Source organism: Salmo trutta, chromosome 18 (assembly GCF_901001165.1).
Source record: "Salmo trutta chromosome 18, fSalTru1.1, whole genome shotgun sequence".
Taxonomy (NCBI): Eukaryota; Metazoa; Chordata; class Actinopteri; order Salmoniformes; family Salmonidae; genus Salmo; species Salmo trutta.
The window spans coordinates 9259423-9331511 of record NC_042974.1 but is presented as its reverse complement, the minus strand read 5'-3'; the positions used below and the strand labels follow the sequence as shown (position 1 = coordinate 9331511).

At 42.2% G+C, this 72089-nt stretch overlaps 2 protein-coding genes across 3 annotated transcripts; one reads left to right on the top strand and one right to left on the bottom strand.

Annotated features, from left to right (window-relative positions):
- Window positions 1-17611: 17611 nt before the first annotated feature.
- Window positions 17612-41678, top strand: LOC115153632 (stonin-1; the record flags this gene model as incomplete). The annotated part of the gene is made up of 17 exons (XM_029699270.1): window positions 17612-18592; window positions 18695-18892; window positions 19221-19361; window positions 19521-20040; window positions 20401-20603; window positions 27975-28076; window positions 28647-28776; window positions 29178-29227; window positions 29310-29507; window positions 36461-36554; window positions 36821-37092; window positions 37176-37448; window positions 37713-37880; window positions 38132-38240; window positions 38526-38668; window positions 39558-39647; window positions 41079-41678. Coding segments are annotated over 17 exons (3780 nt in total), but the record flags the coding sequence as incomplete, so codon positions are not given.
- Window positions 41679-44516: 2838 nt separating this feature from the next.
- LOC115152811 (lutropin-choriogonadotropic hormone receptor-like) lies at window positions 44517-66504 on the bottom strand. Of its 2 annotated transcripts, XM_029697644.1 has the most exons (14): window positions 65971-66504; window positions 65589-65660; window positions 56239-56313; window positions 55374-55448; window positions 55120-55200; window positions 54714-54791; window positions 52685-52753; window positions 52043-52117; window positions 49503-49691; window positions 49351-49413; window positions 48980-49204; window positions 47925-48036; window positions 46052-46309; window positions 44517-45732 (listed from the first exon to the last, which is right to left on the bottom strand). In XM_029697644.1, exons 1-14 carry the CDS (start codon window positions 66174-66176, stop codon window positions 45166-45168), a joined length of 2145 nt encoding a protein of 714 aa, XP_029553504.1. In that variant the 5' UTR covers window positions 66177-66504; the 3' UTR covers window positions 44517-45165. The 2 variants fall into 2 exon arrangements, with proteins under 2 accessions (XP_029553504.1, XP_029553505.1); XM_029697645.1 differs by lacking the exon at window positions 46052-46309.
- Window positions 66505-72089: the final 5585 nt, after the last annotated feature.

Here is a 72089-nt window from a genome sequence, read left to right as displayed (position 1 = left end):
GGAGGGCATGTTGTCCGGACCTCTGGCAGTCTCTATGGGGGTGCCACAGGGTTCAATTCTCGGGCCGACTCTCTTCTCTGTATACATCAATGAGGTTGCTCTTGCTGCTGGTGAATCTCTGATCCACCTCTACGCAGACGACACCATTCTGTATACTTCTGGCCCCTCTTTGGACACTGTGTTAACCTCTCTGGGCAAGGACACTTGCGTCCCACCCTAGTCAACAGCCAGTGGAATCGCGTCGCACGAAATACAAAACCTCATAAATGCTATTACTTCAATTTCTCAAACATATGACTATTTTACACCGTTTTATAGACACACCTCTCCTGAATCAAACCACGTTGTCCGATTTCAAAAAGGCTTTACAGCAAAAGCAAAACATTAGATTATGTTAGGAGAGTACCCAGCCAGAAATAATCACACTGCCATTTTCAAAGCAACTAGCATGCATCACAAATACCCAAAACACAGCTAAATGCAGCACTAACCTTTGACAATCTTCATCAGATGACACTCCTAGGACATCATGTTACACAATACATGCATTTTTTGTTCGATAAAGTTCATATTTATATATACAAACAGCATTTTACATCGGCGCGTGACGTTCAGAAAATATTTTCCCTCAAATGCTTCCGCTGGATCAGCGCTACAATTTACAAAATTACTATTCGAAAACATTGTTAAAATGTAATATTGTCATTCAAAGACTTATAGATTAACATCTCGTGAATGCAAACGCATTGCCAGATTTAAAAATAACTTTACTGGGAAATCACACTTTGCAATAAACGACGTGGTATGCTCAGAAAATAGCCTTGGCGATACATGTTAGCGCCATCTTGGAACCATCAACCAGTTTTGTTCGAAAAAGTTAATAATTTATGTCCCAATAGTTCCTTCTTGTTAGTGCGTTCCGAAGGCTACTCATAATGTATTGAAGCGCGCGGGACTTGTCATCACGAATGTGCAAAAACTATATATTTACGTTCAAACATGTCAAACGTTGTATAACATAAATCTTTAGGGCCTTTTTCAACCAGAGCTTCAATAATATTCAAGGCGGACGATTGCATTGTCTTACTAAACGTTTCGAAAGGGGAGGGTAGCCAGGGAGCCCGCGTCATAATGGTAATGGCCCTCCCCCTGTGACCAAATTCCAAAGCCTCTCTTTGCTTCAGTTTGTACCATAGAAGACTCAAACCACTTTGTAAAGACTGTCGACATCTAGTGGAAGCCTTAGGAAGTGCTAAATGATTAATATGTCCCTGTGTGTTTCAATGGCAAAGGTTTGAAGTTATTCCACACATCAGATTTCCATTTCCTGTTAGGATTTGTCTCAGGGTTTTGACTGCCATATGAGTTCTGCAATACTCACAGACACCATTCAAACAGTTTTAGAAACTTTAGAGTGTTTCCTATCCAAATCTACTAATTATATGCATATTCTAGTTACTGGGCAGGAGTAGTAACCAGATTAAATCGGGTACGTTTTTTATCCGGCCGTGCAAATACTGCCCCCTATCCCCAACAGGTTAACTAACCTCCAGACGAGCTTCAATGCCATACAGCTCTCCTTCCGTGGCCTCCAACTGCTCTTAAACGCAAGTCAAACTAAATGCATGCTATTCAATCAATCACTGCCCGCACCTGCTCGCCCGTCCAGCATCACTGCTCTGGACGGCTCTGATTTAGAATACGTGGACAACTACAAATACCTAGGTGTCTGGTTAGACTGTAAACTCTCCTTCCAGACTCACATTATGCATCTCCAATCCAAAATCAAATCTAAAATCGGCTTCCTATATCGTAACAAAGCATCCTTCACTCATGCTGCCAAACATACCCTCGTAAAACTGACCATCCTACCGATCCTCGACTTCGGTGATGTCATCTATAAAATAGCCTCAAACACTCTACTCAACAAATTGGATGCAGTCTATCACAGTGCCATCCGTTTTGCCACCAAAGCCCCATACTCTACCCACCATTGCGACCTGTATGCTCTCGTTGGTTGGCCCCCGCTTCATACTCGTCGCCAAACCCACTGGCTACTGGTTATCTACAAGTCTCTGCTAGGTAAAGCCTTATCTCAGCTCACTGGTCACCATAGCAGCACCCACTCGTAGCACGTGCTCCAGCAGGTATATCTCACTGGTCACCCCCAAAGCCAATTCCTCCTTTGGTCGCTGTTTCAGTATGATATATTGGATAAAGTAATAAAGACAGACACCAATGTCTAGTTCAATAGCCTTGTTCATGCATTTTACAAATCCCTACACGCGGAGTCCGGGGAACAGTCCGGCTAGTCGATTACCTATCAACTAGACTCCGTAACGTCATCCTTTTCAATAGAAAGTGCAAACATAACAGCATAACATTAAATTCTTAACAATCAAGTCATAACAATTGAAAAAGCATGACATTTTCTTTTTACTTCAGTTGTCATCTTCCTTTCTTTTTTTTATAAACAGAGGACAAGTTACCACAGTCTCTTGCTTACAGAGTAAGCCTGTCCGGTGGCTTGCACAGCTGACCCACCCGTGAGTAAGTATGGGCTCTGACAGGGGTAGGATTAGGGCCACGAGCTGGAGAGCTTGGTGGGTTAGAAGCCTCACCTTCAGTTGGCTCATGTCTCAATTCTGCACCCCTTACCCTTAGGCCTGGACTGTGATCCAGCTCATCTTGGTGAGTGTATGGCGTGTTCTGGTTTGTCTGCTCTGCTACGCGAAGATCCACCTGATTGCGACGATAGAGGGAGCCACCAACATCCACCAGGTAAGAACGTGGTGCAACTCTCTGTAGGCACGTGCCCAGCCTACAAAGTCCTGTGTGGTCTCCCGGCAGCGGTTTCATCCTTATCGTTTCACCCACCTCCAGCTCTGGTAGGTCTCGAGCAGTCCAGTCGTAGAAGCACTTAGCGAGCTGCTTTCTGTGACGCAGTTTGTCCGTGACGCCAACCATGACGCAGGGCTCAAGTAACTTGTTAGCTACCGGGATGGTAGTCTTCAGACGTCTGGACAGAAGGCGTTGTGCTGGGCTGCTGTCCATGTTTTCGGTGGGTGTGTTCCTCGTTGCTGTCGTGCACGGCCCTGTTTAACCTCTCTGGGCCAGTGGGACGCTTGCGTCCCACCTACTCAACAGCCAGTGTAATCCCGTGGCGCGATATTCAAATACCTTAGAAATGCTATTACTTCAATTTCTCAAACATATGACTATTTTACACCATTTTAAAGACAAGACTCTCGTTAATCTAACCACACTGTCCGATTTCAAAAAGGCTTTACAACGAAAGCAAAACATTAGATTATGTCAGCAGAGTACCCAGCCAGAAATAATCAGACACCCATTTTTCAAGCTAGCATATAATGTCACATAAACCCAAACCACAGCTAAATGCAGCACTAACCTTTGATGATCTTCATCAGATGACAATCCTAGGACATTATGTTATACAATACATGCATGTTTTGTTCAATCAAGTTCATATTTATATCAAAAACCAGCTTTTTACATTAGCTTGTGACTAGCATGTGACTAGCATTCCCACCGAACACTTCCGGTGAATTTACTAAATTACTCACGATAAACGTTCACAAAAAACATAACAATTATTTTAAGGGTCCAGAAGGTAGTCATGAAGCTGCTTTCTTCATCCAGCTTGCATTGAAGGAATGCATCTCGGGCATCCATCAAGGTGAAAATCCTGGCCTTGGGAAGCTTGTAGAGGACATCCTCTAGTGTCGGGATGATGTAGTGGGATCATTTCAGTGCTTGGTTCAGATGCTTTGGGTTGATGTAGCCCCTTGCTTCTCTGGTTATTTCACTATGACCATATTGCTGATCCAGTCAGTTGGTTCGGTCACAGATGTCATGTGGCCATCGGCCTCATACTTGTCCAGCTGGGCCTTCACCGCCACTTTCATTGCAATGGGCACATTGCGAGGAGCACACTGGACTGGAGTGATGCTCTCATCCACTTCAAAGTGTACCTCCCCAGGCACTGATTCAACGGGCATGTTGAATACATCGTCATATTTACATTTACATTTAAGTCATTTAGCAGACGCTCTTATCCAGAGCGACTTACAAATTGGTGCATTCACCTTATGATATCCAGTGGAACAACCACTTTACAATAGTGCATCTAAATCTTTTTTTGGGGGGGGTTAGAAGGATTACTTTATCCTATCCCAGGTATTCCTTAAAGAGGTGGGGTTTCAGGTGTCTCCGGAAGGTGGTGATTGACTCCGCTGTCCTGTCATATCTGCTGAGTAGTTGTTCTTTGGACAGGGGTCCATGCTGGACATGATCCACAATGTGCAGCTCATTTGGTACAGTGAACTGCATCAGTCCCAGGCGTTCGCATGTAGAGCCTGAGAGGAGAGGATGTTGACTGGTTTTCACAATCTCAAACTCCAGCTTGTGTTTGCGTCCCCGAATAACATATTCGGTCTCAAAGGTGCCCATTAGCTCTCCTGAGTACAGCTTTAGTCTAGTGTCGCTGGGCAATAGATGTGTGTCAGGTGCCAGATTGATTTTGTCTTTGTAGCTCATTACGTTGCATGTAGCACCGGAATCCAGTTGACATTGTTGTTGGTTGTTGTGTAATCGTAGTGTCACAAACCATTTCTTCCCTCTTCAGTGTACAGCCCCAATGGATTCATGCATGTAAATGTCACTTTCACTGTTCAGCTCTGAAAATTGAACGACATCATCAACACAATGAATCTTGCCCTCACTCACCCTTCTTTTGCTTTTGAGACACACTTTTGCAAAGTGATTATTAGTTCCACAAGCTCTGCATGGTTTTCCATAGGCAGGGCAGTGCTCTTTGCCACATGTGTGTGTATTCCCACAGTATTTACATGCTACGGGGCTCTCTGTGTTCACCGTTCGTGGTGAATTACTCTGCCTCGATTGGTTTTGTCTGAATGTCTGCCTAGCAACAGCGTGAACAGTATCAACGTCGGAGCGTGGGGTTTCGATTTCCATTGCTCTCATTCTCATGTCAGTGACTTCAGCAGTGCGGCACATTTCGATGGCAGTTACTAATGTTAAGCCTCTCTCTCTCAGTAGATGCCGGTGCGTATCCTCATTTGCAATTCCCAGTACTATTTTGTCACGAATCAATTCATCTTTCAATCCCCCGTATTCACAAGTGGCGGATTTTTCTCTCAAACGGGTTACAAAGTTGTGTACTGACTCACCCTCTTCCTGTTGGCAGCTTCCGAAAACGAACCGCTCGTAAATGACGTTTCTGGCGGGTTTGAAGTAATTCTCCAATGCATCCAATTTAGCCTTTGCATCACACTGTTGTCACGCTGTGAGGGTGAGATTGTGCCGGTAGATATGCCTGCATTCGCTGCCCATTAAACTCCTCAGAGTTTCCGCTTGTACCTCGTTGGGTTTCTCATGTAGACTGGTCGCCAGCGCATAGTCCTCGAACTCATCCCTGAAATTGTCCCAATTAGTATTCCAGTCCCCTGTGAGAACCATGGGATTTGGTGGCGGTATGTTCGCTGCCATAGCGATGGAATAGGAGATTTCTTTGCCTTCAGTCATCGAGGTAGGTAGTGATGCTAGCTAACCAGCTAACAACGAGTTGATTAGTGTTGTGACTAGGAGTAGGAAACGGCGTGTGTTTGCATATGGAACGTAACTGTGCCTATACTGTACTTAGCTACAAAAATAACAAACGTGTTGTTTTCGAGCCACTTCTGATACCATGTTTCAGTATGATATATTGGATAAAGTAATAAAGACAGACACCAATGTCACGTTCAATAGCCTTGTTCGTGCATTGTACAAATCCCTACACGCGGAGTCCGGGGAACAGTCCGGCTAGTCGATTACCTATCAACTAGACTCCGTAACAGTCGTCTTTCCTTCCAGTTCTCTGCTGCCAATGACTGGAACGAACTGCAAAAATATCTGAAGCTGGAGACTCATATCTCCCTCACTAGCTTTAAGCACCAGCTGTCAGAGCAGCTCACAGATCACTGCACCTGTACATAGCCCATCTGTAAACAGCCCATCTATCTACCTACCTCATCCCCATACTGTATTTATTTATTTATCTTGCTGCTTTGCACCCCAGTATCCCGACTTGCACATTCATCTTCTGCACATCTACCATTCCAGTGTTTAATTGCTATTTTGTAATTACTTCACCACCATGGCCAATTTATTGCCTTAACTCACTTATCCTACCTCATTTGCACTCTTTGTTTTCTTTTGTTCTACTGTATTATTGACTGTATGTTTTGTTTATTCCATGTGTAACTCTGTGTTGTTGTATGTGTCGATTTGCTATGCTTTATCTTGGCCAGGTCGCAGTTGCAAATGAGAACTTGTTCTCAACTAGCCTACCTGGTTAAATAAAGGTGGGAAAAAAAGTTTTAAAAAATCTGTGTGTGTGACCGTGTGAGTTGACGGGGATCGGGGAAGAGGCTATTCGCCAGACACCCTTCGTTGTTCTAATCCAATTTCTCACGAGTCAATGCCCTGGAAAGGAAGAAAGATTCTGATCCAAAAATGTGCTTTATTAGGTTACTTTTGTATTACTGCTGTATAAAGTTAAAGGACACAATATTGTATTCATAAAGCTTCCAATTAGGCTTATGACAACACTCTATCTATCCTGCTGATTGCAGTGAAAACGATGTAACGTAACATTTAAGGAGGCTAATGTCTGTTTGCACTAGAAACATTGTAGGCTAATGTTTTATCGTTTTGTTATTGTAGACAAACCATAAACTTTGTCTACTTCTCAGGCCACTTCTACCATTGGCAAAAACAGACTCCCAATCACGTCAAATGCTTCGTCATCATTCGGTCAGATGAGATGTGGGAGAATTATTTGCATCAGTCCGTCCATTCCTTCACACGCTCCGCTATTCATTAAGCAGGGACGTCCTGTTAATTTAGTCTACAGGGGGAAAAGGGGATAGGAAATCGGCAGCTTTCTCGCGCTCCCTCTGCCATTTTGAGTAAAACCTGTCGGCCTTGCATATTGGGATTTATGCTGTTTTAACTGAAAATAAGAATCATGTCCTGATTGTTGTTCTTTCTGGATTTGTGGAGAACGTGAGTATTTTGGATTTCGTCACGAGTTTCCTCTAGAAACTCAATTGACAACTTAGCCTTAACTTAGCCTTCCCTGTAGCTCAGTTGGTAGAGCATGGTGTTTGCAACACCAGGGTTGTGGTTTCGATTCCCACGGGGGGCCAGCACAGAAAAATAATGTATGAAATGAAATGTATGCATTCACTACTGTAAGTCGCTCTGGATAAGGGCGTCTGCTAAATGACTAAAAAATGTAAAAAAAACAACAAAAAAACAACTTCCATCTCATTGCTCTGTCAAAGCAACTTAAAAGAAACAAGCAAGGCTACACATTAGTCGATTTCTGTTTTGGGGACAACTTCTGTTAACAACACTGTGCAAAGTTGTCTATTCTGTTCAGGGCAAATCGAATCTTGACTATCTTAAACATTTACTTTTCTTGAACAAAATAAGAGAGGAATTTGCTTTATAACGGAATCAGCCTATACATTAACAATTTACCTGAATCTCAGTCATATTATTTGCTGAAAAACTAGTATGGTAGTCAACCGAGGTAAAGACAGTTTCAGCTTGGATATTCGTGCTTTCAAACCACTTGAGCCACAGACTCCAAATAAATGTAATCGTATTTTCATGATTTAGACATTAATTCGCTTTCCAAAGCTAATAAACATGTGTAAATGTGAGCAGCTTTTTGTATTCCTAGTTTAATTAGTTAGGGAGCTTAAACAAAGTACAAACTACTTTTACTTTGAATTTCAAAAGCTCCTTGGTCATGTGACCTACTTGACTGAAACATGGTTAAGAATGTCCACTGATCACTTCTATATTGCACACCTTTTAGTTTGTCCATTTTCATCTCACTAAATTTTACATTAATTTTTCAAAATGTTACATTTCAATAGCTCCTTGATCACGTGACCTACTGACTTCAAACAAGCTTCAGAACGTACACTCAGTGGGCCTTGACATTGCACACCGTTTAGTTTGTCCATTTATCATTTCACATGTTTTCACATGAATTTTTCAAACGCTCTAATTTCAATAGCTCCTTGGTCATGTGACCTACTGGACTTAAACAAGATTCAGAATGTACACTCAGTGGGCCTACGCATTGCACACCCTTTAGTTTGTCCTTTCCCCCACCCGCCATTCGCCAGTGCAAATCAATCCCAAAACAACAGCAAAGAACCTTGTGAAGATGCTGGAGGAAACAGGTACAAAAGTATATATATCCACAGTAAAATTAGTCCTATATCGACATAACCTGAAAGGCTGCTCAGCAAGGAAGAACCCACTGCTCCAAAACTGCCATAAAAAAGCCAGACTACGGTTTGCAACTGCACATGGGGACAAAGATTGTACTTTTTGTAGAAATGTCCTCTGGTCTGATGAAACAAAAATAGAACTATTTGGCCATAATGACCATTGTTATGTTTGGAGGAAAAAGAGGGAGGCTTGCAGGTTAAGAACACCATCCCAACCTTGAAACATGAGGGGTGGCAGCATCATGTTGTGCTTCAGGAGAGACTGGTGCACTTCACAAAATAGATGGCATCATGAGGCAGGAAATGATGTGGGTATATTGAAGCAGCATCTCAAGACATCAGTCAGGATGCTAAAGCTTGGCCGCAAATGGGTCTTCCAAATGGTCAATGACCCCAAGCATACTTCCAAAGTTGTGGCAAAATGGCTTAAGGACAAAAAAAGTCAAGGTATTGGAGTGGCCATCACAAAGCCCTGACATCAATCCTATAGAAAATTTGTAGGCAGAACTGAAAAAGCCTGTGCGAGCAAGGAGGCCTACAAACCTGATTCAGTTACACCAGCTCTGTCAGGAGGAATGGGCCAAAATTCACCCAACTTATTGTGGGAAGCTTGTGGAAGGCTACCCAAAATGTTTGACCCAAGTTGAACAATTTACAGGTAATGCCACCAAATACTAATTGTGTGTATGTAAACTTCTGACCCACTGGGAATGTGAATTAAAGCTGAAATAAATAATTCTCTCTACTATTATTATTATTATTACGTTTCACATTCTTAAAATAAACTGCTAACCCTAACTGACCTTAGACAAGGAATTTTTACTAGGATTAAATGGCAGAAATTGTGAAAAACTGAGTTTAAATGTATTTGGCTAAGGTGTATGTAAACTTCCAACTTCAGCTGTATATATACGGCTAGTAAATTGATATTCTGAAAGTAGTTTGAGGGTTGTAAGTCACATGACCAGGGAACGATTGAAATGAAAAACGTTTAAAAATTAATTTAAAGCCGTGTGAGATTAAAATTGACAAACTAAAGGGTGTACAATGTGTAGGCTCACTGAGTGTACCTTCTGAACCTTGTTTGAGTCCAATAGGTCACATGACCAAGGAGCTATTGAAATTAGAAACATTGAAAAACATTGAAAATGTATGTAAAATCGTGTGAGATTAAAATGGACAAACAAAAGGTTGTGCTACAAATAAGGCTACTCAGTGGATATTCTGAAAATAGTTTGAGGGTTCTAGGTCATAAGACTAAGGAGCTATTTAAATTCGAAAGTTAGAAAAATATACACTACTGTTCAAAAGTTTGGGGTCACTTAGAAATGTCCTTGTTTTCCATGAAAACATACATGAAATGAGTTGCAAAATGAATAGAAAATATAGTCATGATGTTGACAAGGTTATAAATAATGATTTTTAATTGAAATAGTAATTGTGTCCTTCAAACTTTGCTTTCGTCAAAGAATCCTCCATTTGCATCAATTACAGCCTTGCAGACATTTGGCATTTTAGTTCAATTTGTTGAGGTAATTTGAAGAGATTACACCCCATGCTTCCTAAAGCACCTCCCACAAAATTGGATTGGCTTGATGGGCACTTCATATGGTCAAGCAGCTCCCACAACAGCTCAAAGGGTTGAGATCCGGTGACTGTGCTGGCCACTCCATTATAGACAGAATACCAGCTGACTGCTTCTTCCCTAAATAGTTCTTGCATAGTTTGGAGCTGTGCTTTGGGTCATTGTCCTGTTGAAGCAGGAAATTGGCTCCAATTAAGCACTGTTTACAGGGCATGGCGTTGCAAAATGGAGTGATAGCCTTCCTTCTTCAAGATCCCTTTTACCCTGTACAAATCTCCTACTTTACCACCAACAAAGCACCCCCACATTGCCTCCACCACGCTTGACAGATGACGTCAATCACTCCTCCAGCATCTTTAAAAAAAATTCTGCGTCTCACGAATGTTCTTCTTTGTGATCCGAACACCTTAAACTTAGATTTGTCTGTCCATAATAGTTTTTTTCCAATCTTCTTCTGTCCAGTGTCTGTGTTCTTTTGCCCATCTTAATCTTTTGTTTTTATTGGTCTGAGATGTGGCTTTTTCTTTGCAAATCTGCCTAGAAGGCCAGCATCCCAGAGTCGCCTCTTCACTGTTGACGTTGAGACTGGTGTTTTGTGGGTACTATTTAATGAAGCTGCCAGTTGAGGACTTGTGAGGCGTTTGTTTCTCAAATTAGACACTCTAATATACTTGTCCTCTTGATCAGTTGTGCACCGGGGCCTCCCACTCCTCTTTCTATTCTGGTTAGAGCCAGTTTGCGCTGTTCTGTGAAGGGAGTAATACACAGCGTTGTACGAGATCTTCAGTTTCTTGGCAATTTCTCGCATGGAATAGCCTTCATTTCTCAGAACAAGAATAGACTGACGAGTATTCGAACCCACAAATGCTGATGCTCCAGATACTCAACTAGTCTAAAGATGGCCAGTTTTATTGCTTCTTTAATCAGGACAACAGTTTTCAGCTGTGCTAATATAATTGCAAAAGGGTTTTCTAATGATCAATTAGCCTTTTAAAATTATAAACTTGGATTAGCTAACACAACGTGCCATTGGAACGCAGGAGTGATGGTTGCTGATAATGGGCCTATGTAGATATTCCATAAAAAATCTGCAGTTTCCAGCTACAATAGTCATTTACAATATTAGCAATGTCTATGCTGTATTTGTGATGAATTTGACATTTTAATGGACAAAGAAATTGCTTTTCTTTCAAAAACAAGGACATTTCTAAGTGACCAAACCTTTTGAACGGTAGTGTATGTAAAATTCTTTGAGATGAAAATGGACAAACAACAAGTTGGGCAATATCTATATAAGGCTTGTCAGTGGATATTCTGACAGCAGTTTGAGGGTTTTAGGTCACATGACCAGAGAGCTATTGAAATTAGAAACAATGTAAAAATAAAGAAAACTTCATGTAAAATCACCTGAGATGAAAATGGACGAACTAAAGGGTGTGCAATGTTTAAGGTTAGTGACTGGATGTTCTGAAAGTAGTTTGAGGGTTGTAGGTCACATGACCAAGGAGCTATTGAAATTAGACAAATTGAAAATGTATGTAAAATCATGTGAGATAAATGGATTTGCTAATGGTTGTGCTACGTATAAGGCTACTCAGTGGATATTCTGAAAGTAGTTTGAGGGTTGTAGGTCATAAGGCTAAGGAGCTATTGACATTTGAATATTTTAAAATGTATTGTAAAATCTCATGAGATGCAAATGGACAAACAAAAGGGTGTGTAGGCCCACTGAGTGTACATTATGAACCTTGTTTATGGTGTGGGTCACATGACCAAGGCGCTATTGAATTTCAAAAATAAAAATTAATTCATTTAAAATAATGTGAGATGTAAACCAACTAAAAAAAAGTGTGTGCAATGTGTGTCTATGCCAGCTAGAACAACTTTCGAAAGTTTTAGTAATGGTTAAAGAGATATTGAAATTTTACATTTTTTATTTGTCACTATGTTGATGGTCCCTAACTGCTGTTGGTGGACGTAAGGAAAACTACAGGTGAATATCCGTTGAATATCCAACCTGAATCTGTCTTTACCTCAGTCGAAAGTCATAGTTTGAATGACTAAACAACGAAAACAGGTAAAAAAGCACAGGTAAGATAATTCTCCTTTTGTGACATTGCATCGTTCCTGCCCTGATGTTGAAGCTAGTTTCCTCCGGCGGTCTGTGTTGTAACAATACATGGCGAGAAAACAACAATTGTCTCTATGCCAGAGTTTCACTGAAAAATGGACTGCGGTAGGCCTGCAGGCAACATTTTCTCATGTCATTATAGTTAATCTGTCAATCTTAAAACCACTAGGTCAGCGGTCACTCAAGTAGGCGTTCTTGTACACCTGACTGACAGACTTGGCTTATTTCACTCAAAGCAAAAAGTCAGCTATAGCAGATACTTTTAAATAGGTTGTTCCCACACAGTGCCTGCTTAACATTTATAGGTTGATCAATATAATGGTAGTTGTATTGAAATTAATTGACAGATGGCACGAAGGAAAATATTACAACTAAATAAAGGGGCAATCTGCAGTTGCTACATACATTTTTTTTATTTTTAAAGTAATAATACCCATTGATTATTGAAAACTTATAGATGACACATTAACTTAGTTCAACTGTCTTACCACATCAGAACCCAAACTATAAGCTTGTTTTACTCCTTTGTTTGAAAATGTAAACAAAAACTCAACACATGGCTCAAACTATAATGTTGATATCATGGATGGTCAGTCCTTCCATCCATAGCTCTGTTTATGAGTTTGAGAGTGGTTACATTTCTCCAGCCCCATCCCTCAGCTGTTTATGAAGACAGTGGTGGGGTGTATGCTTTGTTATTGTTTGAAATGCAGATTGGCCCTTTAATCAAGTAATTGATTTGTTCTAATCAAGCCATGCTGATTTAAGTTTCCTGGGGACATTAGAGGACAGTGTCAGCACAGGGTCAACACAGAAATTCACACAAAACATATGCATGCACACACACACAAAACCCCCCCACACACAGAACACCCACACACAGAACAGTTTTTGCAAAGGTAGGGACTGTAGTCTATTTTATTCCCTGTTGAAATGGGTCATCACACAGTTAATTCAGCACAATAGCAGGGGGACTTGCAGTACACAGTAGCACTTACAGGAGGCATGAATCTCTTCAGTCACAGCAGGGAGTCTTTGATTCCAAATTAAATGGGATATTCTTCTATTAAGAATTCTGTCAAAGTTCTGGAGCAAAACGATACGCTCAAACACTCAGAAAACAGTAGTCTAATAGAAATTCATGTCAATTCCACTGAACAAGTTAAATAAGGTCACGATGACAACTTTTAAAGGGGCAATCTGGGATTCGACCTGCCACTTGTTTTGGTAAACACCTGAGTGATGGGGCTGGAGAAATGTAACCACACTCAAATAATGCATATACAGAGCAATGGATGCAAGTAAGAAAATAAATATGTCCGTGACTCAACTCACCTCCCATCACAACCAGACGGTTCTTGATTTAACAAGGGAAGTCACATTGAGGTGGATATTTTTCTAAATGTGGCTAGTTTGTCACTTACTCAAGTAATTGTGTTGTAGCTATTTGAAAAGAGCCTGTTGGGAAATACATTACCTGAAGTTAAAAAGTTCCATAGCCATCGTGTAGGCGCTTTGGTGTTTCCCTCTCTTTATCTTCATTCACAGGGGCAGCAGCACTGTCTCCCTCATTTCAAGTCATTATAAAAGGATGATTTATATCATGTGAGACAAACACTGGAGAGCGAGCTATCATATGATGCAAACATTATGATCAGATGCTTCTTATTTAGTTATCAGACCACTGAGCAGGCTTGCCCTTACAAAATAGGCTCGTACAGTAAAGGTGGTTTCACAGACACCACCTTTTTAAGTTTAGTCCTGGACTAAAAAACTAATTAGGATTAGGTTTAATCTGTGTCTGGGGAAAAAGCCATCTAAAAGTTAAGATTTTAATCATAACTCTGCTAACATGAGCAACCAGACATGAGTGACATCTACAGTACAGTGTAATAAATGTGATCTATATTGTCTGTGAACCCAGTGACAGTGAGTTGTGTGGGAGCAGCAGAGTAGGCTGGTATTTCCTGTGTGCATGTTGCTCTGTCCCTTAGGAATGACAGGAATGTCTTTCTTCTGCCTCTGCAGATTTAGCAACCTTTCATTCCCCCTGCTACTAGCCTGGTCCTGAATCCGTTTGTACTCTCATGCCAACTCCTGATAGCATGACAATACATCTGGGACCAGGCTATTTCTCTGCTCCATCTCTTTGTAACAGGCTGCTGGAGGTGGCAGTACTGTCTGGGAGTGAAATTGCCTCCAGGTAGCCTCAATACAAGGTTCTTCTTCAATAGAAGCCACATTCTGTAATTTCAACAGGCCTGAATCAATGGGATTATTTGAAATAACCATTAAACAGCAGGGACAATGGCAGAATATGGCGTTAAGGCTGATGCACGTTTGAAACAATAGCTCAGTTAGCCTGTAGTCTACAAGGTTCGATCTTTCTTGGAACACTGCTAGATCAAACCACAGTTCAGTCCATAAGACGGAGTGAGAAGCTGAGGGTGAACCCTAACAGATATACCTGCAATATCTAACTTCCTTAGTCCTCATTAGAATGACCCAGCTCTCCAGGCCTTGACAGCCCCATTACCATGCTGGGCCCAGTATGTATAATTTGGGCTCCTGAGTGGCGCAGCGGTCTAAAGCACTGCATCTCAGTGCTAGAGGTGCCACTACAGATCCTGGTTCGATTTCAGGCTGTATCACAACCGGCCGTGATTGGGATAGGGCGTGCACAATTGTCTCAGTGTCGTCCGGGTTTGGCCATCATTGTAAATAAGAATTTGTTCTTAACTGACTTCCCTAGTTAAATAAAAATACAAAAGTCTCAGAGTAGAAGTGCTGATCGAGGATCAGGTCCATGCAACCTTATTCATTAAGATCAAAAAGGCGAAACTGATCCTAGATCAGCATTTCTACTCTGAGACGCTCCCTTGGGCTCCTACAGCCCCTGAGCTCCCTCCATAGTTATTTATAGCATGAAAGGAACTTTTCCAGTGCCACTAGTTGTCTTCATACTTACTGTAGGCTATAACCCATTGGCTGTGGTAAATGTAATAGTGGGGGTAGGGAGTTGGTGAGGAGGCAGAGATTGCAGAATAACTACTGTGCTTAGATTATTTTTCATAAATTAGGCCTGTATCTCTGTGGTGAGGTTGGTGGCTGTGACGGATACAGATTGAAACCGGTGTTTTGCTTCTGTTGACTGGGAATCAATTGCTAGATTGTATGATGATTACAGCGTGTCTGCTCTCCATTGTGCTGGGGTGGAGGTAGTCTGGCATTGCAAGACATTACACCATACAGTATTCTCTAACATGGAAACTTATGACAGCTGGTGTCGAGGCTATGGTGGAGGGCATGGATGACATCAGAGCTCAGGTTAATGTACTAGCCTATATTTCCAATATCCTGGTCCCAGATCTGTTAGTGATGTCTTGCAAAACAGATCTGGGACAAGGCAATATTTCCACAGCTCTACCAAATGAATCAACTGCTACCACATAATAGACTATGCAGTAATCATTTTATTAGATTTGGCCACCAGCCGGCTCTTTGGCAGTTAGCCTGGGGATGAGGTTTACAATATATTAGGCGTAACTCATTAAGTCATATGAGTTAAGTAGTAGTGTCTGTCCCCCATATCTCACCAGCTGTTCCAGTGTTCCACAGCCTAGTTATCACAGATGGTTTCATACTGGTGGTGAATAAAGAGAGGTGATGGGTTCTCTGCTCGAGTGCCAGTGACACATTTCCTGAATGCTGCTAAAACTGACTAGAGAGCAGTGTCCTTGTATTCATTAGCAAAACGTTTTGCAACAGAAAACAAAAATATGTATTTTTTATTGGACAAGTCCAAGGAAACCCTGTCTGTTTTCTTCTATTTGGCGTAATGAACACTACCTAAGCTTTGTTTTCCCCTCCACCTAACCCCTCTAATTCAGTTCCATTCCATCTTCCACATTTCCTACTAGACCATGGTATTTTCATCCATCACTATCTATGTACAATTTACAAAACCCTACATTTTATTCCAATGTATTCCAATGTATTCCACTTTTCACCACCTTTGAATAGGAGGGAGCTGACGTCTGAAGTCCAACACAAATTGAAATCGACCCCAATTCCTCTGGTAGTTGCTGACAGAGCAGAGCTGCACCTCTCTGCCTTTTCATTCAACAAGGCTGCACCTGTAGCGTTTAGACAGATGTTACTCATCGGTGTCCACTAGTATGTTCAGTGTTTCTTTATTTATCCTCCTCAATTCCAGTGGGAGAACACAGGGATTGTGTGTGTGGTTGACTGGTGACAAGACACAATCACCGCAAAGAGCAAGATGTTACTTTCTCCTCCTCTCTAACTTCTTTATGTATTCAGTATTGTTCTCTTGTGTTGGGCTAAATATTACCACATGGCACTATTTGCTGAATTTCCACCAATAAAAGAAACAACCCAACTCGCCAGCTATTAAATAATTAAACCAACAGTCAACTCGCCAGCTATTGAATAATTAAACCAACAGTCAACTCGCCAGCTATTGAATAATTAAACCAACAGTCAACTCGCCAGCTATTGAATAATTAAACCAACAGTCAACTTGCCAGCTATTAAATAATTAAACCAACAGTCAACTCGCCAGCTATTGAATAATTAAACCAACAGTCAACTCGCCAGCTATTGAATAATTAAACCAGTCATGTGGGAAATTTCATGTCGCCGATCGGCTGAGGGTACATCATCTAACTGCACTGTGTTGGGAGATTTTTATGACACTTTGCAGATTAATCTGAGCCAAAATCCCACAAAATTCTACTAAAAGGAGCCCAAATGTTGATTATGAAAACTGTCCAATCTGGCAACACTAACTGTAGGAGAGGTCTCTTAGACAGAATGCTCACTATGGGGGATTGTGAGGTTATGTATTGGTGTAAATAAATAAAATAAATAAATAAATAAAAATAAATAAAAATAAGAGATGCCTGATACAGTATATTTCATAGCAAATGCACCAATATATAATACCTGTCAGAGGAGGCTGGTGGGAGGCGCTATTGGAGGACGGGCTCATTGTAATGGCTGGAATGGAATTCATAGAATGGTATAAAACACATCATACATATGGAAACCATATGTTTGACTCTGTTCCATTAATTCCATTCCAGCCATTACAATGAGACCATCCTCCTATAGCTCCTCCCACCAGCCTCCACTGATACCTGTAGATTCTACAGAAAAACATTGTATGCTGTTACTCTGTGTGTTCTAATCTATGACAATGTTCTGTTCAGCTTTTCAGCAGGGAAGGCCTCTGTGGTGGAGTCTGAGGATAACGTCAACAACAGAACCAGGAAGTACTGACTTGAACCTGGACGCCAAAAAACCACAGCCATGTGCTCCATGAACAATCCAAACTGGTTGACCTTCGAGGATGAGTGTACTACATCTACGTCCCCTTCTTTTGCCTCAACACCCCTGAAGATCCCAGGGAGTGGGACAAAGTTGGCATCAACACCCCTGAACTCACCAGGGGCAAAGATAGGGTCACCCCCATCCTATGCCTCTACAGCCCTGAAGACACCCCCAGGTAGTGTGACAACGACAGGGTTAAAGACAGTCCCCCGTCCCAATGGCCTAAAGCTGGTACTGCCCCAAGTGGGAGATCCATCCTGGAGCTTCAGCAGTTCCCTTGAATTCAGCTCCCCTCCAATGCACTTTAACATCAATGGAAGTTCCTGTGTGCCCTGCAACACTCCTCTCTGCACGCCGGTAAGGGAGGCTCCTCCTAGCAGTGCATTACCTTTCCATTGCAGGTCCTGCGATCAGCACGACTTCTTCCATAGTTTCTCTAGTTCCTCCTCTGCCACCGTGCATTCTTCTTCTCCCCCAGGCCTAGACCAGGCCACCCACACAGGCACCACCCCACATCCCCAGAGTGACATCTCTGTCTCCGATGGTCCCGGTCCCTTCCCCTCCTTCCAGGGGGACCCGGGACATTTCAACCCATTCTGGGAGGGGGCTGGTGAGCATAGCATGGACTCTGGGAGCTCCTCTTCCGACTCTGAGGGTGGAGGTTCTAGTCTGCCTCGCTTCTTCATCCAGCCGAAAGACAGCAACGATCCTCCTCGACCAGACCACCTCCAGAGCTCCTACTCCTACATCTGCCACAAGCTGGAGGGCCTGCGGGCTGAGGAAGACAACGATACCGAGGAAGGAGTAGGGATGGATAGAGGGGGGAGGAGAGGAGTAAGAGACAGGGAGGACGTCAGGGAGGGACCATCAGCTGCCTTTGTCTCTCACAGTCTGTTCCGTAGCGAGAAGAGAGACGGCTGGTCTTTAATGCTGAGGATCCCGGAGAAGAAAAACCGAATGTCGTCCCGACAGTGGGGCCCCATTTACCTGCGTCTGCTGTCTGGAGGGGTGCTCCAGATGTACTATGAGAAAGGACTGGAGAAGCCCTTCAAAGAGTTCCAGCTGCAGCCTCACTGCAGGTTGTCAGATCTCAAGCTGGAGAGCAACAGAGAGCCTCGTAAGATCCAGACAGTGAAGGTGGAGCATGTGTCTTACACAGAGAAGAAGCGCTACCACCACAAGGTAAGAGGGCATTTTACATTTTTTTTATCACGTTTAAAAAAAAACATGTTTTTAGCTTGGCGTTTAATCAACAATCCACAATGCATAAAATTTGATTGGAAGCTGGAGGTGTCCCACGAGGCTGAGGTGGAGCAGCTGCTGAAATTTGGAACCACGGAATACGGCGACATGGAGGATCTGTTAGAGACCATGGAGGAGGAGATTCTTAGGCTGACTCCGCCCCTGTCGCAAAAACGGCACTACGAGGAACAGGAGATGACACTGCAGATCACAGACCGCCTCTGGGTGCAGCTGGACAAGGTACATTTACTTCTTCTTTCACTATCATACAACTACCGTAAGATAGCACACACAGTCTCTTCAGGAAATGTACCTAGTAGTTAGTGTAGTTCATTGGTATTTCAGCGTTATTACAGGTCGTTATTAAAAACTCATGAATTACTTGCTGTTACTTATTATATAAAAATTGAGAGCCTAAATAAGAAGGTTATACATTTCTATGAATGTCTTTTGCTAAAATCATTCACAAAAATGACTCCTTACCGCCTGTTTTTGACATATTGCATGCTCCTTGGGGATCCTTTTTTGCCACACGACCTCTGACTAAAATCTTAAAATACATTTTAAGGACGGTGTGGTGATGGATCGGGCAGCCATGACGAGGATCCACTGCCTGGCGTTCCTCAACGGACCAGGGGAGTGTTTCCTGGCTCTCAACGACCTAGGGCTCCTCCGCTTCGACGCCAGCTACGGCTCTGGCTCTGAGGAGGTTGGGTGTTCGTTTCTTAACACACATATCAACACAAACATACAATTTAACTTGCATATCAAAAGAGAACACAATTAGTAGAAGTATCAGGATGACACAAAAAGGTTGACTTAGGTCTATTTCAATTGTGGTCCTTTAATTTTCATTGTGGTCTTTCAGGACGACCTCCTTGAGGGCTGGATGGAGATCAGTGACTGCCACTTCCACAAGTGCATCAATGACTTGGAGTTCCACAGGTCCCGGCTGCTCAAGTTCTCTCCTCCGGACGCCTGTAGAGTAGAACTGATGCGCTACAAGACGTTAGCCCTGGGATGTACTAACCTACCGTTCTCCGTCAAAGCCGTGGTGACTGTCCAAGGGGCCTACGTGGAACTCCAAGCCTTTCTCAACATGTCAGCCGCCTTCCCGTCATTTACCGGAGTGTCGGAGACTGAGCCGCTCTGCGAGAACGTTCTGATCCGTGTGCCGGTACCGGTGGACTGGGTGAAGGTGTCACGCACTGTGACGTTGCTACGACGGAAGTCCCTGACGGCCAGGATAAATCGGAACGCGTGTCTGGGGACAGACAGTGCTGTTGAGTCACAGCCGGTCATGCAGGTTACCGTGGGGACAGTCAAGTATGAGAATGTGTACTCGGCCATGGTGTGGAGGATCGACAGACTGCCTGCTAAGAACATGGGTAAGGACTAAGAGGAAGAGTCTGGTTGTCTTTGATGATCGATTGATGATGGTCTATTGATAATCCCTTTTTGTATGGAATGCTGGCTTATTCTGATTTGGCTTTATTTTACATGTTACATTTACCGAAACATGTTTCAATATAGGCTATGTTAAAATGTAACTTATGTTCCCTAATCAGTTTAGCTGAAATACATAAACTCTTTATAGTATTATGGTTTGTTAAACTACAGCTTGGCTAAATAAATACTAAATCCCGTTGTTTGCATTGTGCCAGATGGAGACCTGTATCTTTCAGATTCTGCTCATAGTGCTCTTCCAAGTGGTAGAAACTACACAATCTCCCTTTTCCCTCTCCCAGCAGTAGAAAATCCCCATACCTTATCCTGTAAATTAGAGCTTGGTTCAGATCAGGAGATCCCCACTGACTGGTATCCGTTTGTCACGATGGAGTGTGAGATGGTGGGGGCCGTGGTCTCACAGACCAGAGTGACGTCACTGGGCACAGACAGTGACGTTCAGCCTCAGAAACATGTCACCAGCCGGACCCACTATCATTGTCAGGTAAGGGCTGAGATATTATTATATTCGATAACAAGTTTAATATCTATAATGTTTTGTATATATAATGCTGTTTAATATCTATAATGCTGTTGTTGATCTTATTTTTGTTTGTTTCTATTTTGCTCTATTTTTGTTAGTTCCAAAGCAGAATCATGATTTGCGACTTATTAGGGGAACTGGGTATATATTTCATCCAACACAAAATATTGTCTGATAAAGCGTAGTTATTACTGTGACACCAGCTGACAAGGTTGGTCCAATACTGTCGTCTAGTAAACTCTTCTATTGTTGTCCTGCTCTACTGGGCACACACTGGTTGAATCAACGTTGTTTCCACGTCATGTCAATCAAATGATGTTGAACCAACGTTGAATAGATGTTGAATTGACATCTGTGTATTCCATAATGAAACTATACCATATTGGTCTGTCCTTTTTATAGGTGGAAATTGAGAAGAAGTGGATTGAGACAGAAGCACAGGGGCAATCAGGCTGCACACCACAGTAGTGATCTAGTAGTCTCACATTACCATACTTCCAAGTCTCGTTCATCGTGAGGAAGCCTTCGAATCAAGACTATGCACAGGATGCCTTGATACAAGGACATCTTTAAAAGTGACATAACCTACATGTGGCTGATGAACACTTGTTTTTATATTGTGTGTTCTTTATGGGCTCCTGAGTGGCGCAGCGGTCTAAGGCACTGCGTTTCAATCGGCGACGTCACTCGCTCTGAGACTTGAAGTAGGGTTTCCCCTTGCGTTGCAAGGGCCGCGGCTTTTGTGGCGCGATGGGTAACGATGCTTCGTGGGGTGTCAGTTGTTGATGTGTGCAAGGGTCCCTGGTTCGAGCCCGGGTTGGGGCGAAGAGAGGGACGGAACTTACACTGTTACATTGGTGCCGTGACCCGGATCATTGGTTGCTGCGGAAAAGGAGGAGGTCAAAAGGGGGGTGAGTGTAACCGATGTGAAATGGCTAGTTAGTTAGCGGTGGTGCGTGCTAATAGCGTTTCAATCGGCGACGTCACTCGCTCTGAGACTTGAAGTAGGGTTTCCCCTTGCGTTGCAAGGGCCGCGGCTTTTGTGGCGCGATGGGTAACGATGCTTCGTGGGGTGTCAGTTGTTGATGTGTGCAAGGGTCCCTGGTTCGAGCCCGGGTTGGGGCGAAGAGAGGGACGGAACCTACCCTGTTACATAAGGAGTTGGCAAGAGAGCAGAAACAGACTGGCAGCCAGGCTAGGTGTAACCTATATTGAGGAATCGAAGTAGGCTACAAAAAACAAATATATTATTACTGGAGGAATGAAGAACCCAACACACAGCCCTACCATCACAATGCACTTTACAGTTCTCTCAGAAGATTATTCATTGACAGGAGGTTGCAGAAGCTCTTTATAAAAGAGGAAATACCTTGCAGACATTTAACACACTCACAGGGCCAGTTTCCCAGTCACAGATTAGGCTAAACCTTGTCCTGGACTAAAAAGCACTTTCAATGGAGGTTCTCATTGAGATTGCTTTACAAATCAATTTTTATTGGTCACATACACGTGTTTAGCAGATGTTATTGCATGTGTAGCGAAATGCTTGTGCTTCTAGCTCCGACAGTGCAGTAATATTTTCGAATCCAAGATGGCGTAGCAGTTCAGACGTCCTGTCGTGTCCCGTGTATATATATATATATTTACATATTTTTTCTTCACTTATCTTTTTACATTTTTTTTTATTCTAAATACTCAACCTCAAAGCACTCTCCTGCAACCCGCCTCATCAATTTAAAAAAAAAAAAAAAAAGTATTATTTACCTCATCTGAATTCCACGACAGAAGCTAGCCAGAGGTTAGCCATTTTCACTGGCTAACGTTGAAGTTCAGCTAGCTACGGTTAGCTGTCCTCAGCTATCCATTAGCTCGAAAAGCTATCGCCAGTTTTTGTACAGCGCGACTCAGACCAGAGCATATCGGACCTATTCTCTCTCCTTTCCTCGATTTCTACCGCAGGCTCTGGACATTTACACCTGGATCTTGCAGCTAACTAGCTGCTACCTGAGTGACTATTGGCAACGTCGGTCTCGGAATTAACACACACTATTACGGAGCTAGCTAGCTAGCCAGCTGAAGAATTCCGTCAGCCACTCGTGGGCTACTCCTGAGCTAGCCAGCTGAAGTGTCTCCTGGGCTACAACTCACCTATCCTGACCCGTTTTACTGCCGATGCGGAGCCCCATTGGGTCTTCACGACTGGATCACCGACGTTATCTGCCCGAGGGAGTTGTCCAACTGGCCCCTCCGTCGCGACGTAACCTGATCGCCCATCTGCGGCCAGCTAATCGTTAGCTGTCTTTTCGGCTGCGATCTGAATAGGTCTGTCGGACACTTTTCTTGGGCCACTATAACTAACTATTTTGCCAACTTGGACAGGTCCCCCCTTCCACACGGAACCCCACTAACCCACAGACGGAAACGCACGAGGCGGCTAAAAACAGACCTCCCTCCCATCTTCCACCAGCTTGCTACCTATGGCCCGGCTAGCTGTCTGATTCTCACTGGACCCTCTGATCACTCGGCTAAGCATGCCTCTCCTTAATGTCAATATGCCTTGTCCATTGCTGTTCTGGTTAGTGTTTATTGGCTTATTTCACTGTAGAGTCTCTAGCCCTGCTCTTTATACCTTATCCAACCTCTCAGTTCCTCCACCCACACATGCTATGACATCTTCTGGTTTCAATGATATTTCTAGAGACAATATCTCTCTCATAATCACTAAATGCCTAGGTTTACCTCCTCTGTACTCACATCCCACCATACCTTTGTCTGTACATTATACCTTGAAGCTATTTTATCGCCCCCAGATACCTGCTCCTTTTTCTCTCTATTCTGGACGTCACAGACGACCAATTCTTATAGCTTTTAGCCGTACCCTCATACTTATCCTTCTCTGCTCCGCTGGGGATGTAGAGGTGAATCCAGGCCCTTCAGTGCCTGGCTCCACACCTACTCCCCAGGCGCTCTCTTTTGATGACTTCTGTAACCGTAATAGCCTTGGTTTCATGCATGTTAACATTAGAAGCCTCCTCCCTAAGTTTGTTTTATTCACTGCTTTAGCACACTCTGCAAACCCGGATGTCCTAGCTGTGTCTGAATCTTGGCTTAGGAAGTCCACCAAAAACTGTGAAATCTTCATCCCTAACTACAACGTTTTCAGACAAGATAGAACGACCAAAGGGGGCGGTGTTGCAATCTACTGCAGAGATAGCTTGCAGAGTTCTGTCCTGCTATCCAGGTCTGTACCCAAACAATTTGAACTTCTACTTTTAAAAATCCACCTCTCCAAAAACAAGTCTCTCACCGTTGCCGCCTGCTATAGACCCCCCTCGGCCCCTAGCTGTGCTCTGGACACCATATGTGAACTGATTGCCCCCCATCTATCTTCAGAGCTCGTGCTACTAGGCGACCTAAACTGGGACATGCTTAACACCCCAGCCATTCTACAATCCAAGCTTGATGCCCTCAATCTCACACAAATTATTAATGAACACACCAGGTACAACCCCAAAGCCGCAAACACTGGCACCCTCATAGATATCATCCTAACCAATGTGCCCTCTAATTACACCTCTGCTGTTTTCAACCAAGATCTCAGCGATCACTGCCTCATTGCCTGCACCCGTAATGGGTCAGCGGTCAAACGACCTCCACTCATCACTGTCAAACGCTCCCTGAAACATTTCAACGAGCAAGCCTTTCTAATCGACCTGGCCCTGGTATCCTGGAAGGATATTGACCTCATCCCGTCAGTAGAGGATGCCTGGTTATTTTTTTAAAATGCCTTCCTCTCCATCTTAAATAAGCATGCCCCTTTCAAGAAATTTAGAACCAGGAACAGATATAGCCCTTGGTTCTCCCCAGACCTGACTGCCCTTAACCAACACAAAAATATCCTGTGGCGTTCTGCATTAGTATCGAACTGCCCCCGCGATATGCAACTTTTTAGGGAAGTTAGAAACCAATACACACAGGCAGTTAGAAACGCCAAGGCTAGCTTTTTCAAACAGAAATTTGCTTCGTGCAACTCCAACTCTAAAAAGTTCTGGGACATTGTAAAGTCCATGGAGAATAAGAACACCTCCTCCCAACTGCCCACTGCACTGAGGATAGGAAACTCTGTCACCACCGATAAGCCCACTATAATTGAGAATTTCAATAAGCATTTTTCTACGGCTGGCCATGCTTTCCACCTAACTACCCCTACTGCATTCAACAGCACTGCACCCCCCACAGCTACTCGCCCAAGCCTCCCCCATTTCTCCTTCTCCCAAATCCATTCAGCTGATGTTCTGAAAGAGCTGCAAAATCTGGACCCCTACAAATCAGCTGGGCTTGACAATCTGGACCCTTTCTTTCTAAAATTATCTGCCGAAATTATTGCAACCCCTATTACTAGCCTGTTCAACCTCTCTTTCGTGTCGTCTGAGATTCCCATAGATTGGAAAGCAGCTGCTGTCATCCCCCTCTTCAAAGGAGGTGACACTCTTGACCCAAGTTGCTACAGACCTATATCCATCCTACCCTGCCTTTCTAAGGTCTTCGAAAGCCAAGTCAACAAACAGATTACCGACTATTTTGAAAGCCACCGCACCCTCTCCGCTATGCAATCTGGTTTCAGAGCTGGTCATGGGTGCACCTCAGCCACGCTCAAGGTCCTAAACGACATCGTAACCGCCATCGATAAGAAACATTACTGTGCTGCCGTATTCATTGACCTGGCCAAAGCTTTTGACTCTGTTAATCACCACATCCTCATCGGCAGACTTAGTAGCCTTGGTTTCTCAAACGATTGCGTCGCCTGGTTCACCAACTACTTCTCTGACAGAGTTCAGTGTGTCAAATCGGAGGGCCTACTGTCTGGACCTCTGGCAGTCTCTATGGGGGTACCACAGGGTTCAATTCTTGGGCCAACTCTTTTCTCTGTATACATAAATGATGTCGCTCTTGCTGCTGGTGAATCTCTGATCCACCTCTACGCAGACGACACCATTCTGTATACTTCTGGCCCTTCTTTGGACACTGTGTTAACAACCCTCCAGACGAGCTTCAATGCCATTCAACTCTCCTTCCGTGGTCTCCAACTGCTCCTAAACACAAGTAAAACTAAATGCATGCTCTTCAACCGATCGCTGCCTGCACCTGCCCGCCCATCCAGCATAACTTCTCTGGACGGTTCTAACTTAGAATTTGTGGACAACTACAAATACCTAGGTGTCTGGTTAGACTGTAAACTCTCCTTCCAGACTCACATCAATCATCTCCAATCCAAAGTGAAATCTAGAATTGGCTTCCTATTTCGCAACAAAGCATCCTTCACTCATGCTGCCAAACATACCCTCGTAAAACTGACCATCCTACCAATCCTCGACTTCGGCGATGTCATTTACAAAATAGCCTCCAATACCCTACTCAACAAGCTGGATGCAGTCTATCACAGTGCCATCCGTTTTGTCACCAAAGCCCCATATACAACCCACCACTGCGACCTGTATGCTCTCGTTGGCTGGCCTTCACTTCATCATCGTCGCCAAACACATTGGCTCCAGGTCATCTACAAGACCCTGCTAGGTAAAGTCCCCCCTTATCTCCGCTCACTGGTCACCATAGCAGCACCCACCTGTAGCACGCGCTCCAGCAGGTATATCTCTCTGGTCACCCCTAAAGCCAACTCCTCCTTTGGTCGTCTCTCCTTCCAGTTCTCAGCTGCCAATGATTGGAACGAACTACAAAAATCTCTAAAACTGGAAACACTTATCTCCCTCACTAGCTTTAAGCACCAGCTGTCAGAGCAGCTCACAGATCTCTGCACCTGTACATAGCCCATCTTTAATTGAGCCCAAACTACTACCTTTTCCCCTACTGTATTTATTTATTTTATTTATTTTGCTCCTTTGCACCATATTATTTATATTTTAACTTTTAACTTTCTTCAAACTACAAATCTACCATTCCAGTGTTTTTTCTTGCCATACTTTATTTACTTTGCCACCATGGCATTTTTTTTGCCTTTACCTCCATTATCTCACATCATTTGCTCACATTGTATATAGTCTTATTTTTTTCTACTGCATCATTGATTGTATGTTGTTTTACTCCATGTGTAACTCTGTGTTTTTGTATGTTGTCGAACTGCTTTGCTTTATCTTGGCCAGGTCGCAATTGTAAATGAGAACTTGTTCTCAACTTGCCTACCTGGTTAAATAAAGGTGAAATAAAATAAATAAAATAAAATAAATAAAATAAATAAAAATATCTAACAAGTAATATCGAACAATTACACAACATATACACACAAATCTAGTAAGGGAATAGAATTAAGAATATACAAATATATGGACGAGCAATGTCAGAGCAGCATAGAATAAGATACAGTAGAATAGGATACAGTATATACATATGAGATGGGTAATGCAAGATTGGTTGTTAGTCCAGGACAAGGCTCAATCTGTCTGAGAAACTGCCCCATAGTGTTTAGGCTTATTTCCAAAAACTACTTGGAATGTATTTTCAATTTTAAGGAAAAATTGGGTAATTATATAAAATGTTGATCGCCTAATTTGTTGTTTAGCTAGCTAACCATGGCCTTTTTGCACAGCTAAGCATGTAAACTCTCATCTCTTATTTTCCCATAGGTCAATATCATTGAAGTATGGTTATGTAATCCTAGAGATGCAGGAATTGTCTGCACTCACATATAAAACTATATAACAAAATGCATTGTATGTATGTGTATTTGACTTCAGTGCTAGTTATAAATAAAACAAATTTAATACATTTGCATTTTATGCATGCGTTTGTGAGAAGGGGGAGGGGTTCAACAAATGTAGAGGTCAAAGGTCACACCTGTGTTGGAGTCGACAGCCTGCAATTTGAAGTAGCTAGCTGTTTTTAGTTATTTAAACCAAGGTCTGCTATATCAATGTCCACTTAGGAAAGAACGACCAAAACCACAGATCTGTTAATATTGAAATAGAAAATTCCTGTCAATATTTTCTGTTTGTCTGCTAGCTAACGTTAGCTATTTTGTTTACCTCGCGCTAGCTAGCGAGACCAAGGCATCCGATCATCTTAGACCCTCGAAATGCTATCAAATTCAAGTCATGTGGTAAGGAGCAAGTTGCCCATAAACGGATCTTTATGTTGTTGTTTTGGTTACTTAGTAACTTGGTAATGTGTCTCGACATAGCCATGTCACTAACTTGATTGCCAAACTGTCAATTAACCAAATAACTAGTTCTTAATGCTAGCTAACTTGGCTTCATACTGTTCACTAGCTAACTAATGATCCTTCGTGCTTCCTTGTATCCTCCTTGAAAACCCCTCCAGCCGAAGCTCTACCTGTCCATCATAGATGATGTGATTGAGAGCATGCGGGAGGTGTTTCTGGATGAAGGACTGGAGGACCGTGTTCTTGATGACCTGAGACAGGTGAGTGGGACTTTACGTGGATCAAGGATTTTTATAAGCACGATCCGGCAGACGCCGGCAGATGGCGATATCGACTCAATATCGCCAGCCTTTGTGGTACTTCTCCCCGTTCTTCTATCTGACGTTAGTCCTCCCTGACTGGAATGACTTCACTTTGTTACACACAGTGGACTTAACTGCCTGCCCTCTTCACTGTGGCTCAGTTGGTAGAGCATGGTGTTTGCAACGCCAGGGTTGTGGGTTCGATTCCCACGGGGGGCCAGTACAAAAAAAAAAATGCATGGAATGAAAATGTATGAAATGTATACATTCACTACTGTAAGTCGCTCTGGGTAAGCGTGTCTGCTAAATGACTAAAAATGTAAATGTAAAAATGTAATTCACAAAAAATAACTGCATTTGTGACTTATATAAATACTGCAGAATATACGGTATCACATTGAAGTGATGAAATCAAGAAAAGAGCATAGGCCCTACTGCAGTAATACTGCTGTGTAACTGGAACTGCAATCATATTTGGTATGGCTTATGTCAAATCAACTAACTAGCAAACCAACATTTAATCTGTAGCTCTGGGAGTCAAAGATTCTGCAGTCTAAAGCAGTGGATGGCTTGGCCCTCATGAAGAACACCATCAACTCATCCAACTTTGTGCTGCAGCTCCCTCCAAACTATGGACAGACTTTTACAAAACCTGCAGGTAATACGTTGGTAATATTTTTATGTCCAAGGGTACTTCCCAATTATCTCTCCTTCCTCCCAAAGTGTGCACTTGTTCACTTCCCTTCACTGGAAATGAATGATAAAGGAAATATGGTGGAAACTCCCTCCATGCCTCCACCAATCCAACGCTTTTAGATTTGTTGGAAGAAGTGTAAGAGTGTAAACTTCAGGAACATTAGATATTATTGGGACGCACCCAAAGACTTCAACGCACCGCACCCCTTGCTTTCTAAGCCTATTTCACAAATCAATGAGTTGATCCACCATATCGGGTAATTGTTGCATTTTCTACAGTGTGAGTTAATCAGGCCAATTGATTATTGCATGCAGATCGCTACGTATTTAATTGATTAGCCTAATCATTCCTTTCATCCCCAGCCTCTATGGTGATCCCTGCAGGTCAACACGTCCAGAGTTTCACTGCTAAGGCAAGTTACACAAAACTGTCGTACCTTTTATGTACTTCACTTTTTGTTGTGCAGTGCATAATATCTGCAAACCGCTGTTTAGAAGAATGGTCTACTGGCAGCCTGTAGACGAGGGGGCCTACTGGCAGCCTGTAGACGAGGGGGCCTACTGGCAGCCTGTAGACGAGGGGGCCTACTGGCAGCCTGTAGACGAGGGGGCCTACTGGCAGCCTGTAGACGAGGGGGACTACTGGCAGCCTGTAGACGAGACATTTTAGTCCTTGCAACTCAAGCTAGCAAGGTACGACAACCACATATCACTGGCATAGTATGTAAAACTTCCTTGAAATATGTGTATAATGGGGCCTCCCGAGTGGCGCAGCGGTATAAGGCACTGCATCGCAGTGCTAGAGGTGTCACTACAGATCCGGGTTCGATCCCGGGCTGTGTCGCAGCTGGCAGCAACCGGGAGATCCGTGAGGCGGTGCACAATTGTGCAAAAAAAATTTGTATTATGTTGGCACCAAAACCTGATTGATATGCCAAGTTGTCGGCACCAATGATCAGAGCCAGGCCGGCAGCAGTGATCAACACCAATGATTGTTTTGAGGCAATAAGTAAGTTGTTTTAAGAGGATTGTTTTTACAATTACATACCGTATCGATATCTAGCGTTCACCTGGTCAGTCTGTCATGGTGTTCCTAATGTTTTGTACCCTCGGTGTATATCTGCACACCTGATGAGGCTCCCGAGTGGCACAGTGGTCTTAAGGCATTGCATCTCAGTGCTAGAGGCATCACTACAGACACCCTGGTTTGAATCCAGGCTGCATCACAATCGAACGTGATTGGGAGTCCCATAGGGCGGCGCACAATTGGCCCAGCGTCGTCCGGGTTTGGCCCGTGTATGGCGTCATTGTTAAATAAGTCTGACTTGCCTAGTTAAATTAAGGTAAAAAAAAATAAATATGCAGAATGTTTTCTCATGAGTATTAGACAGCCTCTAGTTTCCTAGGACTTAGGCCTGAACCCAGGACTCTCAGGAAAACAGTGCCCAGTGTTACTGACATTGACATGTCGAGCGTCTGCTAAATGACTTAAATGTAAATGTAAACCCAGCAGTCCCATTATTTGTGTAAGAGCAGAGGTCAAGAAGATTTTTAGTTATTTTCGTGGCTTTCTTTTGCGAATGACTATGAATTAAGACATATTTCCTGAAACTACTTGTCAATACTACGCATCATATTAAGGTGTGGGACATTCATTGTTTCACAAGAAATAACTAGCAGGTCTATTACGCTCCAGCAGCTGGAATTTGTCCGTCCACCATTCACCAGTGGGAACATGGTGGCTCTTAGCACCAGACGACAGAAAGAGCTGGCCGACACTATCCGGGAGATTGTTTGTGTGGAGTTTACCTCTGCCCTCGACTTACCATTTTAAAACCGGTAAATTAATCATTGGCACTGCTAAAGTGGATACCTATTCAACCGAAGTAGAAAATCTGGAGAACAGTCAATCTGACAGAGGTGTGATTCCGTGACCTGGAAAGTGCAAGCTAAATTGGAAGGGATAATTCAACTCTTAAAAGAAAAAACGCAATTACTTAAGTCATTCCTGTAAATTCTATGTGTGGGTCACAGGACTTGAAACTGGTGTGGAAGCGGGCAACCCAACGTCCTTCATGAGCAATCTTTTCTATGAACTGTTCAGGAAAGAGAAGCTGGCTTTTTTGCCATTGATTAACATTGTGGGTTAACTCCTCAATGGCTCTCACTGTATACGGATCCATGGCTTTGAAGTCAAGTAGTGAATTGTTCACCTTGCAACAGCATCTGGGGGTCTGACCTATGCAGGGAAGAGGATCAGCATCTACCCAGACCTCAGTGCCGAACTGCTGAAACAGAGGGAGACCTACAATGAGGTGAGATCCCAGCTACTCGAGCTCTCAAGCTAAACTTGAGATGCGGCTTCATCCACCTGACAAAACTAATCTTGACCTTAGAACACACCACACATGTTTTCCACTGCCAAGGAAGCTCAATACATCTTGGAGAAGCACATCAAACTAAACACACGGGGACAAGCCAACTAATGGAACCGCATGACTGGCTCATTGTGCATGGATAGAATACCTGAATAATCATGCAGCCTAGCCTATGCCTATGATATTGCCTATGGTTCAAGACATTTACACAGTGCTAACACCATGCCAATTAATGTGTAGTCATTAGGCTTGCATATGTCATCTTTTTGTTCATGTTCATTCGCTTTTCTTCATTGCCCACCCTTCCGGTCCAGTCTGCTAACTTCGTTACCCACCCTTAATGGTGCAGCAGGTAGCCTAGTGGTTAGAGCGTTGGACTAGTAACTGAAAGGTTGCAAGATCGAATCCCCGAGCTGACAAGGTAAAAATCTGTCGTTCTGCCCCTGAACAAGGCAGTTAACCCACTGTTCCTAGGCCGTCATTGAAAATAAGAATTTGTTCGTAACTGACTTGCCTAGTTAAATAAAGGGCAAATAAAAAATAATAATAAAATGGTCCGCCCGCTAGCTTCGTTACCCACCCTTACTCGTCTGTGATAATGCACGGCCTCATGTTGCAAAGATTTGTACACAATTCCTGGAAGCTGAAAATGTCCCAGTTCAGGGCCTGCATAAACACCAGACATGTCACCCGTTGAGCATGTTTGGGATGCTCTGGATCAATGTATTCGACAGTGTTCCAGTTCCCGCCAATGTCCAGCAACTTCGCACAGCCATTTTTTAAAAAGGTATCTGTGACCAGCAGATGCATATCTGTATTTCTAGTCATGTGTAATCCATAAATTAGGGCCTAATAAAAAATGTTTCAATTGACTGATTTCCTTATTTGAACTGTAAGTTGTTTATATACTTTTATGCTTGCATTTATTTTTCTGTGTATAAACAACTTTTGGAAAGCAGAGATAATCATTTAAAAAGGTCTGGTCCACCGATCTAAGTGAATCTGAACAACCCTTTAACTGGAACAGAATATGGAAAGATAATACTTTGGTATCCCAACCATCAATTTATACATTTTTTTTATTTATTTATTTATTTATTTCACCTTTATTTAACCAGGTAGGCAAGTTGAGAACAAGTTCTCATTTACAATTGCAACCTGGCCAAGATAAAGCAAAGCAGTTCGACAACATACAACAACACAGAGTTACACATGGAGTAAACAACATACAGTCAATAATACAGTAGAAAAAATAAGACTATATACAATGTGAGCAAATGATGTGAGATAAGGGAGGTAAAGGCAAAAAAATGCCATGGTGGCGAAGTAAATTAAGTATAGCAAGAAAAACATTGGAATGGTAGATTTGTAGTTTGAAGAAAGTTCAAAGTTCAAATATAAATAATATGGTGCAAAGGAGCAAAATAAATAAATACAGTAAATTAAGTTTGTTCAGACTGTATTTAACACACACGTTTTTATATGAAATGGGGGGGCTAAAAACCAACCTGTTGCTAGGCGGGGTGGAATTTTTTTTTTTCCATTTGGGGGTTTGGACTAGAGGTCGACCGATTTTATGATTTTTCAACACTGATACCGATAATTGGAGGACCGGAAAAAGCCGATGCTGAAAGAAAAAACATTATTTTTTTGTAATAATGACAATTACAACAATACTGAATGAACACTTATTTTAACTTAAAGTGGTGTAAAATAGTTGATTGTTTGAGAAAATTGAATTGTGGTATTTTAGTAGTTTTTGTATTTCGCGCCATGCGATCCCATTGGCTGTTGGCTAGGGGTCCCGCTGGCGGAACAGGGTTCCGCTGGCGGAACGCCTAGATGCAAGAGATTATTAATATAATACATCAATAAAATCAATTTAGCCTCAAATAAATAATGAAACATGTTCAATTTGATTTAAATAATGCAAAAACAAAGTGTTGGAGAAGAAAGTAAAAGTGCAATATGTGCCATGTAAAAAAGCTAACGTTTAAGTTCCTTGCTCAGAACATGAGAACATATGAAAGCTGGTGGTTCCTTTTAACATGAGTCTTCAATATTCCCAAGTAAGATGTTTTAGGTTGTAGGAATTATAGGACTATTTCTCTCTATACGATTTGTATTTCATATACCTTTGACTATTGGATGTTCTTATAGGCACTTTAGTATTGCCAGTGTAACAGTATAGCTTCCGTCCCTCTCCTCGCTCCTACCTGGGCTCGAACCAGGAACACACCGACAACAGCCACCCTCGAAGCAGCCTTATCCATGCAGAGCAAGGGGAACAACTACTCCAAGTCTCAGAGCGAGTGACGTTTGAAACGCTATTAGCGTGCACCCGCTAACTAGCTAGCCATTTCACATCGGTTACAACAGCCTAATCTTGGGAGTTGACAGGCTTGAAGTCATAAACAGCGCAATGCATTGCGAAGGGCTGTTTGAATGAATGCTAACGAGCCTGCTGCTGCCTACCATCGCTCAGTCAGACTGCTCTATCAAATCATAGACTTAATTATAACATAATAACACACAGAAATACGAGCCTTAGGTCATTAATATGGTCGAATCCGGAAACTATCATCTCAAACAAACGTTTTTCCTTTCAGTGAAATACGGAACCGTTCCCTATTTTATCTAACGGGTGGCATCCCTAAGTCTAAATATTCCTGTTACATTGCACAACCTTCAATTTTATGTCATAATTACTTAAATTTCTGGCAAATTAGTTCGCAACGAGCCAGGCGGCCCATGTTGCCCATACCCTGACTCAGCATGCAATGAACGCAAGAGCAGTGACACAATTTCACCTGCTTAATATTGCCTGCTAACCTGGATTTCTTTTAGCTAAATATGCAGGTTTAAAAATATATACTTCTGTGTTTTGATTTTAAGAAAGGCATTGATGTTTATGGTTAGGTACAGTCGTGCAACGATTGTGCTTTTTTTGCAACTGCACTTTTGTTAAATCAGCCCCCGTTTGGCGATGTCGGCTGTCTTTGTTAGGAAGAAATAGTCTTCACAGTTCTCAACGAGCCAGGTGGCCCAAACTGCTGCATATACCCTGACTCTGTTTGCAAGAGAAGTGACGCATTTTCCCTAGTTAAAATAAATTCATGTTAGCAGGCAAGATTAACTAAATATTCAGGTTTTAAAAATATATACTTGTGTATTGATTTTAAGAAAGGCATTGATGTTTATGGTTGGAGCAATGTGTACCTAAGCGATTGTATGCAACGCAGGACAGGCTAGATAAACTAGGAATATCATCAACCATGTGTAGTTAATTAGTGATTATGATTGATTGATTGTTTTTGTAAGATAAGTTTAATGCTAGCTAGCAACTTACCTTGGCTTCTTACTGCATTCGCGTAACAGGGAGGCTCCTTGTGGAGTGCAATGTAAAGCAGGTGGTTAGAGCATTGGATTAGTTAACCGTAAGGTTGCAAGATTGAATCCCCGAGCTGACAAGGTAAAAATCTGTCGTTCTGCCCCTGAACAAGGCAGTTAACCCACCGTTCCTAGGCCGTCATTGAAAATAACAATGTGTTCTTAACTGACTTGCCTAGTTAAATAAAGGTCTAAAAAAAATCGGCGTCCAAAAATACCGATTCACGATTTGTTATGAAAACTTGAAATCGGCTCTAATTAATCGGCCCTTCCGATTAATCGGTCGACCTCTAGTTTGGACGGTGATGTTGGGCTGGGGGGAGGATTGGGATGGGGAGCTGGTTGTGACGTCGGGCTTGGGGGGGGGATGGGATGTCAGGGTGGGGGGGGTTTGGGCTGTGGGTGAATGGGGCTGTATCACACAGGATTTTTACAAAATCCTGTGTGATCATTTCTCTATGTACTGTACCAGTCAAAAGTTTGGACACACCTACTCATTCAAGGGTTTTTCTTTATTTTTAGTATTTTCTACATTGTAGAATAATAGTGAATATATCAAAACTATGGAATCAAAAAAGTGTTAAACAAATCAAAATATATTTTAAATTCTTCAAAGAAGCCACCCTTTGCTTTGATGACAGCTTTGCACACTCTAGGCATTCTCTCAACAAGCATCATAAGTTCGCACATATGCTGAACACTTGTTGGCTGCTTTTCCTTCACTCTGCGGTCCAACTCATACCAAACCATTTCAATTGGGTCGAGGTCGGGTGATTTTTGGAGGCCGGATCATCTGATGTAACACTCATTCACTCTCCTTGGACAAAGCCCTTACAGTCTGGAGGTATATGTTTTGGGTCATTGACCTGTTGAAAAACAAATGAGAGTCCCATGAAGCGCAAACCAGATTGGATGGCGTATCACTGTAGAATTCTGTGGTAGCCATGCTGTTTAAGTGTGCCTTGAATTCTAAATAAATCACAGACGGTGTCACCAGCTAAGCACCAACACACCACCTCCTCCATGCTTCACGGTGGAAACCACACATGCGGAGATCATCCGTTCACCTCCTCTGCGTCTCACAAAGACACAGCGGTTGGAGCCAAAAATCTCATTTGGATTCATCAGACCAAAGGACAGATTTCCACCGGTCTAATGTCTATTGCTCGTGTTTCTTGGCCCAAACAGGTCTCTTTAGTAGGGGTTTCTTTGCAGCAATTTGACCATTCACGCAGTCTCTTCTGAACAGTTGATGTGTCTGTTACTTGAACTCTGAAGTATTTTTTGGGGGTTGCAATCTGAGGCTGGTAACTCTAATGAACTTATCCTCTGCAGCAGAGTTAACTCTGGGTCTTCCTTTCCTGTGGCGATCCTCATGAGAGCCAGTTTCATCATAGCGCTTGATGGTTTTTGCGACTGCACTTGAAGAAACGTTCAAAGTTCTTGAAATTTTCTGGATTGACTGACCTTCATGTCTTGAAGTAATGGACTGTCATTTCTCTTTGCTTATTTGAGCTGTTCTTGCCATAGTATGGACTCTTTCATAGTTTTGATGTCTTCACTATTTATTATTCTACAATGTAGAAAATAGTAAAAATAAAGAAACCCTTGAATGAGTAGGTGTGTCAACTTTTGACTTGTACTGTATGTGTTTTGAGTGGCAGTACATGTGGTATAAATTTAAGTGTGTAAATTGACACAAATATTGTAACTGTAACCCCACCCCTCAAATAAAGGAAATAAATGACTGCCTGTTGCATTTATTTGATGTCTTATGTGGGATCTCGCTGCAGTTTCTCTTTTTCTGTGCCGAATACAGTAAGTCATGTCTTTCCTTGAGGGGATCCAATATGTGTAAAGCATCTAATTGTGTTGCAGAACAACGGTGGGACTCTGGCCACCTTCTCTCTTCCTCCCGGGATGACCTACCCAGTCCAGATCCCTGCAGGGGTCACACTGCAGACGGCCTCTGGTAAGAAGGGCCACAGCATGCATAAACCTCCATACACACACACGCATGCGTTTTGACAAACTTCATTTAAAAAGAACATGAATCACTCTCTCTTTGTTTGAACACTTATAATATACACTCCTTTGATGTAGACACTGGTATGGTTCTGGGCAGAATTAATAATATATTAAAATGTGGTGAAGTCCCCATTTGGATACATGGATATGGATACACATTTCTAGAATGGATCCTTTTACTTATCGATTCCTCTCCTCTGCCTCCCTAAGGCCAGCTTTATAAGGTCAATGTCCCAGTGATGGTGACCCAGGCTCCAGCCGGTCATCGCCATCTCCCCCAGGCCCAACCCAGGCAAGGGGTACCTGTAGTGGAGTGGAGAGATCCCAGCTCAGCTTCCCAGCAGTCAGCCACAGTGGTCCCTTCTACTGTCCTAAAGACCATGGCCCTTCCGAAGACCGAACCTTTTTCCCCACGGCATGTGGCTCCTCCCAAAGCTGATCCTCAGACCACAGAGCAGAGGAGCCTGATTCCTCCGGTCCAGGTGAATCACCATCTTGATGTTTTTATTGTAGCACTTTGGGTTTTTCAAATGTGTTTTACAAAAAATGATGTATTATTCCCCAGCCACCTAATGAGAAGCCTGTGCTACCCCAACCTGTGGTCCAGCCCCCAGTTCAGGATAATAATCTCGTTCAGCAGCCACAGGTTCCTTCAGCTCAGGCAGCCTTTTCTGGTCAGACTCCAGTGTCCTTCCAGCGACCAGCCCAACTGCCATCTCACCCCCCAGAGAGCCCCTTCGACAGTGGTGATTTCACTCTGGATGGGATTGATTTTGACAGTCCACAGCCCCTAGACATGAGCCTGTCCTCCGGCTCAGCCCACATGCCAAGCCTTCAGGTAAATAATTCCGCCATATCTTCATAAAACAGTCAACAATCTCATGTTATTACAATGGCAAGGCAGGGTACTGCTATATTTCAGAAGACATAGGCTTACTCATGTGGCATCCTATTCCCTATATACTGCACTGCTTTTGATCATGGCCAATCGGGCGCTATATATATATATATATATATATACACAAAAGGGTGCCATTTGAAAACAAGAGACCTGAGCCAAGGTTCAACATACAGCTTATATAATCATGTCTGATTTACCCAGGTCAAGATGGAGACGACCCTGTCTGAAGGGTCAGGGTTTATGGGTCAGGGGTCAGTGTTCGAGGCCAGTGAGGTGGGGGTAGAGGAGATGGTGAAACAGGAGGATCATGCAGGAGCGGTGGTTGATATGACAACCCACCTGGAGGGTCTACCTGTGGATGCTACCAAGGTAAGACAGGAGATGGCAACTGGGACTCAGGCCCAATCCCAAATCCAATCCCTAGAACCTTGTATATTTGAGAGGATTTCATACTGTAGGTTTAATCAATATGGTGAAATTAGCCACTAACCTGTCAGAGGGCAAGGTGGAGTGTTTGTCATATTGCTAACACCAGTCAAATTCTCTAAGATCTCCATAAGTATTTAGGGCATCTGGTCTCAATTGGTAGTTCATAACACTTCCTGTTCCGTCTTCCACAGCTGGAGATGGCCCTGTTGAAAGACTACAACTACAACGATGCTCTGGCAGACATCATCCAGCTGGATGGACCTGCAGACAGCAGCTCTGACGTGGAGGAGTTGGATGGTGGTGTGTAGCATTGTCAACAATAGTTATGCTAGCCAAGGGAAGTGATTGCTTTGTTAGCTAACGATTGCTGCGTCATTCTAATAGGCTGCGTTTACACAGGCAGCCCAATTCTGATATTTTTTTTCACTAATTGGTCTTTTGACCAATCAGATCCGTTCTGAAAAAGATCTGAAAGATGTGAAAAGAGCTGATGCGATTGGTCAAAAGATCTGAATGGTCTGCCTGTGTAAACACAGCCATAGATGAGTTTGCTGATGCATGAACAAGCTAAGAGTGTGGTTACAGGTGCGATGGGAGAAAATGAGTTCCTAGGCATGATGACTGCAGAGGCTCTCCAGGCCCTACAGGAGGTAGATGGCAGCAGTGATGATGGCATCTCCAGCTCCAGTGGTGACAGTGTGGGGATGGATGAAATCACAGTGGAAGAGGTAAGAAATGGCTATTGAGGAAAAGAGGTGCATCCTGTCCTTTTTGTTTTTCAAAATAACTATTTGGGTCTGGTTACCTGGACACATATCAAGCCTAGTGCTGTCGGGTTACCTGGACACATATCAAGCCTAGTGCTGTCGGGTTACCTGGACACAGATCAAGCCTAGGCCTGGACAAACATGCATTTTAAATGAATCTATTTTGATAAGTCCCGATGCTGTTGAACCTGTACAAAAATCTGTAGATGGTGCTGTTGCATCATTTGACAATAATCACCTAACAGTATTCGGGTCCTGCTATTCCTTATTGGCATGAACAAAACCAGAGATTAACCTTGTTTAAGTCAGTGTGCTGGAGGAGGATGTGAAGTCTGTTGGATGTCTTTGACTGCTGAGCTGCCTCTGACAAGTTGACTCTGCCTCTGACGTTTGTATTTGTATTTATTAGGGATCCCCATAGCAGCTACTCTTCCTGAGGTCCAAACATATTAAAACATGTTGACTGTGCCTCTGACACCTCACCACTATACAGAACTGACATTGACATCTGGGTTGAGGGTGTTTCAGATGGGGAATGCAAGGTTGAACTATGTTCTGCTTGTTCTATAAATCAAAACAACTAAATACCTTAGTAGACATTTTTATCCAAAGCCATAAAGTGTCTGCATTTTCAGTACTTGATCCCACAACCTTGGTGCTAATCATGAGCATCCAGTGTCCCATATAACTCTCTCCCTCTTTATCTCTAACTATCGCTCGGTCGCTCTCTCTCTCTCTTTCTCTCTTACATCTCTCTGTCTCTGCCTCTTTCACTGTCCTCCCTCCTCTTTCTGTCCTCCTCTTTCTGTCCCCTCTTTCTTTCTTCTTTCTCTCTCTCCCTCCCTGATAGGATCCTTTAAACTCTGGGGATGACGTGAGTGAGCAGGACATTCCTGATCTCTTTGACACTGACAATGTGATAGTGTGTCAGTATGATAAGGTATGCTTCAGCTTCCTAGTGTGTCAGTATGATAAGGTATGCTTCAGCTTCCTAGTGTGTCAGTATGATAAGGTATGCTTCAGCTTCCTAGTGTGTCAGTATGATAAGGTATGCTTCAGCTTCCTAGTGTGTCAGTATGATACGGTATGCATCAGCTTCCTAGTGTTGTAAATACGGTATGCTTCAGCTTCCTAGTGGTGTAGATGAGGTATGCCTCAGCTTCCTAGTGGTGTAGATAGAGGATGTTTTATCTTTCATATTGATGGGTGTAACATATATTGATTAAACAATATAAAGATAGAATACAAGCATTGATTTCTGAACCTTTGATTTCTAATGACTTCCTGGTTAAAAACAGATTTCTAATGACTGTATATAGTGTGTGTGTATATGACACACACACACTACCGTTCAAAAGTTTTGGAAATTAAGGCTATTCCATGCGAGACATTGCCAAGAAACTTAAGATCTCGTACAACCCTGTGTACTACTCCCTTCACAGAACAGCGCAAACTGGCTCTAACCAGAATGGAAAGAGGAGTGGGAGGCCCCAGTGCACAACTGAGCAAGAGGACAAGTACATTAGTGTCTAGTTTGAGAAACATATGCCTCACAAATCCTCAACTGGCAGTTTCATTAAATAGTACCCGCAAAACACCAGTCTCAACGTCAACAGTGAAGAGGTGACTCCGGGATGCTGGCCTTCTAAGCAGAGTTCCTCTGTCCAGTGTCTGTGTTCTTTTGCCCATCTTAATCTTTTATTTTTATTGGTCAGTCTGAGATATGGCTTTTACTTTGAAACTCTGCCTAGAAGGCCAGCATCCTGGAGTCACCTCTTCACTGTTGACGTTGAGACTGGTGTTTTGTGGGTACTATTTGAAGGGAGTAGTACACAGCATTGTACGAGATCTTCAGTTTCTTGGCAATTTCTCACATGGAATAACCTTAATTTCTCAGAACAAGAATAGATTAATGAGTTTCAGAAGAAAGTTATTTGTTTCTGTCCATTTTGAGCCTGTAATCGAACCTACAAATGCTGATGCTCCGGATACTCAACTAGTCTAAAGAAAGTAAACTTGGATTAGCTAACACCACATGCCATTGGAACACAGGAGTGATGGTTGCTGATAATGGGCCTCTGTATGCCTATGTAGATATTCCATTAAAAAAATCATTAAAAAATCAAGATGAACAATGTCTACACTGTATTTCTGATCAATTTGATGTTATTTTAATGGACAAAAAAAATGTGCTTTTCTTTCAAAAACAAGGACATTTCTAAGTGACCCCAAACTTTTCAACGGTATTGTGTGTGTGTGTGTGTGTGTGTATTCATTGCTTTTTATACTTTCAAGATGATTGATTGATCAATGTTCATGCTTTCTAATGACTGTGTAGTAATGATATACTGTGTGTTTGTTACCACTTCAGATTCACCGCAGTAAGAACCGGTGGAAGTTCTATCTGAAGGATGGGGTGATGTGTTATGGAGGAAAGGACTATGTCTTCTCTAAGGCTGTCGGCGAGGCAGAGTGGTGACTGGGTTTATGTTATGTTCCAATGTCCATACTAGAATAGTTCACTGAGGCGAAGAGGGGTTTTGTACAATATCTCTTGGGATGCAATGACAGTACAGTCTAAGTAGCGTGCTAGTGTGAATATTGGAACAGAACCTTGGTCTGTATTTCACCCATGTGGATACAGCCTTGACTTAGTCTTAAATGTGTCCAACAAGGTGCATAAAACATGAATATATTGAGAGAATAATATCATTTGAAGTTAATGGGGAAAACCACAGTTGTTCAGTGAGCTAGAAAATACAGGAATCTATACAGGCTTCTAATCTGAAGAAAAATGTCTGGACGAGAAGTAATGTGTCCGTCCCACACGGCAACCTGTTCCCTATATAGTGCACTACTTTTCACCAGCCACCACAGTGCAATAAGGGCTTGTTGAGTTGTTAATTTTGTTTATGTAACTATTTGTTGTGTAATACCATTAAAGGAACACTGAGCACTAAGTTGGTCCAAACGCAGTGCGTAGTCATTTTTAATGATACTTTCTTTATCGTTTATATGTACCTCATTCATGTTATGGTTGCCTGGTCTGAAATGTAAATTCAAATACTTTATTCTGTTTTCACTGACAATGAAATATAAGCATTAATATGAACCCTGCTGTTTAGTTTTTGAAGGTGAATGTACATATAGACTAGGAAAAATTTCACTTCATAGCTATTTTTCCATCCAATTAGCAACAGATTTTCATGTGAAGATTCAAAAATCCTCTTTATGAAATATGCACGTTTTCCCACCAATGGGGTTTCCACCAATATGATTGGTTGTGGATAAAAATCAGTGCGTGATGACAGTGCACACAATGTACATTTCATGTGGTATAAAAATTACCCAATTGTCATACTTGAGTAAAAGTAAAGTTACCTTTTTAATAGAAAATGACTCAAGTGAAAGTCACCCACTAAAATACTACTTGAGAAAAAGTCAAAGTATTTGTTTTTAAATATACTAAAGTATCAAAAGTAATTGTAAAAATATACTTAGGTATAGTATCAAGTGGCTTTTATGGCTTTTATTTATTTTTATTTACGGATAGCCAGGGGCACATTCCAACACTCGGACATCATTTACAAACGAAGCATTTGTGTTTAGTGAGTCTACCAGATCAGAGGCAGTAGGGATGACCAGGGATGTTCTCTTGATTAGTGCGTGAATTATACAATTTTCCTGTCCAAATGTAATTAGTACTTTTGGGTGTCAGAGAAAATGTATGGAGTATAAAGTACATTTTCCTTAGGAATGTAGTGAAGTAAAAGTTGTCAAAAATAAATAGTAAAGTACAGATACACCACTGTAGCCAACAGCTCGCAAATAGTGTAGGCTAGTCTACATGAGATCATGGATAAGAGCGAACATTTTTGTCAAACAGCAGTCAAGCATCGATCATCATGTCACCAGAATAAGACCCTCAATATTTATTGTAAAGGAGCATCAAGATCACCATGCACTTTCACCACCCTGTGAAGTTGATCATAACTTATTTCATCTGTAGCCTAATAAACTGCATGCTTTCCTGAATCGTAGTGGGATGATCACTCACCATATCGTGTGACTCCCAAGTTGATGGTTATTATATCCATATCTGTGCATAAAAACATTTCCACTGCTATTTCTTGCATAATTAATTTTAGAGACAAAGATCCCACAATGTCCAACGAACAAATAATCTGTCTGCATTTAACATTTTTTACTGAAACTTCCTGTATCTTTGACAGCTGTTTTTTTTATACGGTATGACTAACCACATTTTGTTCTAGTTATGTGAGTGATGTTCACAATGCATACATTGGTTTAAATGTTCACAGGTTGGTATTCTGGCCCTACTGGTCAGCATGTTCTCCAGTTAGTTGCCACTGACTTTTCTACAGTAAATGTTCCAGCACACTCACACCTCAAGGGCTGGGCCCATTTTGACATTAGGACACAGAAACACTGCTGTGACTGTCCATGCTGCTCTGTTCTGGACTCTTCTCTGTTTTGGTAGAGTTTGGTTAGTGTAGCTAGCCACATTAGCTTATGAGGTGGATCTAACGTTTCACTGTTAGTGGAACAGGAACACTCATTGGAAGAAACTTGCAGTAAGGAGAAACTCAAATACTACTGAAACTCAACAAACAAACATGGGGAAAATAGACATTGGGTATTATAGTTGGGCTGATTCTTGAATCCCATTATTGTGGCAGTAAAGGGGACTAAAAGGAAAAGGTTATGGGAAATGGATGCTTTACATGTTGTGTCCCAAATGCCACCGTATTCCCTATATAGTGCACTCTTGACCAGGGCCCTATACGGAATAGGTTGCCATTTGGGACATACCTGTCTTTGCATACAGGTTTATGTGATCAAAAATATTAGCTGCTCAGCTTACTTAATTGAAAGCCAAACAGAACATTTAGTCAATAGCAGAAAGTCAATTACATTTTACATTTTAGTCATTTAGCAGACGCTCTTATCCAGAGCGACTTACAGTAAGTGAATGCATACATTTCATACATTTTTCCCCCGTACTTTTTCCCGTAATTTCCATTATGTACAACTCCCAATAAAATATATTATTGAAATTGAGTCAATTCTGGTTAAATTCTCTATGCAACACACATATTCTTGGGATTAGGGCAGAGTCAATCGAGACATCAACTGGGTACAATGCCAGGGAAACATCTCACACACACAGAATTACAAAAATATAGTTTATTACAAGTTTCAATTAAATATAAGGGAAATGCACATGTGAGGACATTACTCTAAGCTACCAATGCACCAGACTTAAGGCAAATACAAACTGGCCTTCCCCTTTAAAATGTACACAAATACAAACTGGCCTTCCCCTATAAAATATACACATGTGCAAACTGACCTTCCCCTTTAAAATGTACACAAATACAAACTGGCCTTCCCCTTTAAAATGTACACAAGGAAAAATACAATACAATACAAGCAATGAAAAGGTTGTGCTATAACTTGTTGGGCTCTAAGCTGCCACACCAAGTTACAAACAATGCACTTTACTTTTTACATTATTAAGCTCAACAACAATACTCTAAAACACGTTCACGCCAAACCGGCATGGCAGCTTGGAGCCCGGCAGCAGCTTCCTCTCCCTGATATGGCCTGCCCAGAGAACTCCATGTCCTTGTCTTTTAAAAAAAATGTTATTTAACCTTTATTTAACTAGGCAAGTCAGTTGAGAACAAATTCTCATTTACAATGATGTAATTTACAATGACGGGTATGGGGGATACCTAGTCAGTTGTACAACTGAATGCATTCAACTGAAATGTGTCTTCTGCATTTAACCCACCCCCTCTGAATCAGAGAAGTGTGGGGGGCTGCCATAATCGACAAGGGAGGGGCACAGATGCTCAATCACCTTGTTACAGCCGAGATTAAGGCTATGGCCACATTGAGGCGTGGCTTGTGCAAGCCGGAAAAGCTCATAGGAGTAGGAGCCTCTCTTGTTTCTGTTGTGTGAGGCAGCTTAATGTACAGTACAGCCCCTGGACAGGACGCTAGCCTATCACAGGGCCTGAACAAGGAGATGCATAAACAAGGATGAAATTGTATTGTCATCATTGTCCATTTTTTCTCATCAAAAGAACCCCTCTCTACTTCTTAAATTGAATGCTTTGTGTATTTTTGACAGACAATCTGTTGTCATTCATCCGGCAACGGATGACTCCCATTGAAAAACAATTGGCTCAATCTGGAATTTTCAAACACAAAGGGTGTGTTCTCTGCCCAGGCGTTGCTGACGCATGCCAGATCTTACAATGTCTGGATAGGCATTTTACGTATTAGCTAACCACATATGTTACAGCGATCTGTCAGTTGACGACACAGTCGATGATGTGGCATGCAGCCATTGGTTGATGCAACGTCTGAGCAGGGCCACGCGACCAAAATCTCAATGTGGCTGTACCCCTAGTTCTGACAGGCTGAGACTAGTCACGCACTCCACCTCCCTTGCTGAGGAAGCATCCCTGCATCTTGATGTGGTAGGCATAGAACCTGAAAGAGTGAGGCTGTCTGAGGGATGTAGTTCTACCCTTAGGCGGTATAGTGTGTGTTGCCAGGTTCTGTGCCCTGTAGAACTCCGCTCTCGTATGGCAACAACTACAGCGACTCAACAATAGACAAATATCCTTCCGAAATGCTCGAGTAAATATGGTGTAGAGGAAGGGGTTACAAAGGGAGTTGATTGGGTAGAAGAGGACGAGGAGGATCTTGGAGTGGGAGACAGTGATGAGGGGCATGCGGAGACCCGCCGAGATGGCAAAGAAGGAGATGGGTGCCATGCAGAGGAAGTCGGTGAAGATGAGGATGGCCATGCGCTTGGCGATCCTGGCGTCACCGTGGCGGGTTGCTAGGTCGGGGTTGTGGATGGACATGTAGATACGTACGTAGCAGTAGCAGACGATGAAGAAGGCGGCGACGTTGAGGAGGAGGAGGGCTACAACATACACCTGGGAGGCTAGAGACTCGATGTCCATGGGCAGGCAGATCGACACCTGGAAGATTGTCAAATACAAATATATATAAAGTCCTTTTTACAACAGCAATTGTCATTAAGTTATTTTACAGCGAAAATAAAAAGGCTGTGAATGTTCATCTACTATATAACACCATGGCTGTTGTGTGTAAATGTAATGTTTGTAAACCTGGGCCTGTATTCAAAAAGCATCAGAGTAGGATAGGATCAGTTCCTAGTCCTGGACTAAAGAGCAATGGAGATTGAAAGGGCTTTATAGTCCAGGACTAGGCTTCATCTGTGTCCGGGAAACCGGCCCTTTGTAAATACGGGCCCTGAACGTAAAAAATTCTGCTGACCTTAGTGTAGCTGCTGACCCCCAGGACGGGAAGCAGAGCGGCCAATAGGGAGAAGCCCCACCCTCCAGCCATCATGATCACCACATGCCTCAGCCGCAGCCTCTTGTTGATGTGCATGGCGTTGGTGATGGTGTGCCACCGCTCTAATGTTATCATGGTCAGCGTGTAGACAGATAGCTCGCTGGCGAACACCGTCAAGAACCCCGCCACGCCACAGCCCCCGCCCGTCTGCCAGTCCGTAGCGTGGTTATAGTACTCCTACAATACAACTGTATTATTGGTTATAGACTAGAACTCCTACCATAAAATACAACGTTAGTGCCCAAATCGGAAAGAGTCATTACAGAAATACACTGAACTAAAATATAAACGCAACAATTTCTAAGATTTTACTGAGTTACAGTTCATATAAGGAAATTAATCAATTGAAATAAATTAATTGGGCCCTAATCTATGGAGTTCACGTCACTGGGAATACAGATATGCATCTGTTGGTCACAAATACCTTAAAAATAAAAGTAGGGTCGTGGATCAGAAAACCAGTCAGTATCTGGGGTGACCACCATTTGCCTTGATCAGGCTGGTGATTCAATGGCTGTGCGAAGTTGCTGGATATTGGCAGGAACTGGAACATGCTCTCATACACATCGATCCACAGCATCCCAAACAATGAATGACATGTCTGGTGAGTATGCAGGCCATAGAAGAACTGGGAAATGTTTTTAGCTTCCAGGAATTGTGTACAGATCCTTGCGACATGGGGCCGTGCATTATCATGCTGAAACATGAGGTGATGGCGGCGGGTGAATGGCACGACAATTGGCCTCTGGATCTCATCACGGTGTCTCTGTGCATTCAAATTGCCATCAGTAAAATGCAATTAAATTGTGTTCGCTGTCCGTAGCTTGTACCTGCCCATACCATAACCCCACCGGCACCACGGGGCACTCTGTTCACAACATTGACATCAGCAAACCGCCTGCCCACATGACACCATACACGCTTTCTGCCATTTGCCCGGTACAGCTGAAACCGTGAATCATCCGTGAAGAGCACACTTCTCTAGCGTGCCAGTGGCCATCAAAGGTGAGCATTTTCCCACTGAAGTCGGTTATGACGCCGAAGTGCAGTCAGGTCAAGACCCTGGTGAGGACGATGAGCATGCAGATGAGCTTCCCTAAGACGGTTTCTGACAGTTTGTGCAGAAATTCTTTGGTTGTGCTAACCCACAGTTTCATCAGCTGTCTGGGTGGCTGGTATCAGACGATCCCGCAGGAGGTCCTGGGCTGGCGTGGTCTGCAGTTGTGAGGCTGATTGGATGTACTGTCAAATTCTCTAAAACGACGTTGGAGGCGGCTTATGGTAGAGAAATTAACATAAAAAACTCTGGCAACAGCTCTGGTGGACATTCCTGTAGTCAGCATGCCAACTGCACGCTCCTTCAAAACTTGAGACATCTATGTCAGTGTGTTGTGTGACATAACTGCACATTTTAGAGTGGCCTTTTATTGTCCCCTGCAGAAGGTGCACCTGTGTAACAATCATGCTGTTTAATCAGCTTCTTGATATGCCAAACCTGTCAGGTGGATGGATTATCTTGGCAAAGGATATGGTCACTAACAGGGATGTAAACAAATCTGTGCACAACATTGGAGAGAAATTAACTTTGTGTGCGTATGGAACATTTCTGGGCTCTTTTATTTCAGCTCATGAAACATGTGACCAACACTTTACATGTTGTGTATATATATCTTTCTACAGTGTATAAACATTGGAAAGCAAGCATCACAGGGTCAGCCAGAGTGCAGCCCCTCTGGAGCAGTTTAGGAGTCATGGTAAGTGGTGGTAGGTGGTTGGACTACCACTACCGTACCTTACGGGAGTGGTAGTCCATGGCTGCAATGAGGAGGAGGTAGAGCCCCATGCAGAGATCTGCGAAGGCCAGGTTACACATCAGGAACTGGGAGACATTAAGCTTCTGGTGGCTGGTGAGGAGAATGATCAAAAATGTTAAAAAGATCAGCAATCACTTGAATATATTTAGCAATTGAAACATTGTTTTAATGATATTTATCTTATTTAAGCAACATGTCTTAGTAGATTACAATCCATTAATTCCAATTGGACTGGTTCAGAATTTATCCCTTACTAAGATGGCTGCCATTATCCCCACACTCTAAAACTATGTGGGTCTATGCCAGCCAGTCTCGTGTATTATACATCTCGATGTTCTCTCTCTTTACCTGGGTTGTGACTAGACGGAATACAGCTACAGCTCCTTTTATTTTGCTTTTTGTAGCTGTCACAGATCCCTCCGGAACTGTCTCATCACGCACACCTGGTCCCCATTTCCCTGATTGTAATTGTATAAATGTGCCCTTTGCTTTCCATTGGGCTGTCGATTATTGTTCCAATGTCCATTGTGCCGGTGGGTGCCGGTGAGTGCCGGTGGGTGCCGGTGGGTGCCGGTGGGTGCCGGTGGGTGCCGGTGAGTGCCTGTGAGTGCCTGTGAGTGCCTTGTTGTTTTGGCTTCCATGCCACTTGTATTGCGCAGATGATTACGGGTCTCGTCCATTGTGGTATCATTGTGCGCTTGTGTATTTATTCAAGGTACTCCTCACTCTTTTGTTTGGGTCTCAACTCCATCTTTTGTATATGTGTTTGTTTGGTCTTTGTGCCTGTGATGTAATTTGGGTGAAATAAAAAAAACTATTACGCATTCCTGCGCCTGTCTCCCAATCCTTCACACACAACGTGACAGTAGCAGGTTAGGAGATTATTTTAGCTAACCTTAAGCCTTTTCCTAACCTTAATCTAATTATCCTAACCTGCTCCGTTCATTCTCCTAACCTGCTGCGTAAGTTTTCCTAACCTACTACTAAGTCACTTCCTGTCGTAGCTGTACACCACCTAGTCAAAACCGTTTACCTGGTGATCAGTACAATCAGCACTGTCATGTTCCCGGCCACAGCGAACACAGTGATGAGCCAGGTGACAGCGCGGAGGAAGGAGTACCCCAGCAGGTCCTCACAGGGGTTGAAGGCATCAGGTTCCGGGGTGCACTGGAAGGGTCCAGGACACAGGCTCAGCTGCAGGTCTGGGTATTGGAGGTTGATGTCGTACAGGTCTGTTACATTGTCTGCTGAGAGGTCCCTGTAGAAAAGGGGAAGACAACATGGATCAGAGACCAAAAAAAGAAAAGAAAATGTGCAATCAATGGTTAAAAAACAGCCTGTCAATAGAGACCGCTACATGTGTTCAGAACTTTCCCCTGATACATGGTGCAATAATTGTCTTACATGATTTTATCGTCATCGCACAGCCGTCTGAGTTTCGGAGAGAGTGCAAGGACAAACTTTTCCCTTTGGATGGATAAGGAGAAAAACAGGAAGGTTAGAGTAGACTCTTGAATGTCAAACTGTGTGTGTACCAATATGTGATGTGTACCTACCTGTGTTCGCGTCGCCAGGTGTGGAAGGCACAGCAGTGGCTGGGGTAAGTGACCTCTGCCACCTCTAGCTCTAGGAGGCTTTCCAGAGGGGGTAGAGTCTTCAGGTAAGGGGTAGAACGGGCAATCAGGACCTTCAAATGTCCCAAGCCTCGACGGGGGAGGGTGTGGAGAGCTGTGGAGGAGACGTCACTGGACAACAAACATACAGTAAACACCAGAGTCAAATGTTTCCTTTTTTTTTTACAATAGAAACTTAATTGTCCATAGTTATAGCAAACAACTGAAAATTGTCTTCTGCTCTCTTCATTTCCCCCCCAGATATCACACATCACACAGTTGAGTGGAGCATAGGGTCAAGCTGCAATGGATGAAAAGAAATTAAAGCTCATCCTTTGTTCAAAAATTGCTTTTTTGCCTTCATACAGATTACAACGTCTCATTTCCAACTAATTGAAAATGAAATTTTGTTTAAAGTATCGCCCTTTCTTAAACAAGCCATACAAAGCTGGTTACAATTTTTGTTTTATCCTCCAGAAAAGATGGAACAAATATTACAACAAATGTTATGGTTAAACTCAGATATATTGATTAATAAAAAAACATTTGTTATGGAAACATTTGTTATATTTATTAATGATATTATGAATAGAAATGGAGGAGTTATGTCACATGTGCAGTTATTGAAAATATATGGGAATATCTGCTCAATCCAAATTTACAACCAACTGATTGCAGCACTACCACAAAAATGGAGGAGGCAAGTGGAAAAGGGAGAAGGTAAGGCACTTGTTTGCCTGCCATATATTAAAGATACAAGTTGGCTAAAAGGAACTGGCATAAATAGAAAAATATACCAATTTCATCTGAGGACAAAAATGTTGACAGCTACGCCATACAGGTTGCAAAATAAATGGGACGAGATTTTCGATGTACCAATTCCATGGCATATGGTTTATGATCTGGTACAAAAAACTACACTTGACTCAACAAAGTTTTTAAATTTAAATGATTATATAAAATTCTTGCCACCAACAGAATGCTATGTATATGGGGCATACAACAATCTCAGTGCTGTAGATTTTGCTGTGATGAGACAGAATCAATAGATCATTTATTCTGGTATTGCCCCTATGTAGCTTGTTTCTGGTCACAGGTTCATGGATGATTAAAAAATCACAACATGCACTTAAAATGAACCTTACAAATAGCAGTGTTGGGTGATCTGGAAAGCCAGTCAATAAATAATATAATAATACTAGTAGGAAAGGTTTTCATCTTTAGCTCACAATCTGTGGATAATATATACGATTAGAAAGATTCAAAATGTTTGTAAAACATCACAGCACAATTGAAAAATATATGACACATGGAAACCAAACAAGGGAGGTCTATGGTGATAGGTGGGATTAAGGGGTTTGTTTGGTAATGTATTGTTGTTATATATAAAAGTACCATGTATATGTAAAATGTGTATGTAAAATGTATAGTATTGTATAGTATTGTTGTTATATATAAAAGTACCATGTATATGTAAAATGTGTATGTAAAATGTATAGGTAAAATGTATGTATTTGTAGCAAAAAAGCTGTAAAAAAAACGAAGATATTTGTCCTCCGAAGAGGGGGGGTGGTGGAGGGGTAAAAAAAATAAAAAAAATCTGCAATGGATGGAGAGCATGTTGTGGGGCCTTGATCAAGGGCCCAACAGTAGGGGATTGTTGTTAGGATGTGAACCCAACAGCACTCCAGTTGCCAGATCAATATCCCCCTTTTTTCCCCCCATGGTCCGGGCCGAGATTCCAACAGGCAAACTTTCAGCTACAAGTCTAACTCCTTAGTCACTGGGCTACTTACCGCCCCAGACCTAACCCTAACCTAACCTAACCCTAACAGACTTTAACACTCTTTTACAAAAAAAAAGATATTAACAAAGTAAAGCAGGATGAAAAAAAACAACACCACTAGACTAGACAACATGCATAACATTACAATCTCATAAATACTGAGGTAGACCTGGCTGACAAATTGTAGATTACAGCATCAACCTTGTATTGTTGAACATGGATGAATAATCATTATGAAATCCCTCCAATGCACCATAAACCACAAGGTCTTTATAATAAAATGGATCAGCAGTCAGATGTTGTGTTTATGTAATCTTTGTTAAATGTATAACTAATGTGTATGTTTGACATTGTCAGTTATAGGTAGTTAAACAGGAAATACTGGGGCTCTGTGGAGGTCAGTGTAGCAGGAAGGATGTGAAACAGGAAATACTGGGGCTCTGTGGAGGTCAGTGTGGCAGGAAGGATGTGAAACAGGAAATACTGGGGCTCTGTGGAGGTCAGTGTGGCAGGAAGGGTGTGAAACAGGAAATACTGGGGCTCTGTGAAGGTCAGTGTGGCAGGAAGGGTGTGAAACAGGAAATACTGGGGCTCTGTGGAGGTCAGTGTGGCAGGAAGGACGTTTATATTATAGGAATGGACTATTATATTGAAGGTGAATTTTACACTATGGTTGTCAAAGGAAGTATTCACTTACAGCATAGTTGGCCCTGAGGCCCCCTCAAAGGCATCTTCATGGATGTTCCTCAGATACCTGTTGCCTTTCAGAATCCTACACAAGAAAACAGTCAAATACATGGGATGAGGTCATGTTTGTCTTCATCACAGATGAGCACAAGCCATGACAGTTATATCCTTGCAATAAATGAGTGAAATATGGGCATTTTGCTTTTGGATTCTGATATTTGACCCTTTTGTTTTCTCTGCTCTAAAACCTACACTTTTCTATGGATGCCCAAATGATCCTCATCTCAACTAACTAACTAACTAACTTACTAAGCTTTGTTTGTTTAGACTCCTTGAAAGCGATTCTGGCGAGACCAAGACGCTGCTAACACCTCAGCGTGGCAAGGGGTAAAGTAAACAACAGGGCACCCAATCAATGTTTTGTCTCACAAGACATTTATTTACGGGTACATTGAGTTTCTTTGATTAAACCAAGCCTTCGACACAACTCTGAAACAACAGCAAAACAAGCTTAGAAAAAATCACAACAGCAGCTCCTGCTGAGAGAGAGTATGTGTGTGTGTGGGTGTGTGTGTGTTTCAGGCACTTTGTTGTTAGAACTGAAACTCAGCAGCAGTGGAGGAAATGTTGATTGTTTGAGGGGAATACATACAGTTTATCCAGATTTGTTCCGTTGAAAGCGTGTGACCTGATTTCCTTGAATCCATTTTTTATAATTTTCCTGGAAGAAAAACATTTCTAAGCATTTCATTTGAATTGGTTGTCAATGTCAGCTTCACCGATTTACAATTGCTTATAGACATACAACAGAAAATGATTAAAAAACATAATTTACAAGTGCTGTCCTAAACCTGGACTCAATGACAATTATAATGGTTACCGCAACCAATTACAGTGAGGGAAAAAAGTATTTGATCCCCTGCTGATTTTGTACGTTTGCCCACTGACAAAGAAATGATCAGCCTATAATTTTAATGGTAGGTTTATTTGAACAGTGAGAGACAGAATAACAACAAAAAAATCCAGAAAAACGCATGTCAAAAATGTTATAAAATGATTTGCATTTTAATGAGGGAAATAAGTATTTGACCCCTCTGCAAAACATGACTTAGTACTTGGTGGCAAAACCCTTGTTGGCAATCACAGAGGTCAGACGTTTCTTGAAGTTGGCCACCAGGTTTGCACACATCTCAGGAGGGATTTTGTCCCACTCCTCTTTGCAGATCTTCTCCAAGTCATTAAGGTTTTGAGGCTGACGTTTGGCAACTCAAACCTTCAGCTCCCTCCACAGATTTTCTTTGGGATTAAGGTCTGGAGACTGGCTAGGCCATTCCAGGACCTTAATGTGCTTCTTCTTGAGCCACTCCTTTGTTGCCTAGGCCATGTGTTTTGTGTCATTGTCATGCTGGAACACCCATCCACGACCCATTTTCAATGCCCTGGCTGAGGGAAGGAGGTTCTCACCCAAGATTTGACGGTACATGGCCCTGTCCATCGTCCCTTTGAAGTTGTCCTGTCCCCTTAGCAGAAAAACACCCCCAAAGCATAATGTTTCCACCTCCATGTTTGACGGTGGGGATGGTGTTCTTGTGGTCATAGGCAGCATTCCTCCTCCTCCAAACACGGCGAGTTGAGTTGATGCCAAAGAGCTCCATTTTGGTCTCATCTGACCACAACACTTTCACCCAGTTGTCCTCTGAATCATCCAGATGTTCATTGGCAAACTTCAGACGGGCATGTATATGTGCTTTCTTGAGCAGTGGGACCTTGCTGGCGCTGCAGGATTTCAGTCCTTCACGGCGTAGTGTGTTACCAATTGTTTTCTTGGTGACTATGGTCCCAGCTGCCTTGAGATCATTGACAAGATCCTCCAGTGTAGTTCTGGGCTGATTCCTCACCGTTCTCATGATCATTGCAACTCCACGAGGTGAGATCTTGCATGGAGCCCCAGGCCGAGGGACATTGACAGTTCTTTTGTGTTTCTTCCATTTGCGAATAATCGCACCAACTGTTGTCACCTTCTCACCAAGCTGTTTGGCGATGGTCTTGTAGCCCATTCCAGCCTTGTGTAGGTCTACAATCTTGTCCCTGACATCCTTGGAGAGCTCTTTGGTCTTGGCCATGGTGGAGAGTTTGGAATCTGATTGATTGCTTCTGTGGACATGTGTCTTTTATACAGGTAACAAGCTGAGATTAGGAGCACTCCCTTTAAGAGTGTGCTCCTAATCTCAGCTCGTTACCTGTATAAAAGACACCTGGGAGCCAGAAATTTTTCTGATTGAGAGGGGGTCAAATACTTATTTCCCTCATTAAAATGCAAATCAATTTATAACATTTTTGACATGCATTTCTCTGGATTTTTTTGTTGTTATTCTGTCTCTCACTGTTCAAATAAACCTACCGTTAAAATTATAGACAGATCATTTCTTTGTCAGTGGGCAAATGTACAAAATCAGCAGGGGATCAAATATTTTTTTCCCTCACTGTAGATGAGGTTAAATGAAATCAGCAGTGAAACGATTCTTAGGCTACATGAAACAGCTAGATTAGAGACTTCTCTAATCAATGATCTAAACATGTGCTGAGAAAATTAAATCCTACAAAACGAGTCATTTGCTCAAGAAAGTATGGCTGTTTGGAGTATGGCTGTAAATAAGTAATAGTATTGTACTGATACTCACATGTACACACTCTCCTCTGTGATACCTTGAAAGGCATTGGCAGGTATGCTGTCGAGATGCATGTTATCTCCCAGCTCACTGCACACAGAAAAGAGGGGGAGAGGATAGGAGAGAAGAGAGGAGAAGAGGAGAGGTGAGTGAAGAGAAGGGCGGAAAGAAGCAAAGAGCAGAGACGAGATACTAAATATCAGTGCCTTGCCACTGAACATGTCATGTCAAAGACCAGGGTCAGTTCCTTTTCAGTGAGGAAAATTGGAATTGAAATTGCAGGGCAACACTGGGGTTGGGTGTATATGATCTTAACATGGGTGTAGCTATATTATCATAACATATGATCTTAAAATATAAGGTAGACCAACATCAACTTCTAATCCAGTTTCAAGTGGGTCAAGTTCTGGATACGTACAGGAAGAAGTTATCCAGTACCACCAAAGAGGACATGGTGGAGAAGTCAGGAAAGTGTATTATTCCTGTGTTGCAGATACTCCTGGGAGAGAGAAAAGAGGAGAAGGTGCGAAAGAGGAGATGAAGAAAGAGACAGAGGTAAAATAAAAATATATAAATAAAATGATAAAATTGAACATTGACAAACAGGTATTGTACCTGGAATTGCAGTTGTATGGTAACCAACAATATACTGTACTTGTAATAAAAGCTTACAGGTATCTCAGCCTGGGCAGATCAGTGAAGGCCCCCTTCTCTATACTGATCAGATTTCTGATGTTCTGTATCTGTCTAAGGAACAGAAAACATCACAATATTAACAATTATTTTAAAAAAGTGAACATTGATTTCCAATAATCAATGTTCACTTTCAATCAAGTAACATATATTTTTACTCATGAGGGCACTTGTAACTCATACTTTTAATGTTTTTGTAACAGTAATATTATATCTAGGAATGAAGAGGATTAAGTAAGTAAATTATATTCTGCATGCATTGTTGTGTTCAAGGTAGACTAATGGATTTACATAATGTCTCATCCAAGGTACACTAATAGATTTAGATAATGGCTCATTCAAGGCAAACTAATGGGTTTAGATAATGGCTCATTCAAGGCAAACTAATGGATTTAGATAATGGCTCATTCAAGGCAGACTAATGGATTTAGATAATGGCTCATTCAAGGCAGACTAATGAATTTAGATAATGGATCATTCAAGGCAGACTAATGTATTTAGATAATGGCTCATTCAAGGCAGACTAATGGATTTAGATAATGGATCATTCAATGCGGACTAATGGCTTTAGATAATGTCTCATTCAAGGTTCAATGAACCACAAATCTTCACATTAACCAGTGTATTACAGTAATGTCAGAATTTATCAGGGTAGAAGGAGACAACACAGTCTAATCCATGGCCTCCAATGGAACAAAACGTTATCTCACCAACTGAAACCTTGACAACTTTGAGATGAAAGTTCTGTAATTGGTGTGTGTGTGTGTGTGTGTGTGTGTGTGTGTGTGTGTGTGTGTGTGTGTGTGTGTGTGTGTGTGTGTGTGTGTGTGTGTGTGTCACTTACATCTCAGCCAGGCTGTGGAGAGAGAGGAATGCATGGTTTCTTATGTTCCTGATGCAGTCACTCTGAGAGATCTCACTGTGGCAGAAAAATACACAGCATAATGTACATTCCCATTCTAAAGGAATATCCCTTAATCATCGAATAGAGATTATGCAGAGCGAAGACTGCAAATGGAAAAGTGAAATGAGAAGTATTGTGATGAGGCCAAGGTGACTAGGCTCAGAGAGGAAGAGAAGCGTTATGTTACTTCTTTAAAAAACGAAGAAATGCAGTGAGGAAGGCTCTAGTGACATGCCCTTGACTGTTTCCTGTCTTCCTGATGATGCCCTTGCTACCCTCCAACCCATCCCCCATCCCAAACCAACCTCCCATACCTTCTCAGCCCCCTTCTTCTAGTGTTAATTATACCTTTTTATAGACCTCCCTACGTTTGACCTTTCCAAGCCACCGTACCGCCGACTGATCTGTAATTAACCAACACTTACCATTTAGATAGCCATTTAGATTCCATCTTAAACCAGAGAATAATTAAACCTAGTGACCCACTATACTTATATTTTCACTCAGCCCTGCGTGTGTGTGTGTGTGTGTGTATGTACCTTCCCTCTTAAGTTGTTGTATACCATCTTAATTAGCGTTACTTTTGGAGAACGATTAAAAAGCCATTTCAGAGCATCATCATCAGTAGCTTCTATCATCCTTGGAGGAAAGTGAGTCGGTCCAGCCAATGTGAGTCATCCATGACAAGACAAGACCATCTGAACTCTGCAATAGCAAACTGGCCAGTGTGACCTAGGACTAGATTCAATCAGATTGACATAGCAGTTATTTTGGAGGTGTCCCCGGTGGAACTGTGTTAGAACTGTCAAATCCACAAGTGGTTAGTTGCGTTACCATATCGCGGACACTGCCATTGGATGCAACAAAACATGCAAAACATCAATGGGTTGACATTGGAGTTATTATTTCTATAATCTATAGAGCCGACACTTTCTAGTGACGGGTTGTGACTTCTAAAGTGGTAGGAAAATAAGGAAGGGAGTGGTTGTGACTTCTAATATGGTAGGGATGATAAGGAAGAGAGTGTTTGGGACTTCTAATATGCTAGGGATGATAAGGAAGGGAGTGTTTGGGACTTCTAATATGCTAGGGATGATAAGGAAGGGAGTGTTTGGGACTTCTAATATGCTAGGGATGATAAGGAAGAGAGTGTTTGGGACTTCTAATATGCTAGGGATGATAAGGAAGGGAGTGTTTGGGACTTCTAATATGCTAGGGATGATAAGGAAGGGAGTGTTTGGGACTTCTAATATGCTAGGGATGATAAGGAAGGGAGTGTTTGGGACTTCTAATATGCTAGGGATGATAAGGAAGAGAGTGTTTGTGACTTCTAATATGCTAGGGATGATAAGGAAGGGAGTGTTTGGGACTTCTAACGCAGTAGAATAATAAGGAAGGGAGTGGGTTGTGACTTCTAACGCAGTAGGATAATAAGGAAGGGAGTGGGTTGTGACTTCTAACGCAGTAGGATAATAAGGAAGGGAGTGGGTTGTGACTTCTAACGCAGTAGGATAATAAGGAAGGGAGTGGGTTGTGACTTCTAACGCAGTAGAATAATAAGGAAGGGAGTGGGTTGTAACTTGAAACGCAGTAGAATAATAAGGAAGGGAGTGGGTTGTAACTTGAAACGCAGTAGAATAATAAGGAAGGGAGTGGGTTGTGACTTGAAACGCAGTAGAATAATAAGGAAGGGAGTGGGTTGTGACTTGAAACGCAGTAGAATAATAAGGAAGGGAGTGGGTTGTAACTTGAAACGCAGTAGAATAATAAGGAAGGGAGTGGGTTGTAACTTGAAACGCAGTAGAATAATAAGGAAGGGAGTGGGTTGTAACTTGAAACGCAGTAGAATAATAAGGAAGGGAGTGGGTTGTAACTTGAAACGCAGTAGAATAATAAGGAAGGGAGTGGGTTGTAACTTGAAACGCGGTAGGGATTATAAGGAAGGGAGTGGGATGTGACACAAAAGCATCCGCTCACCGATACATCAGCTCATACCCCTGTTACACCTCCAACACGCCAAAACATCTGCTATGCGGATGTCGGCCAATGCTGGTTAACGCTGGTAAACGCTTGATCTGATTGAATCTAGGCCCTAGTGTTGATTTTTCAGTGTAACATTTTGTGAGTTGCAAAGCAACACTGGCTCAGAGAGCGTAAAATTAACTTTATCGATATACCACTATATATCCACTTCTGGACCCTAATTCCAAGTGGTAACTGGGCCACGGAGTAAGCGGTAACCTTGTAGATGTGGACCGGAATACATGTGGTGTCTGGGCTGTCCTTACCTTGATGAGCTCATAAGCTTGGGGTGAACTTCTCTTGGAGAGTATTCAGTAGAGCAATACAGGCAGTCTGCCATGTTCCTCAACGATCAACGTATTATGACAAACTGTTAGCGAGCTATAACACACGCAGGGTTTGGTTCAAGATTACTCAATGATTAACTGATTAACTAATATAAAGAGATAATGATAGCTAAGAGGGGTGGAATAGACCTCAATCAAAACCTCAACCAGTCACTAATTGAGTTATCAATAAGGGGACAGCTGCATCCTGACCAGATCAGATTAGAGTAAACCTGGTCCCCTGACGATAGGAAACAGGTAAGAGTAAACAGATCTGGAACCAGACAAGATTAAGCCATCCCCCCTGATAAAATACCATAATAGGAGTCTTACTAATTGGCTTGTGAGCAGCTAGGGGTCCTTGACTTCAAGCCAAGCTGGGGTAAAGCTGTCAGCCCAGATGTCACCCCAGATGAGTGTATGACTCAGTTATGAATGCAATATATTGGGGTGGATGGGATATGGATGTAACTGGAATGAGGTGGTGGCCCCCTGACCCCTTCCCTGTCCTTAGCTACACATGCTCCGTAAACAACAGGTGTAGACTAACAATGAAATGTTTAATCACGAGCCCTTCCCAACAATACAGAGGGAAAGAAAATAAGGAAGTAACAGAAAAGTAAAACACATAATAATAAAAGTAATAATAGATACACAATGAGTAATAATATCTTGACTATATACAAGGGCTACCAGTACTGAGTGGATGTGCAGGGGTACGTGGTCATTGAGGTAGACGTGCACATATAACTAGGAATAAAGTGACAGATGGTCAACAGTAGCAGCAGCATACGTGATGAGTCAAAAAAGTTTGTGCAAAAAGAGTCAATGCAGATAGTCCGGGTAGCTATTTAGTTAACTATTTAGTAGTTTTATGGCTTGGGGGTAGAAGTTGTTCAAAGTCTTGCTGGTTCCAGACTTGGTGCATTGGTACTGTTTGCTGTGCGGTAGTAGAGAGAACAGTCAGTGACTTGAGTGGTTGGAGTCTGACAATTTGTAGGGCCTTCCTCTAACACCATCTGGTATAGAGGTCCTGGATGGCAGGGAGCTCAGCACCAGTGATGTACTGGGCCATATGCACTACCCTCTGTAGCACCTCACGATCGGATGCAAAGCAGTTGCCATACCAAGCGGTGATGCCACCAGTCAATATGCTCTCAATGGTGGTAGCTGTTGAACATTTTGAGGATCTGAGGGCCCATGCCAAATCTTTTCAGCCTCCTGAGGGGGAAGCTGCGTTGTAGTGCCCTCTTCACAAATGTGTTGGTGTGTTTGGACCATGATAGATCCTTAGTGATGTGGAAACTGAGGAACTTGAAGCTCTCGACCCGCTCCACTACAGCCCCGTCGATGTGAATAGGGGTGTGCCCTCCGTTTCCTGTAGCTCATGATCAACTACGTTGTCTTGCTGACGTTGATGGAGAGGTTGTTGTCCTACCAGCTCTCATAGTCTCACATCAGAATTAGACATTCATACATTTTTCTCAAACATCAATGTCTAAGTAATTCCAAACGTCAAATTTGTAAGTGTTTAAGGTTAGGTTTCGGCATTAAATCAGGCGTTAACACCAAATTCTTAAATTCAGGCATTAACTCCAAATGGTTAAGGTAAGGGTTAAGGTTTGGGATAGGTTTAAAACAAATATTTAAAAAATGACTTTCTATCACTTGATTCAAACTTACGCCCATCCGCCATTCCTGTCCACAACGTCATAGCAAAACCAAAATCTACTTGAAGGTAACAGCACTCACTGTTAACCCTAGTGGGCAGTTTTCACTATGGTGTTGAACACTGAGCTGTAGTCAATGAATAGCATTCTCACGGACTGTAGGTGTTCCTTTTGTCCAGGTGGGAAAGGGCAGTGAGGAAGACATGTTCTTGTTATGACTGTGGGATGTGGTTGTCTCTCTTAGCTAGCTACCTTAAAGATAAAGTAAGTCAAATCACAGGCTAGCAGATTCATTAATTACCAACAACAGCTGCAAATTCCAATAAAACTATATCACATTTTGAAGTTCACTTTCCTTTCTTTGTCTAACAACACTGTCATGAATCTAGCAAATAAGTTTTGTTGGTCAGAATGCTGCATTTATTTAGTTTCACAAAAAAAACATTTGTTAGCACATTTCTCACACTGGCTTTAGTCACAGAGGGAGCAGGCCTCCCCAGGCAAGTACATGGGGGTTGCTTAGCAACACGTGCCTCGGTGGGAGACGATGTGTTCATAGCATGACAAATTCCCATCATTTGTGAATCTGTTTGGACCAAACAGCTAGCGTGACAGCTAAAATGTCTTTGAAAAAATAAGATTTCAGCTAATAGGGAGAAGCATCTAACAAAATAACGACATTATGGCATTCACTACATATAAACTATTAAAATATAATAGAAATTTGGGTACATTTGTCGAAACACTCTAACTTACTCAACCTTTAAGATGAATGCACTAACTGTAAGTTGTTCTGGATAAGAGTGTCTACTAAATGACTAAAATGTAAATAGTAAATTCACATTCGCAGCTTTAGTTCAGTGTGCTAGTGTAACCGATGTGAAATGGCTAGTTAGTTAGCGGTGGTGCGCGCTAATAGCGTTTCAATCAGTGACGTCACTCTCTGAGACCTGAAGTAGGGTTTCCCCTTGCAATGCAAGGGCCGTGGCTTTCGTGGGGTGTCAGTTGTTGATGTGTGAAAGGGTCCCTGGTTCGAGCCCGGGTCGGGGCGAAGAGAGGGACGGAACCTACACTGTTACACTAACACAGTCTTGTATCACACAAGAAACCAGGGTTTGATACCCAATCAGTCACATTCTGAGACTTTATTGTGTGTCTATGAGATTCAAAAACAAAAGTGATTAATGAAATTCATACTGAAAACTTCAATGGTAAATGGCTGTGTGATTCTATTTCTATCCACACAATGCTTCATATTCAGACCAAGACCCTCTATGCATATTAACTGTGTGTGTTTAAGTTAACACATACAAATACACTACTGACATATAAGGCAAAACACAGAAAATCTTACCAGATACAAATTATCTTCTTACACAGTACACGATTCTTATTCACTTTTCATGATTATATTCCATATGCATTGGCTTGTGCAAGCCAGAATTGGTTTCTGTAGCATGAGGCAGCTTGATGTACAAGTACACCCCCTGGACAGGATGTTAGTCTATCACAGAGCCTTAACCCCAATCTATCTCCTTAATACTGAGTGCCAAGCGAAGACACTTTGGGTCCCATTTTTACAATCTTTGGTATGACTCGGCAGGGGATTGAACTCGCAACCTTCCAGCGGACACGCTAACCACAAGGCCACCAAGTTGGTTCACCAACCATGCGTATTATTATTTCCCATATAGTAACCAACAATTTGTTGATATGAATTGACATGCTTTTGATCTCCTAAATAGCGGGTGAAAGGTAATAATACATCACAAATAAAAGTACGCCAAACTACTTCCTCTAAAAGTGTGTGTATAGGTAACTCTTCCAAAGCTACCCATTCAAAGTGAACATCTCCTTTCCTCTTCTTAACATGCATTTAGAGTAATTTTTCACACAATATCACACTTTTCACAACAGCTACCAACAGTATGTGTTCCACAACACAAATAAAATAAGTATATAAATGTGCACAACTTGAGTATAAACAGATCTATTACACTGAAAAGGCAACCCCAGAGTTAAACAAAAAACGAGTAACGTTACTAGGGCCAATAATGGCACACTGATGATATACAGTTGAAGTCGGAAGTTTACATACACTTAGGTTGGAGTCATTAAAACTTGTTTTTCAACTACTCCACAAATTTCCACTCCACAGTCATGGCTTTAGAAGCTTCTGATAGGCTAATTGACATCATTTGAGTCAATTGGAGGTGTACCTGTGGATGTATTTCAAGGCCTACATTCAAACTCAGTGCCTCTTTGCTTTATGTCATGGGAAAATCAAAAGAAATCAACCAAGACCTCAGAAAAAAAATTGTAGACCTCCACAAGTCTGGTTCATCCTTGGGAGCAATTTCCAAACGCCTGAAGCTACCACGTTCATCTGTACAAACAATAGTACGCAAGTATAAACACCATGGGACCACGCTGTCGTCATACCACTCAGGAAGGAGTCGCGTTCTGTCTCCTAGATGTGAACGTACTTTGGTGCGAAAAGTGCAAATCAATCCCATAACAACAGCAAAGGACCTTGTGAAGATGCTGGAGGAAACAGGTACAAATATCTATATCCACAGTAAAACGAGTCCTACATCGACATAACCTGAAAGGCTGCTCAGCAAGGAAGAAGCCACTGCTCCAAAACCACCATAAAAAAGCCAGACTACAGTTTGCAACAAATATTGTACTTTTTGGAGAAATGTCCTCTGGTCTGATGAAACAAAAATAGAACTCTTTGGCCAGAATGACCATCATTATGTTTGGAGGAAAAAGGGGGAGGCTTGCAAGCCGAAGAACACTATCCCAACCGTGAAGCATGGGGTGGCAGGATCATGTTGTGGGGGTGCTTTGCTGCAGGAAGGACTGGTGCACTTCACAAAATAGATGGCATCATGAGGCGGGAAATTATGTGAATATATTGAACCAACACATCAGTCAGGAAGTTAAAGCTTGGTCGCAAATGGGTCTTCCAAATGGACAATGACCCCAAGCATATGTTAAGTTCATTCCTTTCCTCCTTGTCAATCATCATTGGGCCAATGCTCTAGTGGTTAGAGCGTTGGACTAGTAACCGAAAGGTTGCAAGTTCAAATCCCTGAGCTGACAAGGTACAAATCTGTCGTTCTGCCCCAGAAAGGGCAGTTAACCCACTGTTCCTAGGCCGTCATTGAAAATAAGAATTTGTTCTTAACTTACTTGCCAAGTTAAATATTGGTAAAATTAGCATTATGACAATATATTTAATTAAATCATTCAAAAACCTTTATTAATGCAATTGCAGACAGAAGTTGACAATCAGGAACATAGCACGCATGTTTCTGAGTAAGTTCTACATCAAACAAAAGGTCTCAAGTTGTTTTATTAAACCGAAGTCCCGCCTTAGTGATGTCACTGACTACGTCATTACCTTTTTACTCCTGAGACCAAAACCCTGCATCCATAGCTATACAAACACAGTGTTTATCTAAAAGCTAGGCAATAAATGTCCCCTCCCCAAAGTTGATTTATTGTGGAATGTCTGAGTTGTCTCTTATCTCCCACACTCCCCTGCAGAGTTCTGTCTCAGTCACACATTATAAGAGAGAGAGAGAGAGAGAGAATCTGTAGTCTAGGACCCTATAAATGTAAGGAGGGAGGGGTCTTATAACCCCTCCCCTTCTATTAATATAACATAAGCATAATCAATTATTGTAATACATCAAAAAATTTGTACAGCCCCAAATCATGACCGCTAGGTGAATCCTGACACATACTTCCAAAGTTGTGGCAAAATGGCTTACTTCTTATGGAACAGCAACAACATCCGGTGAAATAGCAGAACGCCAAATTCAAATTAAATTACTATAAATATTTAACTTTCATAAAATCACAAGTGCAATACATCAGCTTAAAGATAAACTTCTTGTTAATCCAACCGCTGTGTCAGATTACAAAAAGGCTTTACGGCAAAAGCAAACCATGCGATTATCTGAGAACAGCGCCCAGCAGACAAATCATTAAAAACAGTAACCAGCCAAGTAGAGGAGTAACAAAAGTCAGAAATAGCGATAAAATCTATCACTTACCTTTGATGATCTTCATATGGTTGCACTCCCAAGACTCCATGTTACACAATAAATGTTTGTTTTGTTCGATAAAGTCCCTATTTATGTCCAAAAAACCTTTTGTTCAGTAATCCATGGGAACAAAGCGCGGTCACAGCAGGCAGATGAAAATAAAAATAAAATAAAAAAAGTACCATAAAAGTTCATAGAAACATGTCAAACGATTTTTAGAATCAATCCTCAGGTTGTTTTTGTTATAAATAAACGATCATATTTCAACCGGACAATAGCTTCGTCAATAGAAAAGGAAAAACACGAAAGGCGCGCTCCCGGTCACACGCAGGATTCATGTCTGGAAATGTCCACTGTCCTCTCATTGAAAGTGGTGTTTCTCCCTCATTTTTCAGAGTAAAAGCCTGAAACAATGCCTAAAGACTGGCCACATGTAGTGGAAGCCATGGGATCGTGAACTGGGTCATAACTCTTTGTATGGTGGATAGGCTTTCAATGGAAAAACAGCCATTTCAAAATAATAGCATTTCCTGGATGGATTTTCCTCAGGTGTTCGCCTGCCATATCAGTTCTGTTATACTCACAGACATTATTTTAACATTTTTGGAAACTTTAGAGTGTTTCCTATCCAAATCTACTAATTATATGCATATCCTAGCTTCTGGGCCTGAGTAGCAGGCAGTTTACTTTGGGCACGCTTTTTCCAAATGCTGCCCCCTATCCCCAAAACGTTTTAAGGACAACAAAGCCCTGGCCTCAATCCTATAGAAATTTGTGGGAAGAACTGATAAAGCGTGTGTGAGCAAGGAGGCCTACAAACCTGACTCAGTTACACCAGCTCTGTCAGGAGGAATGGGCCAAAACGGGCTTCGGGCTACCCAAAATGTTTGACCCAAGTTAAAGAATTTAAAGGCAATGCTACCAAATACTAATTGAGTGTATGTAAACGTCTGACCCACTGGGAATGTGATGAAAGAAATAAAACCTGAAATAAATAATTCTCTCTACTGTTATTCTGACATTTCACATTCTTAAAATAAAGTGGTGATCCTATCTGACATAAGACAGGAACATTTTACTCGAAAATGTCAGGAATTGTGAAAAACTGGGTTTAAATGTATTTGGCTAAGGTGTATGTAAACTTCCAACTTCAACTGTATGTCATGGGTGAAAATGGCTTAATAAATACATTTAATTGATTGATTGAAACTTACATTCTGGACACGTTGATCAGTGCCCTGAAGGCATTGCTTGAAACTTCTGTCAATGGCAGATGAGTTAGTCTTCTAAAAATAATACACAAAGAAAAAACTTGTTTTAAAACGTGCATCCTAAGGTATTATGATGAGGGCAAAGCACAACCAGTAGGTACTGTACGAAGCACTCGGTACTGTACTGATGCCCTCATTATAAATACGAATTTGTTTCTTAATCTTAATCGACTGGTTGAATTGAAAGGTTAAATAAATAAAAAAATAATAAATAATCAGCTCGACAAACGTGCATTTTAACTAACACTGTATATATAGACACTATAATTTCAAAATATCTGCACAATTCCTCCTCAAAAACTGAATAGAATTGTGGGCTACTTACAAGTTTCTAATAAACGAAGGAGCGACTCCGGACCTTAGTTGCGTTTCCCTCGTGCAGCTGAGTTTCTCTCCCGCTTCTGTGGAACATGTATCGCTCTTCATTGAACATTCGCAAATGGAAGGACAAGTAAAAGTCCAGCAGGAGCGCACATTCAGGACACCGGACAGCGCGAGAAGAACCCACACCGTCCGCAGGGCTGGTGCCATCCTGTAGTCTATGCTTCCTGGGCACTTTGTCAACCGCTCCCCCCTTCCCCCAACTGTCACTTTCTCCAGAGAAAACCAATAAAACCGTCCTCAGGCACTACTTGACAAAGAGGAGAAAAGAGAGTACTGGTATCGTTTCCACCTGCCTGCGCTCGTGCTGTACTTGTACCTACTGTATCTTGTGTGCGTCACTCAGCATTAGTCACTCAGCACTGAACAAGGTTACAGTTAGAGCCCAGTCCTGACAGGGTCACACCATAACCACTCTACTCTCCCCCCAACCCCAATTCATGGCAGTTTAATGTGTTATACATTAAATCATGTGAACATGAGTGTGGTTTTATGAGGGGTGTATGAAACCTTGGCGAGGCAGCTGTGTGGCTATATAACACTCATGAATTTAACCTTCAGGCCTGTCAAGCAGTGGACATTAGAACCTCCAAGAGTCTGTTTAAACTAGAGATTTTTTTTATTTGCATGGGCGGTGTCTCAATCCATCTTATCCACCTATGGCGGCCTTCCGCATCTGCAGTGCAAAGTGGCCGAGCTACAGTGGTGTTTGTTAAACAATGAGACATCCCGAAAATCGGTCTTCACGAAAACGGCTGTAGTGTTGGAGCGGTTTGGCCTACAAAAAAATAGGACCACTCTCACGAACACGATAGTGGTCTTTACTTTATGACTCCCACAAGCCCCACTTGATTATTCTGAAGTCTGTACCATCCACATGCCAACTTCTGTTTGTAAAGTCTGAACCGTTTGGGCTACAAACTAATGTGACCCCACTGTGGAAACAGAATATTCTCACCAACACAATGATGTTCTCCGTTTTGCTCTACCACCCCCCACAATCCATAAAGGTTACCAGTACTGGTTTAAAAATGAATGGAAGTATGGAGGTAGTTTTGTCTACCCCAAAAAAGAGGTTAAATATGTGTATAAATATATTTCCTGAGCTTTTTTAAATCTCCTAGACATAGGACAGACACTTCAAAAAATATTTGATATTTGATGGTCCTAAAATTCAAAATCAAATAGCTAAATAATCCATAATATGACCATCTTAAAACAATTCCATAAGTCATTTTATAACCCCCCCAACAGCGTAGATTCTAGAGAATAACTGCTCATCTCCTCATTTGACCATTCAGACCTAGCATGTTTTAAAAATGTAATTGTACTGTGTACACCCATGTGTATCCTGTGCATATGACAAATAAACTTGACTTGAGATGGAGTGGAGGGACACAGGCAATCATACACATGGTAAACATTTTTTTTAAATAAACAATTTTTGTCACTTTAGCAGACACTCTTATCCAGAGCGACTTACAGTAGTGAATGCATACATTTCATACATTTTTTTTTTTCTTCTGTACTGGTCCCCGTGGGAATCGAACCCACAACCCTGGCGTTGCAAACACCATGCTCTACCAACTGAGCCACACGGTACCAATTTCCATTGTTAAAACCCCCTAGAGTCGATGTCCGCTCCCACTCTGAAAATGAATTAGGTGCACCGGTTTGAGTGTGTCAATAACTGCAACGCTGCTGGGTATTTCATGCCCAACAATTTCCCATGTGTATCAAGAATGGTTCACCACTTAAAGGACATCCAGCCAACTTGAATCAACAGAGGGGGGGGAGCATTGTAGTCCATGCACCGGCGAATTGAAGCTGTTCTGAGGGCAAAAGGTTGAGCAAGTCAGTAGTAGGAAGGTGTTCGTAATGTTTTGTATACTCAGTGTATATGGAAGTAGTTTAGTGTCAATATGTTTAGTTAAATATGGGTAAAGTAGTTAAATATACAAAAGTACAAAAGTGAAATTAGTGGATTCGGCTATTTCAGCCACACCCGTTGCTGACAGGTGATCAAAATTTAGCACACAACCATGCGATCTCCATAGACAAACATTGGCAGTAGAATGGCCTTACTGAAGATCACACTGACTTTCAACGTGGCACCGTCATAGGATGCCACCGTTCCAACAAGTCAGCTTCATGAAATGGGTTTCCATGACCAAGCAGCCACACATTTGATTTACTTTTCTGCTCTTTTGCACACCAGTATTTCTACTTGCACATCATCATATGCTCATTTATCACTCCAGTGTTAATCTGCTAAATTGTAATTATTCGCTCCTATGGCCTATTTATTGCCTACCTCCTCATGCCTTTTGCACACACTGTATATAGACTTTCTTTTTTTCTACTGTGTCATTGACTTGTTTATTGTGTTATTGGCTTGTTTATTGTTTACTCCATGTGTAACTCTGTGTTGTTGTCTGTGTCACACTGCTTTGCTTTATCTTGGCCAGGTCGCAGTTGTAAATGAGAACTTGTTCTCAACTAGCCTACCTGGTTAAATAAAGGTGAAATAAAAAAATAATAATAATAAAAAACAAGCCTAAGATCACCATGCGCACTGCCAAGCATCAGCTGGAGAGGTGTAAAGCTCACTACCATTGGACTCTGGAGCAGTGGAAACACGTTCTCTGGAGTGATGAATCACGCTTCACCATCTGGCAGTCTGAAGGACGAATCTGGGTTTGGTGGATGCCAGGAGAATGCTACCTGCCCCAATGAAAAGTGCCAACTGTAAAGTTTGGTGAAGCTGAAATAATGGTCTGGGGCTGTTTTTCATGGTTCGGTCCAGGTCCCTTAGTTCCAGTGAAGGTGAATCTTAACGCTACAGCATACAATGACATTCTAGACGATTCTGTGATTCCAACTTTGTGGCAACAGTTTAGGGAAGGCCCTTTCCTGTTTCAGCATGACAATGCCCACGTGCACAAAGCGAGGTCCATACAGAAATGGTTTGTTGAGAGCGGTGTGGAGTAATGGAAGCAAGTCCCCGCGGCAATGTTCCATCATCAAGTGGAAAGCCTTCCCAGAAGAGTGGAGGCTGTCGTAGCAGCAAAGGGGAGACCAATGTAATGCCCATGATTTTGGAATGAGATGTTTGACGAGCAGGTGTTCAAATGCATTTGGTCAAGTAGTGTATTTCCTTATCTTTCTTGTATCTCTCAGATATATGACAGACATTTTAAAACAAACATCCTTTTGATTTATTTTTCCATGTATGAATTCAGTATGTTTCTATTTGCTAATAGCAGTAAAGCCAAATTCAATGTTTAATCAAATTCTTTTTTTGTTTATTTTTTGGGAAACCTAAAGGGGTCCTAAAATGTTTAATCAAAAAGCTAAATGATCCCTGGTACGACCGTCTTAAAACAATTCCATCCGGCTTAGACTCTTAAGGATTAAGAGAAGAGTTTTATTTAGCAATACCGCAGTTTAACGGTTTGGAACAGATGCACATGGCCAAAGATAAATAACAAAAGACACAGTTTAATGAAATTTGCTCAAATTTAAGGAGGCAAACGTCCACAGGTTAAGCCAAGCTTAAGGGCCCGGGTATATAAATAATATTATAAACTGAGTGGTTTGAGCTCTGAATGCTGATTGGCTAACTCTGCGATGCATCGTGCCTAAGAACAGCCCTTAGCCATGGTATATTGACCATATACCACACCCCCTCGTGCCTAATTGCTTAAATTTATAAACTGGGTGGTTTGAGCCCTGAATGCTGATTGGCTGACAGCCATGATATCAAACGATTGCGTCGCCTGGTTCACCAACTACTTCTCTGACAGAGTTCAGTGTGTCAAATCGGAGGGCCTACTGTCTGGACCTCTGGCAGTCTCTATGGGGGTACCACAGGGTTCAATTCTTGGGCCAACTCTTTTCTCTGTATACATAAATGATGTCGCTCTTGCTGCTAGTGAATCTCTGATCCACCTCTACGCAGACGACACCATTCTGTATACTTCTGGCCCTTCTTTGGACACTGTGTTAACAACCCTCCAGACGAGCTTCAATGCCATTCAACTCTCCTTCCGTGGTCTCCAACTGCTCCTAAACACAAGTAAAACTAAATGCATGCTCTTCAACCGATCGCTGCCTGCACCTGTCCGCCCATCCAGCATAACTTCTCTGGACGGTTCTAACTTAGAATTTGTGGACAACTACAAATACCTAGGTGTCTGGTTAGACTGTAAACTCTCCTTCCAGACTCACATCAATCATCTCCAATCCAAAGTGAAATCTAGAATTGGCTTCCTATTTCGCAACAAAGCATCCTTCACTCATGCTGCCAAACATACCCTCGTAAAACTGACCATCCTACCAATCCTCGACTTCGGCGATGTCATTTACAAAATAGCCTCCAATACCCTACTCAACAAGCTGGATGCAGTCTATCACAGTGCCATCCGTTTTGTCACCAAAGCCCCATATACAACCCACCACTGCGACCTGTATGCTCTCGTTGGCTGGCCTTCACTTCATAATCGTCGCCAAACACATTGGCTCCAGGTCATCTACAAGACCCTGCTAGGTAAAGTCCCCCCTTATCTCCGCTCACTGGTCACCATAGCAGCACCCACCTGTAGCACGCGCTCCAGCAGGTATATCTCTCTGGTCACCCCTAAAGCCAACTCCTCCTTTGGTCGTCTCTCCTTCCAGTTCTCAGCTGCCAATGACTGGAACGAACTACAAAAATCTCTAAAACTGGAAACACTTATCTCCCTCACTAGCTTTAAGCACCAGCTGTCAGAGCAGCTCACAGATCTCTGCACCTGTACATAGCCCATCTTTAATTTAGCCCAAACTACTACCTCTTCCCCTACTGTATTTATTTATTTTATTTATTTTGCTCCTTTGCACCATATTATTTATATTTTAACTTTTAACTTTCTTCAAACTACAAATCTACCATTCCAGTGTTTTTCTTGCCATACTTTATTTACTTTGCCACCATGGCATTTTTTTGCCTTTACCTCCCTATCTCACATCATTTGCTCACATTGTATATAGTCTTATTTTTTTCTACTGCATCATTGATTGTATGTTGTTTTACTCCATGTGTAACTCTGTGTTTTTGTATGTTGTCGAACTGCTTTGCTTTATCTTGGCCAGGTCACAATTGTAAATGAGAACTTGTTCTCAACTTGCCTACCTGGTTAAATAAAGGTGAAATAAAATAAAAAATAAAAAAAATAAAAAATGATATATCAGACTGTGTGTGTGTGTGTGTGTGTGTGTGTGTGTGTGTATGGCTTACATGATTTTTTGTAGATCAACATTTTTTGTGGAAGGTACTACACCGTGCACAGACCCCCTCCCGTACTCAACTTTGTTGAGATATGTTGAGTTTCCTTGTAGGCCTATTTGGATGGGAAGCCTGTTTCTGTTTAGGAGTCTTTAATTAAAGAATGTGAAACAATGTTTTTTCTGTTTGATCCTTTTCATTATGTCATGCAGAGCTTCTTTATATGGCCTAAAATAAATGTGTTCATATGGGCAGAATATTATTTATCTGTTATACCAAATTTGCTAATAATCCAAATATTCTGCTTAAAAAGATCTGCTACAGTACTCTCAGTATTCATTATTCTCAGAGGAGCAGAACAATGGAACCCAAATGTATCCTCTCTTTGTGTGTAAAAAAAATCCTGTCGCATGAAGGCTACACCTACAGACCTGAACCGACCAGTTTTCATACATAGGACACCGCTGCAGTAATGGGTTGATTAAACAACTTATAACCTTTCAGACAATTAAAAAAAGTGCTGCATCACAAGCTTCTGTCTGTACTCTTTCAGACAGTAGAACTCTGCTCTGGCATAGAAAGATTGGCATTGTTTCCCCATCAACAGTTAACTTGGACATCAGCCAGCCTCAACCTGGTCAATTCCTGCCATTCCTGCCAGTCTGCAAAGCGCGAAATCAACCCAAAGCCTATCGGACTGCTTTTACTCTACCACGTCACCGGATTCCTACCGCAAGCTCTGAACCTTTACAACAGATCATCGCAGCTAGCTAGCTGCTATCCGAGTGGCTACTCCTGGC

Coding starts and splice junctions, on each gene's coding strand:
- LOC115152811 (XM_029697644.1), bottom strand. CDS start 66,176: ATGGCACCAGCCCTGCGGACGGTGTGGGTTCTTCTCGCGCTGTCCGGT. Junction 55,449..56,238: donor CTCCACAGCCTGGCTGAGAT/GTAAGTGACACA, acceptor TCTGTTCCTTAG/ACAGATACAGAACATCAGAA. Junction 45,733..46,051: donor GGGTCAGCAGCTACACTAAG/GTCAGCAGAATT, acceptor ACAATCTTCCAG/GTGTCGATCTGCCTGCCCAT.